Genomic DNA, 54,368 nt, shown 5'->3' on the forward strand with positions numbered 1-54,368 from the left:
TCAGACATGCTTCAGAACTGCTCTGGCATCACAGATCCAACTTTTGGATTTCCAGAAGGAAAACCCTGTTTAATTATAAAAATGAACAGGGTAAGTACAAGTGTGAGGTACTGAACAGAAAAAATTAAGGGTAGCTTGAGTCTCCGCTGGGGAGCTACTGTGTCTCTGCTGCCACGGGTTCTAAACTCTGCTTTCTTCTGGGAAGCAAAAATCATGTGCTTTTCCCTGACAAATCACTGGAGTTACCAGGAAAAACCGGAGACTTTTTAACCATCCCTACAAAAGTAACTTAGGGCAGTGATCTCTGAACTGACTCTCTACAGCTTAGTTTAGTTTAGTTTAGTTTAGTTTGTGCCTCTGTACATCTCTCATCCCACAAACTAGCACAGTTTCCTCCTGCAATACCACAGCCTTGTGCCTCCTATGCTGAGGCACCAGGATATCACAATAACTGATGTGGTTTCAGAGAGGTGGTATCTTTTTTCTTCAGGCAGCAAAGAAAATCTTTAGTAGAACCTATAAAACCAAAATTCAAATCTGGAAGATATATTTCTCAGGGAAAACCACCAACACGTTTTTTGGAGAGGAAAAAAGGGAATCTTCAGTGGTTTAATTTTTTCAGGATGTAGTCAAAGGCATAAGCACTTTATATTTGGTTTTGGGTAAAATTCTGAGCCTTCTAATTCAGTTTTGGTAGAAAGTGAAGAGCTCAAATTCCCCTCCAGTTTCTGATAGACAAAATCACTGCAATTTTTGTTTGGTTTGCACCTTAGGCATTTCCAAAAATCTGTGCAAGCCCTAACTGAGGGGGGAGCTGCTCCCCTGATTCTAGCTGGTGAAACAAGCTTTTTCCAAAAATGCCTTCTTTAGCAAGACTGGGTGCCACCCCAGCAGGGAAAAGACACGGATAGTGACCAAGAGGCTTCACCTCCTTCCACTTTTGCCTCTACAGGATGCAACAACATTTGTGTTGCAGGATCAAACCAACCCAAGGGTTTATCTGCCAACACCGAGGTTTTCTAAGAAGGATAAGATCAAAAGCGTGAATATTCAGCTTTTCCTTTACTGACACACAATTAACTGCTTTAGGAGGCCCCTGGCTGCCTGGGCATCAGCAAGGACAGGTGGTGTGGGTGGGTAAATGAGCTGGACTCAGAGCAGTGCTACTTGCTCTGGCCAGCCTAGAGCCTTCCAGCAGTGCCCATCCCAGGTAATGCCGAGTCCTGCTCCCTAAATATCAAGCCACAACAGTTTTTTACCTGCATAAACCACATGATTTGTTTGAGAGTCTTACATAAGAATATATTAAGCATCCTTTGAAGCTCAGCTCTCAAATAACTAATTGTCCAGTTTTATCTCAAAATAATTTCCAAGATGACCAGATGTGTTTTCTTTTTCAGATTATCAAGTTTTACCCTGGCAATGGCACTGCACCACGGGTGAACTGCACATATGTGGTAAGGGTGTGAGTTCTGGGTCTCACACATTTCAAGCACTGCAGCTTTGAGAGCAAGAAAGTGCAGTGGTGATCAGAAAAAATACCCTTGTAGCCCTGAAAATCAGATCCCAAACACTTGGAATATTCTCAGTTCTGTGCAAGTACTTGCACCAGCTGACATGCTAAGGAAAAAACCTCCAAGTTTGCTTTATTTTAAATCACCTGAAAATTTGCGTTTTCGGGCTGCAGAGAACATTTGCTGTTTGCTTTCAGCTCCCTGTAGTGACACTCACACCTCAGCACAGCTCTCAGGCTCTCAGCAGGTCCAACTCCCTGAATTCCCAGCTGCCATCAAAGGACACCCGCCTGCTTTTCTTGGCAATAGTAACAGCAGGAGATTCCCACTTTCATTTGAAAAGTAAGACTGGTGCTGAACAGCCCGCTGAACTTGAGCTTTAACACACACTTAGCAGCCCTGAAACACCTCGGGCAATGATGATTTCCTCACCAACAGAGCTTCTTCCTCTCGTTTTACAAACAGGGTGAGGAGTCTCGCCCGCTGCAGGTGGACTACTACCCTGTGAATGGCACCTTCAACCTGCACTACTTCCCCTACTACGGGAAAAAGGCTCAGGTGGGTGCTTCTGTATTCAACTTCTCTTTCTCTTTATGTAAGGTGAAACATATGGAGAGGCTATTTTCACAACTTCATTTTTAAACCGGTAGTGTAAAATTGAAGTATTTTTTAATTTTTTTTTTTCTCCTCCTAGCCCAGCTACAGCAATCCCTTGGTAGCTGTGAAATTTCTGAACATCACAAGGAACGTAGAACTTAAAATAGTGTGCAGAATCATTGGAGCTGGAATTACCTTTGATAATGTTCATGATCCATATGAAGGAAAAGTGGAATTTAAACTAAAAATAGAAGACTGAGCAGCTACAGAGACACTTCTGAAAAACGTATGAAGAGTAAACTTAACTACTATCATATTCATCTGTATTTATTTTCTCACTATGGTCCCCATATAAATTACAGTGCAAAGAGACATTTTCTACTGCAAGATGGCCTATCAAGCTAAAAAACAAGATCCTACTCTCAGTGTTAAAAGATGAAGATTATCTCAATGTCCATAGTTTAATATTTCATGGCTACAGGATGCTGCTGCTGCCTTCATGCAAATATTTGTACACAACAAGTATGACCCCCAAAGGGTGCAGCTGTGCCTTCAAAGAACGTAAGCATAGACTCAAACTATCATTCTCAATCACTTTTTGAGCCATAATAAATAACTGATGTATACTAAATCTTGGTTATTGAGAAATTAGATAGCTTGAACAGGAAATCGATACTCTGAAATACTAGTAAGTAATTAAATTTTCAATCTGTCTTGCATAGGATGTATAAAAATGTATTGAAATTATCTGTATCCCAATGCATTGGCTTTTTGCAGTAGTCAGCTGAGTCAGATTTTTTTAGTTGACAGATCAATGACTGCAAAACAAATGAACTTGAAATCTGTCCTCTAGCTCAGACTTCGCTGTACCACTTACCTCTATGTATACAACCCAATAAAAATGAATGGTAAGACTGTAGCATCCAGTTACATCCAGGAAACTATTCATTTAACTAGAGGCTGTAATTTATTTGGGGTTTTTGTTTGTTTGGTGTTTTGTTGTTGTTTTGTGTCTGTTGTTTTTGTGATGGTTTTATTTGTTTTATCCAGTAGAATAGCCTTGTATTGCAATGATGAGTTTGGGGTCACTTGGAGTAATCTGGAAGACACTGAAATAACACTAAATCTTTAAGTGAATCTAAACTTTGAGAAGTCTGACTGTATCACATATAATACAGAGAGGATTGTTGTGTCTGCATAGTATGTTCATGTTACCTGAAGTCCAGGATGCTCCAGCCAGAGAATAAACACTGCACACTAAAAAAGATCTTCAAGAGCAGAAATCATTTTACACCTCCACTGCCTAGACATTTCAGAAAGCGAGAAGATGTAACAGATCACCTCCTCTACTACAGCAACATTCAGCTTGTAGATAGAATCCAGTTGGAGAGGAATATTTCAACTTTGAACCCAAAAATTATATTTGAGCCTTTCTTAGAAAAATTCTGCATTTCAAAACCAGTAAGAAAATGCTTCCTCATACAGTAACTTTTTTTTTCCCCCCGGCCTTTCCTGTTTCAGTTTTTACAGTGTGGCTTTGCCTTTCTTCTAAGAGGCAATGAAAACCAATTTTCTATCCTTTTTGGAACACAGGTCTCCCCCTGTGCAACTTTCCAAAATAACACGGAAAACAATAAAATACTTTTGATAACAAATAACTCATGCTCAAGATTGGTTTAAATGTTGTCTACAAACAGAACATTTAAATAAGCTGGGCAATGCAGTGGCACAAGCTCTGAACAAATTCCCATGGATTGTGTGCCTGCAGAGCTACAGCTCCAGAACAACAGCCTAGACCAGCTTCACAGAAGACGTGTGATGGGATAAACAGAGAAAGGGAAGCATCCCTGTGTTGACCAAATGATGATGTGTTTTAATGACATCAAAAAAAGATCCTCCAAATCTGGTTCTCTACGTACAAAGACTGGTATCCTGAAGTTAAGTGTTTCTTGAACTCCTAGCCATCTGAAATTATTTTCTTTCTTTACTATAATCAGAAATAATAATAACAAAGAGCAAGGTCTGTGGCTAGTGTAGCTGAAGTAGAAAAGTGTAGTTAATATCAGCCTGCCCAAACCCCAGATGCAAGCACACTTAAATAGCAGAACACTCATCATGCAAACACTTTGTAATACTGACCACTGCACGGCACAGCCCAGCCCTACATACAAACATGTCACCTAGTGAGCACTGCTGTGCTTTGGAGGCACACAAAGGACAGAAGTTACAAGATACAGACCAAAATATGCACATGGGAAGGAAAACAGGCAGGGCATCCTGCCCAAGGCACAAGCACGACTGGCAAAAGCTAAACAAGCTAAAAAGCAGCTGAATCCAGGGAAGGAGGCCAAGAAGCAGGAAACACCAGCAATGGGAGGGAAAAAATTGAGACATTTCCTCTGTCTAAGAGCTCTCCAGCCTCATCACCTCCACCCTGGAGACTGAGAGGACCTCAGCCACCAGTGCCAGCTGTACAGCAGCAGCTGCAAACTACTGTGCAGTCACACTGAATTTAGTGTTAGACTGACAAGCTTTACAGAGTAACAGTTGTATAGACACAGCAATAATTCATACTGTGCAGGAGTTAACACTAGCACAAAGTGTGTTAAGGAATTAATTTAAAATCTTTGTCTTCAAATTTAAAATCAGACACATCTATCAGTCTTTTGAGCACTTTTCTCACTGCAAGAGCCCAATTCCTGGAGAGACACACACACACATTCAAGAACATATATGAATATATACATGTGTATATCTAGGTATATCTAATCATATACACCGATTATACAGAAATTCAACTGCAATAGTAGCAGTATTTGATTAGACCAAACAATAAAAATGGGAAAAAAACCCCAGCATGCTACATGGGAAACTGAAGCAGCAGATTTAACAATGAATTGCAAGCAAATGCAGATTCCTGAGTTTAGTTAGATGCTGATCAGCTAGGATGGGGATGGGTGATCAGTCCATGCCTCTGGAGCAGTGGGGGTGCCAGCAAGGCAGTATCAGACACCTCACAGTGGCTCTCAGTGCCAGACTCTGCCCTTTTTTCCTATGAGCTGTGCAAGAGCAAGGTTAGCCAGGAGAAAAGGCATGGGGAAGGCAGAATAGGCCATGAAACGAACACATTACCACCATGAATTTTTATATCCAATAAATTTTAGTTTACAGACTTATCTGCTAAAGGTGTTAAATAAAAGTCTTGAAGATCAGTGTGAAGAGAACAGAAACACAGCAGCTGCTTTGAGATGCACTTTCCACACCTCCTTCTTATCTATATTCATGGCAGTGGTAAATTATTGAAGTGTAAGGTCCTAATGTCTGGCATTAAAATAACAGAGTGGAGAAAATACTGAATACAAGCATCTTGATGCTTAAAGAACTTTGTACTATGGCTGTAAGATTACAGCAAGTTCAAAGGCTCCTCTACCTCTCAGAATTGCCAAGTACTAGATAATAATAATTGAGTCCTTGCTTAATGGTCCCATATGATGTCATTGCTATTGGGAATTCCTCCCACCATTTCACAGAGCTGTTTTTAATCTCTTACCTGTAATAAAAGTCAAGCACAAATTGATTCTGCAACAAATAAAGCTGTCTAACCATGTGCTACTTTCAGTAATTGGATGTGAAGCAACAGCTACATCAATAATGCTTGCAGAAAGTATTTTCTACTGTGCATTTAAGTTCCCTGCACAAGCTTCATTTCTCTCAGGCACAAAAGCTCAAGCTCAAACAAGATTATTTTGCTTAAAGTAGAATAAATACATGCATGAAAGAACAGGTGCCCTTTTCTTCAATTTGATTTGAGAAACTCTTCTCATTGGGTACGAAGAGTTTTCACTTTTCTTCCAAAATTTCTTTTACCAGAGTGATAACAATGGATGCACCAAACTTCTCATTATTTTAAGAGCAGAAATTGGGCTGAAAATTCCCTCTGTAGGATCCTGTTACACCTCTGAGAAAGAACTGAATTCTGGAGAAACACTTGGGATAACACCATTCATTAATGTGTATATTTATGTATAGTCCTGCTATTACCAGTGTAGGAATGTCATCATTCCAATGAAAATATGTTCCAGGCGTTTATTACTACCATCAACTAGGTAACTCATTTTAATTACTCTGATTTCAAGTTCCAGTTCTTAAATCTTTTGTCACTTTTCCCCCAGATAGTGATAAGCCTGTTGAAATGGTATCTTTTTGTGTGACCTTACACAAATCCACTAATTTCTCCATCTTCCTCCTCTTTATTAAACAAGCCAAAATAAGACTTTATTAAGTCTCATAGCAATAGATCTTGACCTTAGGAATCAAATAATTGGGTAAAGGGCTTTTTTCTGAGTCTTTCCTGATTTTTCCAACATCCTTTTTGAAATGATGATGCTAACAAGTATGCAGCTGCTCACTACTGGTCTCACTGGATGCATCCGGATGCAACATCATGTTCCAATCCATTAGTTTTACCTACACATCCAAATTCAGATTAGCTAGCTCCTCCCAAAACAGTGTAGGAGATACAGGAAGTTATAATCTACCTTGACACCCTGGGTCATTTTTAGGATCCTACATTTCCAGCATAGTCTTTCCTCCTGTAAGTGTCCCTTGAACTCTTTCTTCACAACATGCGGAGTTTAACCACAACATTTTTGGACATCACCTGCTTGCAAAACAATTCACATTATTCTCTCCTCCTCATTGTTTCCTTCTTTTCTAACTAGTTCTACTTCAGAGTATTTTTAAGTTTTCTCTGGGTTATTGAAGAAATTGTTAAACAGGAGTACAATCTTAGTTGATGCAGCTGTTCACTCAGTGATAATGCCACAAAAATGGTTCACCAGTAAATAGTTTGTAACCCCTTAACATACAATCTGGATGTATTGTAAAATGTATTTAAAATCAGAAATGCAATGAAACTTAAAAGGTTTAAATATGCTGAAGCATAGCCATTGTCTCCTTAATCAGCTATACATTTGCAATCTCCTCCCATATTCATTTGATAAGACCTATTCTGTACTTTGTCATTAACCATTAATCTTCCAGGCTTCTAATTTTCTTCTAGCTGTTTCTTTCAACCATTTTTCTAATACAGTGTTCAGGGCTGATCTCAAGCTGTCTAGACCACACACATTTGGACAGGACTTCCTCACATCTTTGACACTTTTTACTTTTTCACACTTCAAAAACCAGCACTCAAGCATTCTTTTAGTCTGTAACAACTAGCCTAAGGTCCATCAAAAATCAGCCTCAGAAGTGGCCCAACATTAACTACTGGAGCTGCCTGTTTTAAGAGTATGTGCGTAATGTTCTGCTTTATTTTTAATAAATTCTCTCCAGTTAACATGAATAAAGAACCGGAATCTTGCCTGAAGTTTGCAACCTTGCTGTCTTTTTAACATGCTACAATGCAGATCTCTGACCAAGTAGGGCTGATGAAACAGCATCATTGCAACGTACACAATGTGTACACAGCAACATGATAAAAGATAGAGTTTTTCAGCCTAAGTTTGGACTTCAACATGTTGAAAATACCCAAAAATTTAAAAAGGTCGTGGCAGAACAAAGAAAAGCACTTATAATGGTATTATGTGTGTGACTTTCAATTAACAGCAGCCTCTCTTCTTTATTCTCTTCCACATCAGAACATTCTGCCTTTACCACAGGATAAGGTGTGCATCAATAATCATCCTGATTTTCTCCAATTGTTGTTTCACAAAGTGCTGACGTTCACTGAACATGAGGACAGCAGGTCCCAACTGAGTGAGATGCAGATGGTCCCCGGTGAGAATCGCCACCACGCCAGACAGGAATTTCCAGTGTCACCAAATGCTTGAAGACAGAAACACTCATACATTGCTGCCTGTTGCTTTCTTCATTCTGCTCTCAGTATCGGTCTGCTTCTTAGAAATCTCGTCTTGAAGACAGTCTTCACTTCTACCTGCTCATTTAACCACCCTTTCCATCACAGTTTGGTACCTTTTGGCAGCTTCTGAAGATGAGCTGAGCTTCCATTCATTTTCTGACGAGTCTGGCAAGCCAGATGACCCACTTGTGTTAGTCTGTTCCCAACACTGACATTTTCCAACATGTCTTTTCTTTTCTTTTCCTCTCTTTTATGGGATCCATAAGGTAATTCAAGCTGGAAGGCACCTCACATCGTCCCCTGTCCAATCTCTGCTCAAAGCATGCTCAGCTGTGAGGTCAGACTCTACACTGCTTAGGGCTTTTCTCCTGCCTGGTTTTGAAACCCCTAAGGGATCAAGTCAGCACAAGCTCTCTGGGCAGGCTGTTCCACAGCTCAGCCATCTCAAGCTGTTCCTCACATTCAGCTGGGAGCTCTCCCATGTCAGCCTGTGTGTGCTGCCTCTCCACCCTCTCACCACACACCCCTGTGCACTGGCTCCACCTTTGCACTGGAGGCTGACATTGGGTCTCTCCCAAGTTGCTGCCCCTCAGCCTCTCCTCACACAGCAGCTGCCCCAGCCCACTGAGCATTCTGGTAACCCTCAAGAATCCATGGAAACTCTAGGACAAGCCAAAGGTCAGCAAAAATCCCAGAAAAACCTTAAATCCTAAATTCAGAAAATAACAACATGAAAAGGCTGCTCTCAGTGTGCTGGCTCATCATTGCTTTTCCTGATGAATGAATGACAATTAAGGCTTCAACAATCAAGTGTGTGATAGTAGCCTCATCTTTCTGGAAGCAGACTGGGCTGAGAAGTGGTGACAAGCTGTTCACTCAATGCAGTCATAAAGACAAATGGCCTACTACACTTCTCATGAGCAGAAAAGAGAAAGGAAATCCCTACAGTGTACCATCTTTTGGTTTTTTTTTTTTTTTTAAACTTTGGTCTTTTTATATGAAAGCAGCATTCAATTTTCAGATTTCTCATTAACATGAAGATTTTACAACCTAGGTATTCACTGATTAAGAAATGAGGAGATTTTTGACAGTGCATCGTTTCATTAAAGTTTCAGTCTTTCAATAAAATAAATAAATGGGAATTTATTAAGAGTCAGTACCTTACCAGCTACATTTGGTTTTTTTTCTCTGTAACAATTGCCACCTTTCATTGAAGGAAGGTTCAAAAAAAGAAAAAAAAAAAAACAAACCCAAACCCTGTAAGTTTCTGAGGTCGTAACTGCTTCTCTTTGGTTAAGACAAATTCCTATGGGAAAAGCAAAATAGATTATTTGTGAAACAATTCAAGAAATCCTTAACTTGTTACACATGTCAAAACAGACAGTCTTTCAAAGCTCAGTAACACTTTAGAAAGCACAAAAGATGCACACTGCTCCCAGGACTTATCTGCAGGACCATTTCAGAGGCATAAATACACACTTTGCAACTCTTCCTCTTTTTCACATCACAAAGAAGTGCTGTTTAAGTAAAGGAATTAAAAGTACATTCTTTTCCTGCCACGTTTTACCCCCAACTGAGCCCTTACAACAATTCTCATTCCCTTTACCGTAATTTCACCTTTCTTAAACCAAATTCTGGTTTTTATCTCCTGTATTTTCTCCCGTAGATTCCCTCAACAATTTCCTGTCACAATTTCCTGTTATGTTCTGTTCCTGCTCTTAATCTTCATTTTCCATCTGTACATGTGCAACCACTTTTTTCAGAGATTGGAACCATAGTTTAAAGTTATCTTTCCAGTTCCTTCCATGCTACGCCAGACATTATTAAATATGTATTTCTGTCCCTTTCTTTTTTAAAAGTAAGTTTCTACTACCACTCTATTTTGTAGTCTTTGACTAGTCTTCTCATTTTCTCATTCTTTCCAACCTACCCCTTCTTCTCTTTTTATGTTTCTCTGCAAAGACCCTGCTATAATCTGTTTTTCTTTACCACTTCCCTCCACGTACTTCTTCACATTTCCTTTTCTCATCTCAACATGGCCCCTTTGGTCTCTTTTGTCTTTTTTTTCCCTCCTTTTTCACCTCAACACTGTAACCAAGTGACCACTCAAAATCAAGCAACTATACAAGAAGTCTATAGACTTTCATTATTGATTGCTGACTTTACTAGAAAGCTCTCCCAAAGCAAAGGTTATACAGAATCACAGAATTGTTAAGATCTTTAAGATCAAGTTCAGCCAGATATATAATAAAAAATATTTCCCCAAAACCACCCTAATGTTTAAATTATCAAATTCCACTTCAGATTCATCACCAACCAAAGGAAAGAAAAAAGTAACATCTTAAAAATGTATGTTTTGTCACATTTTCTTGTGATCTTATCCTATCTGAGGACTATTCTGCCAATAAGAACCAAAAGAAAACTCAGATTCTTTCAGCCTTCCTTCCCTAACATTCCTTTACTCACCCTCTGCAGGTAAATCTTGGATCATACGCTGGAGAACGCAAGGGGAAACTGGAATAATCGAAGTTCCTCTGCAAACTGAACTGCCATTTAACATCAAAGACAATTTGAATCAGCCATCTCATCCACAAGAGGAACCTTGTGTTTAGCATTAGCACTGCAGAGGATGCCAAGTGATTTGCTTGGTTCACTCACATTAAAAGGTCTGATACAATTTGAAAACCTTCAGTGTGTATCAGCTCTTCTATGTTAATCACTCACATCCCCACCTTCCCACAGCAGAGTTGTCTATGCATAATCCCTTCAAGAAAAACCCCCAATGTAAAACACTTCACCTTTACCACAGGGTTAAGCGCATCCACGAGCCCGTACCACAGCCAGCACAGTTACCAACACTTTGCAGGGACTCCCTGCACTTTGTGCAAGTATCAAATCCTGACTGTGACACTGCCTACAGCAACCGAGCCAGCTCTTGCAGGTGAGAGCACAGGATGTGATCTAACAAAATGGTTTAAGGAGGAAATACACGGAAAGTAGATTGAAACCTTTTTTGGGGACATAGGACTATATGGCAGAAAGCTAGGACTGAGGAATATGGGATGAAAAGTTAGGACATTAGGCAGGAGATTTTAAACAGAAGCTAGATTGGAGTACTAAGATTGACCTGTCAATGCTGAGGAGCAACATGGATGAAATAAGGAGGTGTGAAACAAGAGAATATACTGGGTAAGTTATTGTCTTTTGCATCACAGGTTATCAAGAGCTCTAAGGGCAAATTACTAAATCCAAGCAAAAACTCTGGGCCCTCTGTAGCACAGATGCAGCATCCCAAGGCAGCTAATTCTAGGTCTTGTAATGAGAAGTGAAATGTTTTAAAATAATCCTAGAATTAGAAAAACCACAGAGCTTGTTAAAAATGCCCATGCGCGTTTTATTAATAAAAACTAACAGTGCCAAGGTTAAACAAGTCAAACAATTATAGTCTCTTTATATTCCATAAAATATTACAGAAAAGTTTATTTGTGTTTCAATAAAAAGACTACTGTCTTAGAATAGGCAGCTGACAGTATTTGTGCAGTTAATTGTTTGTGAATAAATTTAAAAAGACTACCACCTGCCCTGAAATTCCTTTTATAAAAACGAACTATTAAAAATGATTGACAAATTTTGAGTTAAAAAACTTAAAACATTCTCTATATTTAATTTCAACTTTATAATAGATTACAGGAAGATGCTTATGAAACAAATACAAACATTTGTTTCAGTACATGTCTTTATATGATAGACTTATAAGTATGTAAACAACTATATAATAAAAAGTTTCCAAAGACTGCCTGTAAGAAATCAGGCAAATTTTACCATAAGCAATAAATCATTCCAAACCTTCAAGACATTTTATATAGCTGCACCAACTGGCAGTAAACATTTGCCAAAAACTTTGTAATTCATATGTCCCAACATACAGTGAAAAGTATATAAACTTGATGGAATCATAATGTTAGATATAATTTAAGGGAAAATAAGTTCACAACAACATTCCTGGAATTTAACATGTAAAAAAGTAGGACGTATCTTTCTTGTTTGGTTCTTTGGACACTGCATGATTAACAAAAAACACTACTACATTAGCTCACTATCCCTCAAAAAGTGGCATAATCAAAATACACTCCAAATAAATTGCCATTCAGTGTATTCATTTTCCACAGAAGGATAGTATTTTATTTCTCAATGATGTGTCTACATTTTCTTTAGCAAACTTTGAAAGAACATTTGGGGCAAAATTCTTTTTCCTTCAAGTAAAAAAGAAATCCCAAACAAAAAACAACCAACAAACCAAAAACCCCTAAAACAAGAGTAAATAAAGGCTCTGCATTAACACACTGGTATCAAAAACACACATCCACACCACATTTAAAAATATCCTACATAAAACAATCCTTGTTTGCTTATCAGAGGTGCAATTTCTAAACTCAGAACTGCTTACCAATATTCTTCTTGGGGGATGGGGGCAAAGTAATTTGAGACACTCCTCCCTAGAACAATTTATTCCTGAAGCCTGCTGACTTTTAACAAAAAGTAGTCTACAAGGAAAGGGCATCAGTCGTCATCATCATTTTCATTAAAATCATCGTCATCATCATCGTCATCCCCAACATAAGAAACTGGTGTCTCAACTCTTGAACCACTGTACTGAGATCCATTGGAACTTGTAGCCAACATCCCATCTCCACCATTGGAAAAGTCACTGTAAAAAAAACCAGAACAGCCAGTTGGCATTGCTTCATGATTTCTCTAGTCCATTCCTTTAAGGAATCTGCCACTGCCACTTTGTAAACTGTCTTTAGTGTATGTCCAAGCTGTCTCCAAAAAGCTGAAGCAGTCTCAAGTAATTTTGAACTGGTTCTTATTAGGTTTCTTCCTTTAGGTTTAATATAAAGATTAAACCTTTCCACAGGCACTTTATAAATATGTTTTTCAGGTTTCTTCTAAAGTACATTTAATGTTAAGGCTACAAAGCTAAGCTCTTTGCTATTTTTGTGTAGCGCTGGACACGTGCCAAGTGAATCATCTCTCTCAGAATCACTAACCTGGAAAATTGAGGAATTAACAGCTTTTCCTTAACTCCTTGATATTACATAGCAAACTGTCATGTGCTGTATTTTCAATATGAAACTGTTTTCTTCTCATTGTACAGTACTTTATTTCAACAGAGCCAGAAAATTCCTGCCTCCATTATTGCTTGCTGCTTTGCCAATGTATTTAACTGTTGACCTTCTAAATAAGTAAACTATTAAACTTGGCCACAAATTGGTGACAAAATGTTGGGTTTTTTTTTATCAAAAAATAGTATCTGCCTTGAAAGACATTCATAATTTAAAAATTGCTTTCGAAAATATGTTTGCAAGTAATTTTTAAATGCTAATCCAGCTAATGCACATATTCAATCATGCACACTTGTTGCTGTATGGAGCCAATTCAATGGTCTGCCATCACATAGAATGGAAGTGCAAGGGTACACCCTATAAGCTTCCAGGAAAAACACATCCAGTAAGATAGTTTCAAGGATTTCTGCTGTTCTGTACACTTATTCAGCAGCATAATACTAAGATATCTATCTAGCTGTAGTCAGGTGACTTATAAAAGGTCTGTCATAACTATCTACAAAAGCAGTTTCAAAAGCAAAGAAAACAAAACAAAACAAAAATTATTCTCGTGCTTTTGTAAACTTTGAAAGTACCAACCCAAAATCTGTTCTCCTCTCTTTTTGATAAAAACAGAACTGGATTTCATAACCTGAGTATCCTAGTAAGTAAGGCAAAGAAACTGCAATGAAGGTATTGGCAGCTGCATCTTCAGACTTCTGCACACTTTCTTTAGAGACCTGGTTAAATAAGTGTACAGCCTTTATTTGCCTTGGCAGCACAACTTGTATTGCCATGAATGTTCATGGCCATTGCCATGAATATTCATATCTATCCTATAATTACACATAATTTGACACTGCCCTTTTCCAAACTCCTAAGAAATGGAAATGGTAGACGTTCTTGTACTCTCACCAAGATAATGAGCCCCAGTCAGCCTCTGGTTTCTACTGGTCTCTGGCTAACAATGGTCTATTCAATTTTCAAAGTGTTAAAAACACATGGTGTTCTTTTTCACTACCCCATGCTCATTACCACAGGAGGAAACTTACTGAAAACAGAGGTTTTAGGTACTGCTCAGCATCTCTAAAGGTATTTTGGCAAAATGCTCACTCAAGCTTCAGTTCCCTTGCACAAAACATGCAGAACTTAATTCCAGCATTTGTTATGAATGTCAAACGTTTCCATGATCATAGAATCAATTAGGTTAGAAAAGACCTGAGAGATCACAGAATCCAACTGCTGAAAATTTGACTCATTTCACAACCTTGTGGAGCTCACAGAAGGACATGCTGCATTTGATTAATGCAGCAATAAGAAAGTAGTGAGTAACAAAGCTGAATACCAGTTATGGTTTATCACGCTACCAGCTTCTGATTGCTGTTTAAAACCCAAAGATCAAAATCTTTTTTAAACTGAGACGCTAATGATCAAGGAGCAATCTCTCCAGTACTGTATCTTTAGAGAAGTATGTTTTCTTGCCACAAACTCTAAACTAGAAAAAATCCCAAAACAAACACATTCAAGAATAACACCACTCTAACACATTTCCACTACACAGAAAAGGATTTCCTTAATGATACTGCTAAGAATCACCATAGAAGTGATGTCTGAGAATAAACTTAAAACACATTTCCACAGCACATTTAATCAAAACAGAACTTGTTTCATGAAGCATTTGATATCTAAATTTCTTTGATGACCACAGATTTTAAAAACTAATTGAAAAACTCATCTCATCTCACCTGGCTGAAAATCTTGTGCCGTTTGATGCAGAACCTGATGAAGATGTGACATATACACTGCTGATTGATCCCTGAGCCATTTCTGTAAAACAAACAATGTGCATTTCAGGAATCCTTCCGAACACACCCATCTAACTCAGTGGAAACACTTAATCCTTTCAAGTCCAGAAAAGGAGTCTTGCAGCCCAAACAACAAAAAATATTTATGCACTATATCCAAACCAGCATAATTTTAAAAAAGGCTAGTGCAAGCAACAACAAAATTTCAAAATACATTTTAAAAACACATTTATTTTGAAGTGAGCAAGACAGAATACTTTGGTATTCATCACAGGCTTGCACTTATTCCCTTTTGCCTTTGCAACTGAATAAAGCATAAATACTGTTCTCTCAAAAGAATCACACACTGCAAAATCTACTTGTGTGGCTTGATGCAAAATGTTTTGCCAAGAGCAACAGTCCATTCTTTATCAATCACTATGTTGTTTGCTCCCTAAGGTACACCAGAAAGTAGATAAATTTGAGAACTTGACAAAAATCTTTACCACAAACCCGTGGAAATTAACTGCTCTAAAGTATTTTCATGTTTTTCTTGGAGTCCTATATTAAGGAGGAAAAAAATCAACTCTTTTTGGAATAACTAACCTGTCACATATGGTTCCAGAGCTTTAGGAACCAAACTCCTTGCAATTTTTAGGTCCTCTGCTGAACAGCTTCCAGATTCTAGCCCACAAGCCATTCCCATTCGTTTTAGTACTTCTATATCATCATGAATTTCAAAAGTATTGTCAAAATTAAATAGGTATTCAAACCTGGAGAGGAAAAAATGTCTCAATTAACTTCAGTAACTTTAACTACCTTTCAGTTTTCAGGAACTGCAGCATTTCAAAAGCTTTACACACAGTGTTAAGTGTGTTAGTGACACATCACATTAAGCAAATTTTTCAAGATTTATGTATTTGCTTGTGACTGCTTACTCTCAGTTTTAATTTAGCTGATGGAAAATACAGCTTTTTGAACCAGAAGTGGCCAACAGCAGTCCTGAAAGCAAACTCCATTTTCAATTCCGCTGGCTGCATTTCATGGTGTTAAAGTCAAAGGAAAACACTGCTTGGTTAAGTATGACATAAAATGTCAAGAGAGATGCCTAGTATCTCTAAATAGCAAGTTCTAAATAAGTTATCAAATGTGAATCAATTTGTCTACTTATTAAAAGGGTATACAAAACAGCTGTCTGACGTGCATGTTCTCAATATACAAAAGGCACAAGTAAAATAAGTTTGTATTTAATCTTTAACAAATCTACATGAACATTTAAATGAACCTCCACCAAAAGCCACACGGAAAACTTTGTTAGCTTACTTGTCATTTGAAATACTGCAGTCAATCACTGTCTTCTTGCTGGTGTTCACAATGATGAATGGCAAATGGATGACGGAATTGGAGGGTGGAGGTCGGTTTGCCTGCTGTTCTGCTTGGCGGTTTCGCTGGACGAGGTTCTTGAAGGCAATTTGCTAGAAAAAGCAACAGCAATATCAAAGTATGAATGAAGCTTTTAGGATCACGTTACCAAAATTCCTAAGGATCCCAGCAATGGTTGCAACAAGTAAATGGAGAAAAGGACGACGTGTTTAACATATTCCTGCATGTTAAGATGCAAGAAGAGTCACAGATTATAGTATTAAAAAAGACAACACACTAAAACTTTACTGAGAAAAAAAAAGCACATTCTACTAACTCCATCAGGACAGTTCCTTGGACAGATCCCTTGGCAGAACGGAGAGAGAACAATGATTGGAAAAATAAATTTTCACATACTGTCCTACTTCCTCTCCATTTACTCTTCCCTACTAGCTACTGCACTCCAAAAAACACACCTGAATGTTAATACTGAAATGAATTATATGCTAAAAAAGTTAATGTTTGGGATTTGAATATCTGGTATTAGGTTTCTGAATTATCTATTAAAGATTAATGACTTTAATATCTTACCAAAATTGCTTTTTACAATGGAATGTTCCTATTTTAGAAACTAGCCATTGGAATAATTAAAAACCATAGAAACTCAAGTTATGAATCATATAGTAAGCTACTGAACAAAGAAAAATATTTTTCTGGTCACAAAATCAAATGAAATAAACAAAAATGAAGACCAAAATCCAAAGCCAACACAGAGACTGGTTAAAAATCAGGCAGCTGTCCCACAGCTGTCTGTACTTTCTTTCTGTATCCCTGAGATTCTTATTCCTACTGTGTAGGTAACACAACTACCCAGGAATACCCAGGAATTTCTGTGGACCAGCAGCACAATGACTTGGGAAACAGACTATTGCTTCCCCAAATGTAGTAAGGGAAATCTGGGAAGGAGTACAGCCTCTGTTTCACAGTGGCCCAGCCACTTACACACCAGTGACTGCGAGTCTCCAGAGAGGCACCAATGCAGAGCATTATGACAGACAACTTCTACAGTCACATAATTTCATCTGTGGATGCAAACACAGAAGAAAATTCTAGATACCTGTATCTAGTTCAGTTCCTGAACTGAATTGGAAAATTCAGAAGGTACAGTATGAAATACTTCTCCTATCAGTATAAACCCTGTTTAAATGTACTTGAAACTCTGAACAGATTCATCAAAACCGATGGCATCCCCAACAGCAATGGCCAACAGCATGGTCCCAGCTAAACTACAGTGTTAAATAAAGTTGCATACACCTTATCCTGGAATTCACCTCTAGTCTTCCTAGAAGTTTCCCATCCCTCAGACTGGGATAAAATAAGAGAATACAGATATAAGTTACCTTGCCCTATAGACAAGAGTACCTTGACTGTACCTGTAGAATGAGTTCTTGTAGCTGAGACTGTTTTTGCTTTATTCTTTCAATTCTTCTCTGTTTCTCCACCTTAAGACAGATAAAAAGGACTGGTCAGTTTGTTGGTTTTAAGTAGCATTTTATGCCAACATTTTCTCCCTTTAAAATCACTTCAATACCAGAGAACTGGGGGTAGGAGAGGCAGCAATCAATCACTGAGATGCTACACATAATTTAGAGACTTAACCACCAAGACACATCAGTGCTACCTATGAAAGCTAACAAAAAGCAGAATAAGAAACCTGGGGAATAAAATACAACAACCTGTGGAGAAGATAAAAACAACTTTGCAAACAGAAGTTGTGCCTCAAAGAGTTATTGGAATTCTCTCAGAGAGGCAAAGATAGGCAAGAAGGAGCTATTTGACATAGGTCTATTGATGTTGGAGGTATTGGAGAAGATCCATCAAAGATGGTTAAAGACATTAACACTGCTATGGAGCCCAAGGTTAAGGCCTCACAGTATTTAATATGTACTAAACAATAACAAAAAAGGTAAGAGACGAAAAGCTAGGAAATACAAGCTTTCTTAGAGGAAGAAGTTCCCCAGCAGATTCCCACAGGGATAGACTGTTACTCTAACCACAGACAATCAGATTAAGGTGACAAGGTGACAGAATCTGCTGGCAATGCTGTGTTACCTGGCACAGTAAGAATAGAGTTTGTCATAAAGCAAACTCAAAGTGTCTAGTCACACTTTGTGATTACATCACCTAAATTATTTCTGGTAAATACAGTGTAACATGTATGAAAAAACAATCTAATCCATACATACTTTAGAAAGAATATGACATTCAGGACAGATCTAAAATTACTGTATCTGCAAAATCCATCAGCTCATACTGTGACAGTCAAAAATTAAAATTATTAGACAAGAAACAGAGTACCATACAGGAATTATCACTCTATGAAGCAGAATGTTTACATCCTGAATTCTGTATGTCTGATGGTTCAAGACAAGCATAATAAAGAGCAACCAGGATCATCAATGATAGAGAACAGACTATGCAAGAGAATAATGAATAAATTAGAACTCTACTGAAAGGAGAATGAAATAATGGGGAAGAACATGAGAGATCCCTATAAAACAATGAACAGGATGGAGAAAGTGAATAAGGAATGACTAGGTTACCATCACTTCCAATTAAAAAAAATATTCAGTGTATATCAACTAAATACGGTATGTTCAAAAGCAAATAAAAGGTATTTCATAAGAAAATTCTCATGAAACCTGAAACTCACTGCCACAAATGACCCAATATTAAAAGTAAACTTTGAAAAAAGAGTAAAAATTTGTGGAGGAAGTATTGAGGGTTATTAAATAGAAAGATAATGTATCTGCCTGAACCACAAGTTACAGAAGAAAACATCACAAAATACCTTCTGTAATCACTCACAGAATAAATGGGGTTGGAAGGGACCACTGGAGGTTATCTATTCCAACCTCCCTGCTCATGATGTGTCCCTTCAAGCACATCATTCAGGATTGTGTTCAGATGGCTTTTGAGTATCTCCAGGGAAGGAGTCTCCAGAATCTCTGTGCAATTTATTCCAGTGGTCAGTCACCCACACAGTAAAATATTCTTCCTCATGTTCAAGTGGAACTTCCAGTGCATCATTTTCTGTCCATTGCCTCTTGTCCTATTGCTTGGCACCACTGAGGAGCCTGGCTCCATCCTCTGACCCCTCCTGTCAGGTACTGATGGACAGTGGTGAGGTCCCCTCTCAGTACTCCCTGTGCCTCACCAGGGCTGAGCAGAGGGGCAGGATCACCCCCTTGACCTTCTGGCAGTGCTCTTCCTGATGCACATCAGGACACTATTGGCCTTCTTGGCCACAAGGACACTGCTGGCTCATGGACAGTTTTTGTTGTCCACCAGGACCCCCAGGTCCTTCTCCACCAAGCTGCCTCCCAACCTGTACAGGTGCATGGGGTTATTCTTCCTGCATCTGCCTTTGCTGAACTTCATACATTCCTTCTCTGCCCATCTCTCCAGCCTGTTGGGTCCTTCTGAAGGGCTACACGGCACTCCGGGGAATCAGCCACTCCTCCCAGCTTTGTGTTGTCACTGAGCTTGCTGAGGAGGCACCTGCCCCTTCATCCAAGTCCCTGATGTGTAAATTAAATAATCCTGGACCCAGCACTGACCCGTGGGGGACACCACAGTCAGTGAGAATCTGTGCCACCAATCACAACCCTCTGACACTGCCATTCATCCTGTTCTTCCCGTTCTCAATCCACCTCACTATCCACCCACCCAGGCCACACTCCCTGAGATTGCCTGTGAGGATATAGTGGGACAGAGAGTGACAAAAGCCCTGCTGAAGTCCAGGTAGACAACAGCCACTGCTCTCCCCTCCTCTACCCAGTCTGTTGTTCCATCAGAGAAGGCAATCAGGTTGCTTAAACACAATTTGCCTTTGGTGAGTCCACACTGACTACTCCTGACCATTTTCTTGTCTTCCACATATTTAGAGAGAATCTCCCAGGATGGACCATCCCATCAGATTCCCAGGGATTGTGAGGCTTCCCCAGGTCCTACTCTTCCTCCTTCCCAGGTAACTGCTACGGTCAGCCAAGATCCTGAATAGACTGATTGCTGGCCCTAAAAAAACCTTACTTTCTTAGATCTTTAAAATGTGCAATTAGCACAGAAACTACTCCAGTAAAAAATTCACATAAATGCAGTTTTCTGTTTTGTTATGGTGAAAACACACACCCCCAATCCCCCCAAGTGTACACAGTTGAAAAAACTAGATGCAAAAAGGCCTGAAGCTATATTAAAAAAAAAACAATTAAAGGATAGGATCAAGTCTTACAATTCAGCATTAGAAAGTAAGCCAAACAACTGCCTCCCTCCAAAAAACTTAAAAGGTAAAATACCTCACTTGAGGTATTTTTCTATCACATACACATAAACTACACTGCCTTACATATCTTATCAATTGCCCCACACACTGTTTTTGCATTATCAGGCTGTATTTTACCAAATCTAACATCCTAATTTACATACAAAGGACAAGTTCAAGAATATTTATAAGAACAAACAGCTGATGAGGAAGTCCTAAAACTCCTATGTTTCTTATAAACTCTTTGGCTTGATTTTCAACAGTTTAAGGATGAAGCTAAACAGTATCAGATAGAACAGCAAAATAAACTTTATTAGATGTGACAATTTTACAAATTAAACATTAGCTTTCAGAAACTCACTGTATTACACTCATGGCTTAATTATTCAATGGTTAACAGAATTGTTTCCTCCTTTTGTGACAGCCAATTAACAAGTTCTCACTTTCTTTTAATGAGAAGATACCAATGTTCCCATCTTAAATGCATGAACCTTCACGATGCATTATTACATTTTAAGTTGCTTTTTTTTACTTCAGTATTAATATTATCCAACTCTTCTTTAGGACATTATCAGTCATCACATCAAATTCAGCGGGATGAGCCACCCTTCTTTTTTCTTTTGCTCCAACACTGTTGGCAATGCCATACTTTGTGAGACACATCCAAGGAGATCTACTTTTAAAATCCCTCCAGTTAGCTGGTTCCCTCTTCAGCACACAGCATTGTCATCTTGGAACCACTTCACCTTCCATACTCACCCATTAATTATGCCCCAGTTATAACTCTCGTAACTAACAATTTTCAGTTGGGATGATATTCAAATAAATCTCAGGTCACGACTGCCTAATCTGTATTTACTTTATCTAGATAGCAATTAGACTACTAAATAAAAAATAAATTATCGGTATCAAACAAAAATTAGAATTATCCCTTTGTGAGTAAGGTTCCAAAACACTTTTGTTCCACTTTCTCCCTCACTTTGGCATCTTCTACACTGATTTTTTTTGTCCTGCTGAAGGAAATTTAGACTTATTACGAATAAATATTCATTATGTTCTGATTAAGTGAATTCACTTCACTGAACCTCAGTAAGTTTATTATTCTGCAAATCTCACGATAGTAAAAAAATCCTGTCAGAACTTACAAACCTCTTTCAGTATCAAGCATTTCACTTCTTCACCAAGACATGCAGTAAGAGAGTCTGACATACTCACATAAGAGAATTGTCAAAAGAGCTAAGACATGCAGCAATGGAGATGCCTATCCATTGTGACCTACATGCAATCTGTCATCACACATTTATTGTCTGTTTGGCATCTGGAGAAAACAAATCTTCCCAGCTCCTGAGTACCACTACTGCAACGTTGGAAACACACATTAATTTTTTACTACCTTTCACTCAGAACCACTTCACATGTACTTTAAAAGCTGTATTTTTGACATAGAAGAATTAAATAAAGACACATTTCAATAATCTGGAAGTTGAAGAGTGTGTGTTCAGTATATAAAAATAAAATAAAAAGAGTCAGAGGACCATACTATTCTATGTTGCTATCTCAGAAGATTATAGGCATGTATTGTATCAGAACATATTAAAGCTGTAAACATTTACTCAGACACAAAGCCACTGTGAACTTCCAAATGCATATACCTCCAAATTCTGACATTCCTGAGCCGAGTTAGTAGGTAGACCGATCCATTTGATTTCCTTTTTCTCCTTAGAGATAATGTTCATGGCCATAAGGACATTTAAGGCATCATAGACACGTCGTCTAATATTCTTCTGGTCATAAGCCTGCTGTAGACATAGTGCATTAATCAAAAACATACCTGTGTCAAAAATATTTGAAAATAAACACATGACAGCAAATGGGTAAACTCAGTTAATATCTGAACTGTTTCATTTAGCAGTAGGAAAACCAGAAAAATCTCAAAAGAAATTTCTCTTCCCCCATTCAGTTCACGTGTAATTGACTTCCCATATACTTACTGATTCATTTGGTGAAATGTGATTATCAGTGGTAGTGAATTCTGCAACCAACTCGTCTGCCACCTCATTGTACGAGGTGGTTCCTTTTCTTTGTACCTTCTCACAAACCTTCATAGAGAAATGACGTAAACCCTTGCCATTCTTCTCGCCTTTTTTGTTCCGCTTCCTAAATATACGCATAATATACATTTTAAGAAGATTTGAACTTTGGAATATTTGATGTCTCTTTTTCAAATACAGGCACACTGCTGTAAAAACCCCAAGCCTTCCCTTTTCTTCTACTTCTTATCCCCTCCCAACCTTCTCTCCTACATTTTTCCCCTACAATTTACAATATTTATAAACAGTTCTAGTATCTTGATGCTGAAACACAATATAAATTTATTCTTTTGCCAACTTTGCTAGCTCCAGTAGAATCACAAAATCATAGAATAGTTTGGGTCGGAAGCAATCTTTAAAGGTCATCTAGTCCAACCCCCCTCACTTCAGCTCAGTGAGATTGCCCAAAAGCTCTATCCAACCTCGCCTGAAATGTCTCCATTAACAGACAATAAATTAACAACTGGGATATTCCTTGAAGAAGTCAATAAAGAAAACCTTCCAAACTTCAAGACAAGAAGAAATAAGGGGATGAATATTAAAACATGAAAACTGAATCAGAGGAGAGAACTTTTTGTCCTTTTTTAACATTTTTATTTTTAATTTAAAGTAGCACACAGATTGAGCATTTTCTATGCAACGTGATACTGATACTGACTGAACAAAGTCTGGTATTGGTTGAACTCACTAAACGTTACACTATTACTATAACACAGATTTGAAGTTATACAGCATATGAAATTGCTATTAGAATTTCAAAGTTACAAGATACAAGCAGTATAACAAGGTTTTCTGCTTTGCAAAGTTTTTAAATAAAAACTTCCTTGTAACTAGAGGAACAATACAAGTATGAACAAAATTAAGTTTCAGCAAGGGGAAGTCTCAATTCTTATGTCTCATTTCACTGTGTAATTCCAAAAAGAAATCTATTTATATGTAACAGGCCACTGATAATAAATTTAGTCTTAAAGCAACTACATTTAACAAGATGCCCTTAAAAACAAACCACATGAAAAAAACCACACCAGAAGAATGCATTCCTTCTATGTAATACCTTTTATCAAAAACGACTACACTCTTACTTCAAATGACACTCTGGGATACCCTTGCTCAATCAGAAATACATCGTATTTTTCTGAAAATACACCAGCGTAAGAGAAATCATAGAATCAAGTCAGACAAATTCCTGTGTCCTCTTAGGAGCTAAATTCTCTACATGTTAGTGATGTCAGAATATCTACCAGAGCTTACAGAAAATATTCTGCATTCTTTTACAAGAAATGAAGAGGTACTCGTTATTGTGTGACTACTCCCTGTTTCAGTACAACAGATTTCAGTGGTGAAGTGCTCCTGACGAAAAGGAAAAGCCCCTCCCACACTGTTAGCCTGAGGAGTACACACACTATCACAAAATTTCAAACAGAACTTCCAACACTTTATTAATCCTTTCTAGCTTTCATTTTGCTCACCCAGCAGACCAAGGTGAAGAATCTCCAGTCTGGTTCTGTGATGCAAAATGTGTGTTAGGTGTATGTGGACTTCCTACTAGGATAGTATTTTGCGCTGAAGGTCTCTGAGGTGTACCTATAACCTACAGTAAAGATAAAATCATTTGGAAAATGGTAAGAATTCCAAGACATTTGTAAGCGACACAACTGAAATGATGCACTATACAAACACCAGTACTTTACATATTTCTCTTATCTGCATCTAATTTATGCACAGTAGCATAAAAAACTTCTGACCACAGTTAATATAGTTAAAGCACACCCTAAGTTATGAGCATTTATACTTTAATCTCCTTAAATCAGGTTTTCATGCTAGCTGGATTTCTTAACACTGTTCAACACAAATTTAGACAAGATCAAAACACACACAATCTCCCTCCAAGGAAAATGGAGGGAAAAAAAGAGGGACAACCCCCCTGCACTAAATTATGTGTAAGGATGCTGCAGTAAATTACAGTTAAAATATGAACGTAAATCAGTAAAACCAGAGAGAAAATGCAGAGCTTTTGCAAGAGCCCTCTCTCCTGGTGTCAGCCTCTACCACTAGAGTCAAAACTACTAGGTTAGAGGTGAGAAAGAATAAGGGCAAACTTTCCTCCTCACTGCAGTGAGTGACACCAAATTAGCCAAACCCATTGCAAACATGTTAAGAGCACACACTTGGCTAATCACAGACTTCCAGTCTCCAAGTGTATCATCCTGAAGATTTGTTAATTTGATCCTAAGTAATAATAGATACATTAGCACACAGTACTGTGCCCTCCTACCTCTGAAACCAGCTAAACAAAACACCACTTCTGCAGGTGATATTTTTTTATCTCTAAATTGTTTTAAATGAAACTTTCTAGAACATATGGATTTAGGGGACAAAATTGTACTATACGGATTAGATTACTCTTTTGTAGAAAGATATGCCTACTTTTCTGAGGTACACTTACCTCCCAGGTGAAACAGTCAGTTCCATCCCCTGACATCAGGCAAATGAAAAAAACATCAAATAAACCTAAACTCCTAACTACCCACAAGTTTGCCACATTCTCCTGCAGCTACATTTCGTCGAAGCAGCAAAACCTAAGTTTTCTTCCTTGGGCCAGCTTCAACAGTTTAGTCTCACCAAGAGTGAAATACAAAAACTGAAAATGAAACATTTCATGTGTGAAAGCTACACAGATGGTGCCAAAGGTAGTCTAGCGACTGATGTGTCCATGATTTCAGCTGCCTGGAAAGACAAACAGTTGTATTTTTTTCCCAAATATTCTCCTTATATTATACCACCTCTCTGAGCAGTTAACATCTAACTTTGTTACATCCACTTCTGACAGCTAGAATATCTTAGGCACTCCTTTCCAGCAGCATTGTACCATATTTGAAATGTTTCTGTCTCTTACGCAAAGCCAAATAATTTCCCCTACTGCTTTTCATAAACAAAAGTTACGATTGTAGGAAGTAGCATGAGGTTGGGGAATGCTAGCACAGGACACATGTGAACCTGCTCACTTTCTCCCCATGAGAAAAAATACTGTCAGTTCTGACACCAACTGGTCTGGCTCACCAAATGTCTCTATAAAGTGTGAAAACAACCCATGTGCTATTCAAGTAGACTCTATGGAGAACTGAAGAAAGCCGTCAGCTAGTTTCTATTCCCTAGGATGCAGTGGCAGAAGATTGCAAGAGATGATTTAACACCTTGCTTGCAGAGAGTCCCGCTCTCTAATTCCCCACCTTACTAATTCCGTGAGCAGCCCCACATCTGTACCACCACTGTACCACATCTAGAATTTGTATCACTCTGCAATAAGATGAAAGACAAACCAGTACAGTGGCAGGGGGTGAGAAGAGGAATTACAGCTGGAGAAAAACTGGCAGCAGCAAACCCTGAACCTCTACTGCACACAGGAGAGTCCCAAAATACTCAACACTACAAAGGAAGACATTAGGTGTGCACAAATTCAGAGGCTCATTTCTAGAGCGGGACAGAGAAGTCTACTCCACATTCAAAATCTACTGCTTTCATATCAAGAAGAACCCCATATTTAGGATGCTCTAGTTCAGAGGTTTACATGTTACAGTTGCTTTCCAGAAGACTGACACCAATACTACTCAGATCACTGAATTTTATTTTTGCTTACTGTAAGAATGACTATAACCTATATATTACCTATTACATTGCAAGATTCTTTGAAACATCTAATTTCATATATCTCACACACAGCTCAAAGTAAGTATTTCAGCAAAAGAATATTTAAATTAAGCACTAAAATATAGTTATGTTTTCAATTTTATTCCACCTAGCTCAAATCTCTGTAAAAATGTGCTTCTGGACTTAATTCAGAGATTTCAGAGCAGCATCTGAGACAATGATTTAAATGGCAAGACTAACAAAAGGTAAAGCCATCTGAAAAGTGAGGTAACTTCATGTTGATTTGAGAGTCATCTTTGAACTTCTTTATGCAATATATATATTTTTAAACTTAAATCTATTAAAATTAGAAACAAGCTTAGATTGTTTCTAAACAATAAACAATAGTACAAGCAACTAAAAATTAAAACAAACAAACAAGATCCTAAACAAACAAACAACTTCCCCCCAGTCTCCTTACCACTTGTTGTGCAATGTTGACATTAGACTGTCCGAATGTTTTTGGCAGGAGCTGTTTTCCAATTGTATTTACTGTAGAAGGATGAACAGCCAATAGAGAAACAACCCCTAAAACAAATACAAATAGAGAGCTTCAGGTCAGCACATTGTATTATTTCAGCAAATGGTCTCATCTATACTACCAACGCATATGAATGGAAACTAGCCCAGAAACATGTAGTCTCAATATAAATGTAGCTTTTACACATTCGAAGCAAAAAATTGAATTAAGATTCACAGTTATGTTCTCCTAAACTTTCCTCTATGTAACCTTACAGGTCAGTTTTATTATGAGTATATTTTAATTCTTTGTATTCAAATTCTTCTCCTAAAGCAGAGTAATAGAGGCAACCAGCATTTGACAAAAAATAAAATCCTCCCTTCTTCTACCCTTATCTTTTGTGGCTATTGAAATCTTTTTCAGTACCACCTGACAAACATGGCCAATGCCATAGCATGCAGCACAACCTTCTGAAACATGCTGATCTACAGGAGATAAAATTCGGCTGGAACAGGCCTTTCCAAGAGAATATTCCCAACTTTCCTCTAAGTGTCCCCTCCCAGCTGAAGGCAGGGAATTAAAGAACAAACATCCTCAAGAATCCGCTATTTCAGAAAAATACATACAACTCAGCAGACTGACCCTGCCAGGAAAGGTTATTCTCTCCCTGTTCATAACTTTTCACAATCAGCACTGGTAGGTAAAGCAAGTCTTAAGCCATATAAAAGATAAATCAATTACAGAAATAACAACCCAGGTATCTGCTAGTAGTTTGATATCCTACAATATAGTTTAGAGGAAAGAACCCCAAACCCATCAATTCGAAACAAACAAAAAACTCCTCAAACAACAGCAAAACAGAGCAAAGAAAAAAGAAGCAACAAAGACTGACTACAGGAAGAAAATAATGAAAAAGCAGTCTTAAAATACTGGAGACATTTTTTTTGCCGAATCAACTGTCAAGTGGTTTCAGGTTCAGCAGCTGCTTCTCTGAGATTACTCTTAAAGAGGCCAATGGGGTCAGGACTTGCTACAACTCTCATTCCTCTCTTTTTCCCATTGTCCAATACAGAAGCCATAAATAAGCATTTTTACAAGGGTTGTATCAGGAGGGCTGAACTGGTCCTTGATATCTATCATCCCTCTTTACACATCCAGGAAGTCTACAGGAAATTGAGGACAATTCAAATTTTCTTTAAGCCCTTGCTTTCCAGAAGGCTTATATTTCCCAGCTGCTATTACTACACCATGTCAAAGTGATAGCTTCACGTAAGAATCTACTCTCAGTGATCAATCTATTCCCAAAATAGGGAAATCCATCAAACAAGATGCAGCAGCATGTCCCACATCCATTATTAACCAGCTTCCCAGTGCACTTTCAGAAAGTCAGCAGTGATCCAGTTTGTAATGTAAGCCTGTTATACCTTCCTGTTCCTTCAAGTACACTCGCCACTATCATGACCTGAATTGTGTTTGTTTTTCCTCTCTGAGGAATGCAATAAATCAGTACTAACTACCCTGGCTAGTAGTGCTTGTGTAGCTTCTTCTCAGCTTCCTGTAGGTTTTTTTTTTAAACCTCTCCTCACTGTTTTAAAAAAAGCAGTGCAATCTGAAGACTTATACTGCATTTCCAATATAAAAGGAGTTGTAACTGCTTTCCAAGGCTTTCCAACACTTCATCTATTTGATCATCTTCTCAGAATCACTGCATATTCTGCATTGCAAGGGACTCAGAAGGATCATCAATTCTAACTCTTGAGTGAATGGCCTATACAGGGATCAAACTCCCAACCTCAGTATTAGGAACACCACTCTTTAACCAATCTTACCTCTGATGGTCATTGTTGCCCCTGCTTTCTAGCTCTCCTGCCCTTTCTTTTGCAGATGACAGGCATCCATACAGTGTCCATGACCAAGGAATGCAGTATGTTATTTATGTCTCTATAGTTCGTTTACTATTTTATTCCCTGTTCCTTTCCCAGTAATTCTCAAAATTCAATATGCTTGTTCCCCACCAAGCACTGATACTGCATTTTCATTAATATAACCTACGATGACTTCAAGATCTTTCTTCAGTGCTAACAGCTCACTTGGGATATGCCTTGTACCAAGTTCGGTTTTCACCAATTATTAACCCATGGGGGGACCATCCCATTCTGTTACACCTTAGCTTAACAGACTGATTAAGGACCTTGATAATCAATTTTTTATTATTATTTTTAATATATCCAAGGGCATTGCTCTGATTAGATAATCCTTATCCACATGGTTGTTGACTCTTTCAAAGCATGACTTTGAAAAGAAGTAACTGCAGACCCTCCCTTTTCCCCTCCCTCTAGAAAAGCCCTGTTGAAGGCCATTTTCACATCTGCCCACACAAGTACTGCTTCTCTGTTAGGCACTCAACCGAGCTGCCACACAAGTCTGACTTACTCGTCTGCCATTATCTGAGCCCCTCACAAACTGGTGCAGGCTATGTGGCTCTCTTTCCTTCCAGTACTATACCCATTATACACATGCTGAGTTACAAGGATAGAAGATTCCTTTAAGAATTCAAAGGCAGACAGTTTTCTGACAATGAGTGCTACCCATTCACGTTGTGAGTTTTTCCCTATGACAACTTCTAAATATTACTTCAGTAGGACAACTTCATGAAGAACAATACTCCCATGAGAGCACCTACTCTTCAGATTCACTCATGAGACTTAATTGTTCTGGTATGTTTAAAAATAAAATAATTCTTTATGCTACCATGTTATTTATTAAAAAAATTTATGCAGTCAACAAAGACAAAAACGTTGTGCAAACATAAGTTGACACAAGAGAAGAGGTTGGGGTCAGTTGTTAGGAAGCAGATGCCCAGGAAAGCATCAGGGAGCCTCTGGGCAGACAATTAGCTGTGTGTGACCCAGAGGTGCTCCCCTATGCAACAATAAGCGATCATTCCCTTTTCTCTCAGCATTCCTTACACTGTCCCTGGATGACTGTTCAGTTTTGGGGCCCAGGAGAGGCATTAACAAACGGGAGAGTGCAGCAGGAAGACACCAGTGTGCCTCGGGTCCTGGAGTATATCCTGCACAGGGAGAAGCTCAGGGAGCTTGCTGCATGCAGCTCCTGGAAGAGAAGGTTAAGGTGGGGCAAGGGCTGTTATTTGCAGAAATCACTGCCTTCAGCTATTAAAGGGAAGTTACAGAGATGACAGAGGACACAACAAAAGGAAATGAGAGAACAGCTACAAGTCATTGCATGGCAAATTCCAACCAGGGAAAAATGCCAAAGGCAGTGGACAGCAACAGCTGTACAGGAGGTTCCTTGGTGATACACAGCAAAATTCAAGAACTAAAGGCTCTATGCATCAAAGCAGACCCTGTTTGAAGGTAAGGTTTATTAAATGGCCTCCAGTCTCCTGTTATTAATAATTTTATTTTCTGAACACAAATAGCTATCTTTCAACTAAAACATCCGTGTGAATGAAAGAGCACACACTATGTTTCCTTCAATTTTTAATTATGCTAACATTTCCTGTAGTGCTGTGCCAGAGTGAATTCACACAACTGAACCAACCTGGCTCTAAACAGAAACTACAAGGTTCATCCTTCTGTACACCACAAACTGATTGGCAAGGAAACATAAATGTAAGTGAAAGAATAGCAACATGAACATCATTGTTCAAAGTCAAGGCAAAGTCAACTCATAAAAGCTATCATACAAAATACAAAAGAGTATAAATGCTCAATTATACAGAAAAAAAAGGATTTTTTTAAAGAGGATATTGTCAATGTCTCTGTCCAAGTGTATTCTATTTTCTCATTTATCTCACATGCAAACATTTTGCTCCTACTCATCTGCATTTTCAAAGGCTTCCCCTTTTTTGGGGGGGGCATGTTTGTTAAGTACAAGCAGAAGTAATTTTATCAACTTAGATCTGTAAATAACTGACAGCTCAGTTTCTCAAATGAATCTTACTACTAATTTCTTAATTACTGTTACTCAGCAATTACTGCAATCCCAATAACCCTGTATTTTGTGGACAACACATAGCGTACATAACAGCATGTAAAAATGAAAACCACAAGTTTGCACACAGTTTTGCTGGCATCAACTCTTCTTCCTTTTCAAAACAAATTATTAATAAAATATTATTTATTAAAATATTAATTATTATTTAGTTTAGTTATTAATATAATTAAAATATTAATTCAAAACATATTTTTCCCCTTCAAGACTTTGAGAACCACAGGAAAATGCCACGTAAAGCAGAATAAACCACATATACAGAAGGATATAACTACTATTTCTGTTCTCAGTGTCCCAAATGTTTAGAAAACTACTTTTAGTAACTTATAAGCAATCATTAAACCTAAAGAGAAGTAGAACTTCATCAGTATGATGTTCCAGAATACCTCCAAATACAAGATAATGATGCAGGTGCAATCAAGGAGTAATGGCATAAAAAAATTGCAGATCAAAAGAAGCAGCAGTCTAACAAAACCTGTTATTTGTATGTCTACAAACAAGTAAGTGCTCTCTTTGGTTACTGGTTAACTGGACCTTTGCTTGCATATAAAAACAAACCAGAGTCTTACCAAAAAGAAAGATTCCCTTGCAGAATTTTGGCAGTTTAAAGGGCAGATGATGCAGTTAATTAAGAACATTTAAAATAACTTAAGATGACACAGAAAAAAGACACAGTACATCTAAAATCAAAGAAACGAGTGCCCTCTGCAGACAGTGAGGTAGAACTCCTGAAAACCTGACTGCTCCAGTTCTTGAAACAGTAGAGACTTTGAACTTGGTGTTCAGGTTATAGAGGATGGGCTGAGGTACTCCTTGTCTCAGGAGCAGAAATCCCATTTATTTTAGATACTTTACCACTTTCTGAAGTAATCTTCCTTTATGTTTTCTTTACTTGTGAAAAAGAGAGCAGTCGACAGAAAAGCAACTCAGTTTCCTCATAATGCAGTCTCTAACAAAATAAGTTTTGTCATACAATCGAGGTGATGATCACATCCTGGGAGCTGATTCCTCACATGTCACTCCTGTGACGTTCAGTTAACATCCCTGTCGTGAACACCACAGGTATGTTATTTTATTAGTTAGTTGTATGCTTATTTTCAGAAAAACTGAATTCTTTTTGAGGGTATCTGTGTGACAACACACAGATGATTGTTCCCAGTTGTGTGCTGAATCAAGTAAAAGCACCTCTACTTACTGAACAAGCCACACCATCGTGTTAAGATGATGTTAACAAATATGCTTATACAGCAGTTCTGAGCTTTAGTACAGAATCCATCTCTCCCAGTGTGCAGTACTCACTAATTGCTTACATCAACTCAGATTTCTACGTGATTCTTACCATCCTTAGATATGACTAGTAATGGTTCAGCTATTACAAACCATTTTTTTCAAGGTGGGTTTTTTTTGTGTTGAAATAAACTGGGGTCTATTTTTAGACTTTCCAAAATTCCATTTCTACTTCCAGAAATAGTTTTATTTTCTTAGTTTGACTTTAGACAATAATAATTAGATTTACCCCGCTGTGGTAATACATATGCATTTTATAACCGATTTCAAGCACGTATCTGTTTGCTGAAGCATAATTCATGGGCTCTGAAATTGATCTCTAGTTCTATTCCAGAGGAACCATTCCAGCCACTCCTAAAAATCAGGGAGTATGAATTTTCAAGTGAAAGTAACAATAACATTACTGCAAATTTCTTGTCATATAAATAAAAAGAACAAAACAATCTCACAATTAAGCAGGGTTGAAATACAAGTCTAAACACGCCTTAAGATGTTACATGTTTGACTTCAATTTTTTCAAATCTGAAATGGAAATATAATTAGCCTATAATATCTGAAACCTTTTTTTAAAGTGTTAAGTGGTGAAAGGAGCTAGAGACCTAGCTTACAAGCATTTACTGGTTACATACCAATGATGCCACCTACTGGCATAAGAGAAGATCCAATTTTTCTTTCTGAGTAATTTTTAAACTGAGCTTAATTTCAATACAATATTAATACCACTGGCTACCTTTTCCCTTACATTCATCTGAAGCAAATAATTTCTTTCATCCAAATTTCTCCACAAGCAAGGGGCAGGATTAGAACTGAATAGTGTTCTATTTGATATTTAAATATCAGCCCTCGTCTGAATATGGCAAAGGACCAGAATGTGACCATTTTCTTCAAAATGTAAACTCCAGAAACAGCAAAATTTCTCAGTTTCTAAAAATCATTGCCAAATACCAATAGAAAACACAAACTCATGAGGAAGTTCTACTAGTTCAGCCCCTATTAGAAATTCTCTCTATCCTTCCAAACCATATGTGTTTGCTAACCCTCAAAATTGATTAGCCAGTTGGAAACCACCTTCCTGGTTACCAAATAAAACAAACCTTTTACAGTCATACTGTTTTCTCAGGGCTATATGGAGTGTTGCACTCCAGTAATGGAAATACACAAGGCTATCAGAAAACATGGGCAAATTTATAGGCAATCTTTTCTGGAGATTGCACAACACTGGAAGAAACACAAGCTGCTATCTCATTTCTACCTCATATAGGTTGATACCTCTTATTTCACACTAGAGATGGTTTTGAGGAAAAATTTTAGAGCATTTTCTAGAATGGTATTCTATGTGCATGAGTAATTTATTCAAAATTGCTTGCATTACTCATTATAAACAAACCTTTGTGGGGTTGTTGTTTGGGTTTTGGGGGTCTGTTTGTTTTTGGTTTGGGGTTTTTTACATACTGTTTTCTCCTCTTAAAACAAATAAAGTCAGTCTCTGCTTTAAAACAAAAATCCTAATCTGGAGTTCATGGCTGAGACCAGTCCTCAAAATGAACTACTGGAAGCATGTCCCCATTTGCTGAAGTAAAAAGGTTGTCTACACTGGTGATCTGTTTCTGACAGCAGACATTATTGAATGGTCAGGGAATGAATGTATGGATAAGACTTGCATACAGCGATTATTCTGTAACATAACCTCTCTCTGATTCCAAATCTTTAGGACTTTTTGAGCAAGAGGTTGTTCAGCATAACTGTTAAACAAGATGGTCATGTCCTCTTATCATTATTCATCTAAGAAACAACAGCAACATAACCCTACCATCAAAACTCAAGTCTGAAAAGAATTTATCCAGTTACAATATTTCTGCCAATACAGATTAAAAATTTACAGAAGCTCATTCACAGCCTATTTTGCAACAAGGCTGTTCAGGCTGTGAGAATTTTTGCCTCAAAACCTGTTGTGGCCAGAAAAGTCAATCTTTGCTTATCTTTCATAGTTGAGTCATATACCTACCACTTAGGCACACACCTTATAGACTGCTGACGATGATGTTATAGAATCATTTCAGTAACAATATTCTGCTCTTTCTCTTTAACCCTGTTTTTGCAAGCATGTTCTTACAACCCAGCACACAAGTCATGTTTTGTCCTCTACCATCCCCCTAAAATCTTTATTCCTCTGACAGCTGAACTGGTCCTCCTTTCACATCTGGCTAGCAACAAGTAGAAACTGAAGCAAGTAATAGCTTCCTTGTTGGATTTTCATTCTCAATTCACTGAGTCTCAAAGTTGGACCTTTCCAAAACTATGATGGAATGCACCCTCTGGTATTACTAATCCAATGACACTGAGTGCTGTAGGAGCATAAGAAGAATGAACTTCAAAAAGTAGCCAGGCTCCTGCATTCTCCCTCAAGAGCCTGCCCAATTACTGTTGTCAAGGGCAGCAGACTGGGCTGAACAAACCACTCATCTGACACAGCAGGGAGATTTGGTCCCATAACCAATATCAATCATGCCATGTACTCTCAATCTCTTCTTGTGATTGACTTGCAACTTCCAGAAAAGACTCCTTACTTTTAGGAAATATAAATCCAAAGGGGAAGATGATGACACAAAATGAAACAAACAAACAAAACCACAACCCCCTTTGAATTATGGCCATCAGAGAAGAACAAAGATTTTTTTTCCTAACCACCTTCAACTCACCCTAAAAAGTACACCAGATATACTTCTGCTACCCTATAAAAAGCTTACTTCATGACTGCTCTGGACTGAATCTTCTCCATCATGAAGCTAAGAGAAATTTTGCATAGATGTTAAAAAATAGCAGAGGACAGCACTCTGTTTATAGTGGCAATGCAGACGGCTACTTTTAGAGACAGCATAGTACTTTTGTGTGTAGTTGCCAAAGTCAACATTTAAAGACTGCACAAAACCCTCTAAAATTACAAGAAGTACCAAAAAAGAAAAGGTACTACTTTAGTGAATAAATTCTGATATATATGTGAGTACTTTAGTGACAAATATTTGCAAGTTTAAGCTCTCATTAAGACTACAGAGCCTGCACATAAAACACAGACAAGCTAAAGACAAAATCCACAAACTGATGGAGCCAAGAGAAATAGTTGTTTCATCTCGATATTAAGAATTAGTCACTGTCTATTAACTTCACGGAACTCCCCTAAAAGCATTGAGATGCAGAAATTGACTGAGGGGAGTTCAGTTTTCTGTGTCATACATTGAGAGTAGAGCTCAAATCTCCAACTGGACAAAGTGCAGGGCTATAATAAACTACCCAATAACTTGAATTTATTTACAAAATTCTGTAAGGAATAAAACACCCTCCAATTTGTCTACTTAAAGAGCTATGTAATAATGGAAGAGTCATATTTCCAGTTCTTGCTGTCTAGACTGCACTGTTTTGACTAGATGTCCACTGACTGTAACAGGGTCTGGACGCCTATGTGGGTGTAAAATGTACCCTCCTAAAGTATCTGCCCTGAAAAAAAGATCACTTTTACTGCCCACAGGGTTAGGACATACAGTACAGCTGTTAAGCATCAGGTACCTACTTGCACACTTCTTTAGCTCAGGGGCATGTGTCTGTGTTCACAGAAATACACCTCCGCCCTCAGTGCCCTCTCCACCAAATGCAGAACAGCACAGACTAGTGGGATCCCCCCCTTTTGTAAAGCAATGTGTATTTTTGACAAGGAAATGTCCAAGACAGAGTCTAGTGAGATGCCAATAAAATACTTGCTGGATCTAGTAGTGGTGACAGAAGTTAAATGTTTCCTGAAAGGGTATATAAAATACTAGAGCAGTAATACTGAAAGAGTTGACCTGAACTGGACTACAGGTTAATCTGGGAGTACTGGAGTATTCCAACAATGCTTAAAGCCAGTAAATTAGTCAACAGTAAGGTTTACAGACAGTAAGTATATGTCTGTCCTAATATAAATTGCACTTTACTTCATACAGGCTATCAAAGGACACCATCTGCTACACACAAGAATAAAGCAGACTGTCATTATTTGGAAGCAACAACAAAGGAAAACAGCCATTTCACCAACATATATTGCGAGATGCCTATGAACCAGACAAGATATTGCATAGAAAAATTACTGATCTCGCCATACAAAAATGACTGACACTTCACTTGGGAGTCACACACACTGTTTTAGTCACTTGTATTCACAAGAAAGTTGATGAAAGCAATCAAACAGGCTCAAAGGATACAATAAGGAAACCACAGAGGACAAGGAGCACATCTGATGAGCAATCTAGGAAACAGTGGCTAGCTGGCCTGTCAAACTAGTAAAGACTGTTAAGATACTCAGTTGTTATTTATAAGGAGTACATAAACATGCTGAAGAAAATTATTAACCTGATAAACAATTGTCACCAGCAGAATGCATAAACTGCCAAGAATATACTTTACTGGAATTAAGAGAAGAGTTCTACAGTCTTGCTATGGAAACAGTCCTCCTGTAAGAATACATGAAATGTCTTCAAATGTAGCATAATCAGTTTACAGAACAGGTTACATGACATAGCTGTCCAGAACTTCAGTGTCGCTTCTGTTTTTTCCCCAAACTTACGCTACCTGGGAAAGTGCAGCTCCTAACTCCTCAAATGTTTAGGTACTCTCAGTTTTTTAGCTCACGTATCAAATTCAAGTTCAAATTTATATCTTGTGCTTTATTAAATTGCTTCATGATATTACATTATCATGCATGCACAGGCATTATCTGCAAGCCAAAACAGTTCTGTTCACATTATATTTTGAGATAACCTTACAGCAGAGTGGATGCACTATCATAAAAACTGTCATAATCCATTTTAAATTCTACCCTCCTGCAATTTTTGCCACTTGCAAAAACACAGTGCCTCGAAGATGTTTCAGAACATCCTGGTCTTTATACTTAAACACAAGCTACACTAAGGAGATCACATATGAGACAAACCACCACTGAACTTCACCTGCAATTTTTAAGATAATTATAAACCACAGCAAATCTACAGTTTGCTTACTAATCATGTAACTAAAGAAAAACTTTACAAAAACTATGCTAAGAAAGCAGTTTAAAGCCAGTAAAATGCATAACAACTAAAAATCAAGAAATGGAGAGTCTTACTAAGAATTGTGCTCTTACCTTTTCCAGGACTTAGGTTTTGGTCTATAAACACCTTAAGCTCTCCATTGGCTTCAATTAGTCCAGCCTGTTAAAGAAAGCAACTTTTATTAAATTTACAGACACAGATAGTCTTCTATTGGTAAAGATGAAAGGTATCTTACCAGTAATCTCTACTGCCACCACTCTCATTTTGTCACAAATCTGCCACTGTGTACTCTCTGGGGTACAGCATTTGTCAAATTTTAAGGTCTTGATTTTATAAACACCATATTCTTTAAAAGCAAGCAGAAAATCAGTTTATACCTGCCTTGGTATTTGTGTCCTAAGCTCTTACAGTGTGTATGCACTGTTTTAAGAGACAGCTGAACACCCTTCTAATCTGAACCACTGACATCTGGAACTACACCTTTCTCTCTGTAGATACTACTCACGTAATACACAAGGTAAAAACATCAAGCAAAAACAGTACAGGCAGTGGAGAGTGGTGAGCCACTTTAATCAGGAAAAATATCATTAATAAGAAGTATCTTGAGCCTTTCAATTATTATTTTTTTAAAGATCAGAATACAAACCTTTTAAGTGAAAAAGCTACAGGGTGACAAGGTTTACAAAGTCATCACCATCCTTTGAGAAACCTCATAGTAGTGATTACTTTTCAAAATACTACTATTTTTTGAACAGAGAACAGGATGGAGTAATTTCTTTGTATCTCCAGACAAATCAGTTTTGAAAAAAAATTAGTGAACACAGGGCACAGTGTTTCCATTCAGAAACAACAGCAAGAAAGTGAATACCTGTACTTAACCACAGTGTAGCATATGGTGTTCCAGAGGCTGCAAAGTCCTGAGCTGCACTTTGCACTGAGCAGGTACACGCAGGCTGACAATTCTGAGCAAGAATCAAGTGCTTTGCTGTCAGTCAGCAGCAAAGCTTCTCCCTTAGAAGTCTATCTGAAGAGCCCTGCCAGAAGTCTGGGGAAACAAGGGAGCCACTAGATGATGCTGTGGAGCCATTATTATCCAGGTGTATCAGACCAAGGATTTCTTACCAGAGACGGGGAACTTAAAGAAAGAGGAAACTTTCTCTCCTCAGTGAATGGGGAGAGAAGATGATGGAGCACAGTGGACAGGCTGGAATTCCACAGAAGACAGATTTTGCTAAGGGGGGCATAAAGAGCAGGGGCCTGTAATGGATGGCAGCAATGAGGACCTGGTCACACAGAGAAAACTAAAGTGAGCAGACAGTAGAAGTGACGGACAGAACGAAGAGTCTGTGGCAGTTCTGCCCTGCATTTCCCCTTCCCAAAAAGTAACACAATAGCATAGTTTTAGGGAGGCCACCACCAACTTTTCAGTTGTTCCATAGCACTGGCTGTCATCCTTCTTGCCCACAGCAGGGATTTCTAAGACCCAGTTGAACAAAGGATGGTTTTACTACCCTATTCCCAGGCACCAGAACTCTTTATCACACTTAACTAGGTAATTCAGAAAGACAACAGACTACATCAGACACTTCTAAAGAAAAAGGTATACTCATCAATACTCGTCTCATATTGTGTACAGAGATGTTATCAGAGCTACACTACAAACAGAGTGACATTCCAGAACACTGGAATCCCATGGGAAAATATGAAGGAGAATTTTTGGGTAAGTGTTACCTTATATTCCTATTCTACCTGAATTTCACAACAGAAGTGTTAAACGAGACAGGAAGTGCAGTCTCATTGTCATCATTTCTTTCAATGCAATACACAAGTTTGTATTCCACAGCAGAAAGAGGCATGTACTCAGGACACCTGCAAATTCTTTTTTCCGTGAGAATAAATAAAGACTATAAATGAGACCGGAAAAGTATTTAATATATTGTGGTTTTGATCAGAAAACCACCAAGAAAATAGCCATTTTAATCTGTAATGTCTTTCTTTTAAGCACATGAATTTAATTATTTTGAATTATTAAATCCAGTCATTGGTTTAATAGGCAAAAGCAAACTTGCACCAAGTGTACGTCAGTTACGGTAATATTCCAAAACCAAATATTTAAGCTGTGATATTCAGAAAATTCAAGGACTAATGCAAACCACTATTTCAGTAATTGTAAAATTAGGCAATTCACTAATAAACTACTTATTGGTCCCTTCCATTTTTATTTCTTTCAAACTAGAATGTCTCCAGCAGAATCTTTTCTATCCCTTTTACGTAAATGGACCAACATCATAGTATCAAATTATCTCATAAGCTTCAAGTCTTCTTCTGTATAATTAAAACATACAGTGAAAAAATATTACCCAAAACAATATGCAACTCCAAAAACCGTAATTTAATGTAGTATTACAAAGACTCAGGTTAATGATACATGCCCTATACCATGTTTTTCAACAGTCACTGAAAAACTAGAAAACTTTGGGGAAAAAACACCACACAATCAATAAAAGAAAACAATTTTGGAAAATTCAGAGACTAGCAATCACTGAATAACAAGAAGAATCCCCTCAGGGACCACAAAACTACTAAGCAATATAGAAGTTACAGTTCCACCACCTTTCTACCAGCATCCTACTAAAGGTTCACTTCTAGCAGTTAAAATCGCATGTAAACATTCAACTCATTTGTAAGCATCTGCTCAGAAAGACTCCAAGAAAGCTATTTGGAAAGAATACAGTGAACCCCATAGCAAAATAGTACCCCCAGCTGCTACTATTCATCGTGAAAACTCATTTCTAGTGAAAATTCTGTTATTCCAGCCCCAGTATGCTCTTCACACTTCTGGATACACTTTTAATTCTAAGGTTAGCAAAATTTATCCCTGCTTGAAGGGACAAGTTTTGGTCAAAGAAAACAGAAAAGCGAAACTTCCATCCTATACAGAATTCTGGTGTCTTTGCTCTGAAATGGAAACACTAGACAAAACATCTCAGTGTGCATTTTGAGGACATTCTCGCTATTTTTCAAGGCAGGTTATTTTGGAGGAAGCACCACGATTACTCCTACAGGACCTATGTAGCATAGCGTCCAAAAGAAAGAAAGAAAATAGAGGAAAATGTAACTATAGCTCCCATTCTGTATATTATAGTCACAGGTTCACAATGAACCAAAAAAAAAGAAACCCAAAACAACACCAAAACCAATCCTCCTCCCTCCCCATCCCACCCCACCAAAACCTCCACCCAGGAAAAAGTATTGGATTTTCCCCAATGGAAAGGTAATTTTCTGTCAGGAAGGGTTCAGACATCAAGGAAATTCTGTTTTCTGATGAGAAAATACACTTAGTTTTTAGGCCTTATCAAGCTACTTGTAACAAGGTATTTGGATTTTTACTATTTTCCTTTGTATTCCACAGTTTCTTATCTTCTCATGATTCTCAATCTCAAGATGCGTTACATCTTTTGATGGTGATCCTGGGGCTGTTTGAAATAATAATGCTCTTAATACCTGATTTTGGAAGCCTATGTTGCAACTTCACAATTCAGCTGTGTTCTCCTCTTTGAAGACACATGTTGGTTATGTCTACTTCTCTACGGCTACAAAAAGAAATCCCTGAAACCCTAAACAGGATACAGATACAGCCTTCATCCGTCACACACTACAACAAAGCCAACAATGATTTTAAAAAACAGCTTTTGACATCCAACACGGCATCTAAACTGTAATAAGTTAATATCTTCCCACAGAGCACCAGAAAGGAGGGTAAAGCCCACTGGACAGATTAGTAGATCTGGTAATTTGAACCGTGGAAGCTGTGGTGGAGATCCCAACCATCACCGAAGTTAGGGCTCAGCTCATTGTTCAGAGCTCCTAAGGAAAAGAAATTAACTGAAGGGCTAAACACATAAAAAAATCAACTAAAGTTAGCTTTGGCCTGCTATGAGATCATTGGCAGGCCTAAGGACTGGGAAGTCTATTTCTGTTTTGTTTACAAGTGAAAACTGAAAAGCAGTACAAGTGCCCTCAGCCTGAAAATCAGTAAACTGAGAAGTATCTTTTTGTTCAGACTGAAGTTCATCTGAAACAAAATTTTCTGAAGATGCAGAGAATTTCAGTTACTTAAAAATCCCTGCAGATTATGAGAGAATAATTTAGTATCTTACTAACAAGCTACTATTTGCAGTCTCTGAAGTTATGCACTAGAAAAATCAACATCCTTGCAACAAAAATATAATTTCTTCCACAGCTTTTCAGCCTCAAAATTCAATTTGTTAATAAAAAATGGCATCAAATTATTCACTAAACCTTTAAACTAAACAGGAAAATATGCAAGATGAATTTGCACTAAAGGACAAAGAAGCTATAAAAGCAAGACATTTATCTGACAAAAGCAAGACTGAACGAGTACATGTGCTATGTATATCAGATCTAGCCCGAGAGGCACGTTGCCCCACACTACTTTAAATAAGTATGGGGAAGAGAAGGGTGCTTTTGTGCCATAGAAAATACCTCTTCTACCCCGCTTCTAAGTAATGAGCATTTTAAGAACACTACCAGAAAAAGGGCTGAAAGAAGAGCAAAAAGGGTAGAGATACACAGAAACAGAGTTACGTGCTACAAGGTTTTTTCTCAGAACAGAAATTTTGAGTTAACAGCAGATTAAGCTCATAGAGCATGGAGGCACAGGGCTGGGTTTGACGAAGAAATACAGGTGCCAAAGATACTAGAATGGTTAAAGAATGGGAGTCAGAATGGGACAGTCTGAAAGAGAGACAATTTTGGGACTGGCTGGAAAAGACACAAAAATGAGCTAGAAAATCAGATGGAAGATGGCAGAATTAGGAGCTGAGGTAGAGAAACTGTGAGTCACTGAAAAAGTACAGGCAATACAACTGATGAGAACCTTTAATGGAAAACAATGAGATCAAATCCTGTGAGAAGAAGGGAAGGACACGGGAAGTGGGAAAACGAATACAATCTAAACTACAACTGAAAGGGGAAATAAACTGGGACTCAGACAGAGAAGTTCAAAATAAATTAGGAAAGAAATATCTACGACAGAATCAGAAAATGGAGGAATTGGGAAATTAAAGCAGTTCCACCCAGAGCTTGTCAAAGGCATTTGGAGCTGTTTGGTTGATGGCTGGACTTCTTGATCTTGGAGGTCTATTCCAACCATAACAATTCCACAGTTCCATGACCCGGATGATGCCTCTGCTGTGTACAGGCATTTGCAAGGTCTACCAGCAAACAACCACCAGTTTTGCAGTTTGTGCAGAACTGCACCTAACTCAATCCATGAGGATTGCACCTAACTCAATCCATGAGGATCCCCAGTCATTTTAGAGGCAATGTGTCTAAAGGCTCCAGGCCATGCAATTTTACCATGGGCCACTTTATTGACAATGCAGGGTTCCTTTTTTTGTTTGCCTTAATTCAATATCAGGAAGCAACAGAAAATAAGCAAAGTTACAAAGTGGAATTGGAATAAAGCTTATAATCAGAAATAAACAACCTTATTTTAAGACTGCTTAAACAACCTTTACTCTTCTTTCACCCATATCCATATGCAAATGTCACTTATAACAAGATGATAATGAACAACACTTCCCATTGGTTTCTCATCTCATGCAGGGATCACAGCAAACATGCTCTGGGAATGAATTATTATGCAACTGCAAAAGATTATTTTTATTAGACTTATTTTGCAAAAATTAAAAGGCAATCAAGATATTATGTACAGGAATATTGTAGAAAAGGGCAGAAAGTTCTTATATTTAAAACATTTACATTTCATTCTGAAAATGAAACCAGCGAAAACTATTCTTTACTGTATAAATAACATAAAAACTTTTTAAGTTGGCAACACGAGTCTGATTATTCTAAATTCTCAGATGTGTTGTTTTACTGTGTTTCAGTAGCCTTTTTCTGAAACAAGAGATAATCATCCTCAGTTCATGGCAGTATCTTTGAGATTAATGTGTCTGCCAACCACGCAGCAATGAGCTACACCATAGAAATGAGCTTTCCAAAGAGTACATTTGAATTCTTAGCACCTTAACTAACAATGCATAGTCAAAGCACTTAAAATAAAGGTCTGGATACTACAGAATTGTGAAGGCAAAGAGCTAAATACAGGTGAGAAGCTCAGTCAAGCACTGTCAATCTTCATCTGAATACCAGCTCTGCTGATACTGCAGGTAAACTAAGCTAGACACTGAGTAATACACAAAATGATACCTGAGGTTTCCTTTATTGCAGAGTACGTCAAGACCATTAGCTTCTTGGCTGTTCTTTCTGATATGAGCAACAGATCCAGAATTCAGCAAAAATTAAACTAAGAACTCATTTTGAAGACAAGTCAAATGGTGGTCCTGTCTAAGCAGCAAACAGATCAAAAACACCTCCAAAGTCACTCCATGGTATTGCTTCTTACTGGAATTAAATTGCTCAAGTGATACCACCCTTGCAAAACTCAAAGCTGATGTCCCCAAAACTAACTGTGAAACTGTAAGAACGAAGCAGAATTGAATACGAGACACCTAGCAGTGAATATGACATCAAAGCACTGGTTTTCCACTTTTACAACATAAATTAATCAGAAAATAAAATTATCCTCAGTATGCTCCTGGACTAAATACTCATATGTGGAGGTAGCAGCAGCAGCCACTTCCACAACTACATCCTGCAACCCTTCTAGGTCTGACTATAAAAGACTGTTGTTTTTCCAGCCAAACCAAGACTTCAGAGCAGCCTGCTCACCAGCATCTGAACCACAGCTGAAATCACCAAGTAACATTACACAGGACCCTTCCAGAAGCATTTGCCTCACCAACATCCTTATCAGTGTGTTACAAGGCTAGAGTAGCCCACAGTGAAACTTCCAACCAAGTCTGTGTAAGCAATAATGCAATACCGCAATCCTTCACAAACGTAATGTAACACAAGGCAAGTGGCCAGAAGCATTTTTGGGGAATATGGACCACTATCCATCTTTAAAATCACGTTGTCTGCCACCTGAGAACCATTTCAATGTAGACAACATTTGGCAAAATTTGATCCTTTCTTCTTCCCACTCCTAATTAGCCATAATAAATCTCCATTAGTAGATATCCACACAATCAAACGCAAACATTAAAACAAGTGATCCCCAGCATAACTTAACTTCTAAAATCTGCATTTTTGCTGAGCCTGTTACCATCACAGTGTAGTTGTCCAGTAAAATACTGCAACATACCTATACAAAGCCACTAGCATTAACTGGCACATACAATTAACAAAGTTTAACTTACAGGCTACAAGAAAATGCTTCACTTAGACAAATAAATTGGCAAAGTGGCAGGCAGCTTCTGAGTCGCTTTTTCCTGATTTTATAATACAGACCAACATAGGAAAAAACAGCTCTGACTGTGTACAGGGAATGTACAAAAGAGACCTTAAAGATCATTTTCCTTCTGCCTTCTTTGAAAAAGCAAATTAAAAAAATTAGCAACATTCAAAATACCAAACAGAGATGCCTTTTTAGATGACCTAATTTCATAATATTATTTGATCACTAGTTAGCAAACTTCTGAACATGTTAGAACTCACTAAAGGCAAACAGAAGCAGATCAAGCTACTGAACTAAAATGATGATATCAAAGAAGGTGCATGACCACTTGAGATTCCTCAAAGACTTAACTTCTCTAGTCCGTCCACTGAAATTACCAGCAAATAACCAAAAAATAAAGATAAAAAGGAGAAATGCATGCTGGTATTTTAAGAGAAGTCTGAAAAATGTTTTGAAGACTTCTCAATACTTTCTAGGGATTCAAAGTGCATCATGTAAAAAAGATGTACAATAAAGTGGTTTTCCTACTTCCATTGGGTTCCTGTTTTTAATCCATCCCAAACTTAACTTTTTTAGACTCACTCAAGACTGATGTAGAAACATCACACGGAAGTTATTAAAAAGTACAGCTTTTGTGGTGTTCTGTCCAAAAAAAAAAAAAAACAAAAGCAGAGATTTTGACTTTCCACAAAAACAGCAGCACTATTAACCTATCCAGTAAATTGTGTGAAGAAACCAGTTTGCTGTGGGATTTTTAAATATTCTTTGAGCAAAATATTTACTAATACTGTAATAAATACACTGTATTAAGCTACATACCTGAATGTACTCTGAATACTCAACTAAAATAAACCACCAGCGTTAATTCCTGCATCCATACATCTCTTAAACAGTAATGTTAGATCAGGTGATGAACTTTTTATACTTTTTATGGCGTGTCCTCGTATTTCCACATGTTCATGGGGCTTCCTTTGCAAAACTGGACTTATGTGCCATATCTATTGCTCAGTAAGATTCAATTAAGTATCACAAAAAATGAAAGAAATACAATAATTTTTATGCAAACTAGGCATCAAGAGAAAAATCACTCAAAATAATTCAAGCAAAACATGACAGTAGAGCATAATTTTTAAAAATAAATTTAAAAAACTAATTTTAGAACAAGCAGTTCCAAAGTCAACACCACTGTCAGTTACCCACGAAACAGTAACTCAAGAACACCTCTCAAAAAAGGTATTGTAATCTGTGAGAAATTCTGAAGGCTAACAGTGGTGTGTCAGTAGCTATTGAAATTTTTTTTCAACTTCAAATTCTCTGTGAACAATTTTTTTTTTAAATGGCTTGAAGCAGCCCATCCTCTAATGGTGAAAAACAGAAACAATTGCAAACAACGGGACTAGATAAGAATATTTCATTTACATGAAATGAAATTCACCTATTCTGCTAAGTGTAATTTTGGAGATCAGAAGGAACCGTACTCATTCCTTTTATCTAGCCCCTTTCTCTTCAATATTCACTGTAAACCATCCATTAGACTACCCTCAATAACAGATTCAGTTCCTGCAAGTGGTTATATTAAGAGTATGGAAATTTGGCAGAAAATAAACTTCACTGCTCCTGCTTCTTCTCTCCTATGTCACCCTGAGAAAAAATGGAGAAAAGATCCACAAGCTTCTCTTTCCTTATAGCTCCTCAAGAGGCCTGAACAATTCAGCAGTGACAGAAGTAACTGAGGGGAGAAACATGGTCACCGCAAGTTGGATCTTCAGCCATGTTACAGAGAGTGGTAGTTTAGTGGTAGAAGGTACATTAACCAGTGGTACTAAAAAAAGAATTTATTGTCTTAATTTACAGATAATTCTCAACATATAACTGAATATAAAAGTGGCCAGCAAGCAGTTCTCAGTCGTACATTAGAACCTGGGAAAAAAATTAATCCATCAAATTTGCCTTCTTGCTACAGTAATTTGTTCTACTTCATTCAGTGCTGCATGCTGCCTAGCTTTTAGGCATGCCAAGGGTGGATGGGTGACCACTGCACAGAGGGAATTGCTTTCCCCCCACACTATTACTCCCATGAATCCAGTAACAGAACGAGCAGACTGAGGACCTTGGCTGTACCTTTGGCTCCTTCAGCTCCTGCCTGGAAGGTGCCACATTTGCAAGTAGTGGAAAGCTCACAGGACATGAGGCAAACTCAGAGTGACACTGATTAACCAGAAAAAAGAGTTCTGGGTAGGATGAAGTTTCTAGAGACTGCCCATATGCAATGACCAAGAAATTTCCCCCACAGTGCAAATGTACGTGTAAAACTGTATCAAAAACTACTGACCTCAACTCGTCATCCAGATTCTGGAGAGCAACGCAATGATCCCACTCTCAAGGTACGCAAGATACAGCAATTGCTGCTCTCCTGTCCACACATATTTTTCCATTGTTTCTTTAAATTGCACAAACAGTAAAGTCTTTCTAGGAACTGAGATGTCCTGAACTGAATGTGACATACCACATCTGCCTGGTTCTGAATTAGAAAATTGCTCCTCAGCTTCACACAGTGTTCATAAACTCAAAAATGGCTGTGCTTATTGCTATGACAAGATCCCCTACCCAAAACATAAACTGATATACTTATGGGTCCTTTAACCTTCACAATCTAGTATTTGTTTTTGCATTATTGTTTTTAAGTTATCCAGCTATAACATTGTGATTATGCACTGAAACTCTACCTGCAGGCTCTTAATTAGTGTGCTACATATGAATGCATCTTTTTTCCCCCACCTCATAGCTTCCTGATTACTGTGAGGAAAACAAAGTATTTTGCATAAAACCCCAAAATATAAATGAAAAAAAAATTAAAATCAATGCTTTGCTGCTTATTTCCTCTTGATTGTACACTCTGAAAAGCATTAGAGATACATTTTAAAGTAATACATAACAGAATTTAGATATAGTTCATAAACATTATTTTGCTAGCTTTACTGATCACTACTTTTGCAATTCTGTAATACTTTACAAAAACATTTCACTGTTTTTGTCAGTACTCTCCACCACACTCCCCGATTTGTTCAATTATCCAGTAAAGTCTCAGTCTGCAAACTCTTACAAGTATTTGACTCTTCTAGCAGGTCTTATCAAATTACAGTTTTTATAAAGAGGCATCAGAAGAACTGGAAGGGAGCAATAAAAGGAAAAGTGCTCTCCTGCAGCAGGCAGGAAGAAGCTTAAATTAGGAGCGTGTTCTGTTGTGGTGCACTGTCTCCACACCTTCCCCTTCCGCAGGGCTCCCTGCTCCGGTGTCACCACAGGACAGTGGCCCCGGCAACGCAGGACACCAGCGGGATGCACATCACACCTGCACTCCCGGGCTGGGGCACTCTGAACACGCCTGGCTAAGGAAATGCCACCTGAAGCCCAGCCTTAGGATTGCAGCAGCACAGCCCTTCCCACAGTTTAGCCATCTCAGCTCTGCTGAGAAGAAGGGAAGGAAGGAGCAGGAGCAATCATCTATGCCACCTTCTTCACCACTACATCTCACAGACATTTACAGCACTTGATGGGTGACATGGCAGAACCACAAGCCATTAATCACAGCAATATTTTCACATCAGCATCTTTAAATTTACAGCAACACAGGTTTTCAGAGACTCAGTGCCCAGAAATTTAGTGATACTGTCTGTATCTTGCTTATTTCCATTATTCTGCTTGAAAAGAACTTGAACTTTGAACAAGAAAATGGAAATAAATTTCTTCCCTGAAAATTAAAAAAGTGTTATGTCAATTAACATCCCCATGTTATAGCATTAAACCACAATTCAGAGGGTCCATATTTAGACCTAGATATTTCAAATTTCCCAACACTCACTACACATTTCAAGTGTCATGTAATGGTGGGTACAGTCTGCAAAAAGGTAATTTCTTTCTTCGTATTTCTTCCCTGAGGCAGGTTTAAAGTATATGTAGATGTTTTTTAAGAACAGGTTAGACAATATTCAGCTAAGATTTCATACTCTTTCTAGCTACCTGTTCCAGTGTGCAAGAACACTTAAAATTTTACCCAAAACCTGACCTAGATTTTCATTTTTCCAAATTCATTTATTACTTCTTTAATAAAGATACTGAAAGCAACTTCCTTTTGTATCTCTAGCAACTTCTCCCATTTCTTAAGTTTACTATGAGGTAGGTTATTCCTTCCTTTCTTCCTTAACTACTCCCTTTACTAGAATAAACTAGATCTTTCAAAAATAAAGTTTGTTCTTAAATATCTTATTCTCACTTAGACCTAGTAGGACATTCATCTATATTTCCCAGTGCTAGCAACTCTTCATTAGTTGATCTCTCTCCCAAAAGCTGATACTAAACAAATGTACTTTGGTATCTCAATTACTTTGAACTGTTTCAATTTGATCTCCTAGTCTAACACGCCACTTTCGTTTTCTTCCCGCTTATATGGCCTATCATTCCCTGAACTCTGCTATCTGTAATGTACTTGGCCACCCTTATCTCTTCCAGGCAAGCCTGGAGTGACTACGTATGTCTGGTTGCTTCTCCGTACATCAGGATGTTTTTCTGTTGAACTACTGAAATTCCCTACAAGATTATTTTTTTAAACCAATCACTCTTTCATGGAAATTCCCGCTATTTGAACGCTGCAACACTCCACATTAGGTTGCAACCTGCTGTTTTACCAGTGAGTTGTATCACTTTTCTTTAGCTTGCATGCTGTTGTTTATTGGGGCTTTTGGAGTTTTTTTGAAGGGGAGATGTATTCTAATTTGAATACAGACTAGTACATTGTCTTACTTTCAACAAGAAAACACAAAAGCCCAATTATATTAGGTATGAACAACGACATCTTAAAGGCAGAATAAACTGAATTTTTTTCAATAAGTACTGGAAGGGGTGAAGAGCTAACATGCTCCATGAGGCAAGTGACAGAATCAAAGCCACAAACCTTTACGGCAGCAATAATGGACATCTATGGTGAAAGTTCCCAAAGACTGTTTTTACAGACACTAACGAGCATCTTTTGGTAGACAGGGATAAACAATGAACACATATGGAGAATGAACCATCTTCCCTCAAATGTCTGATGCCTTCTTGAACTCAAGAAAGGCAACGTTAGTTGACAACAGTAGTCAACGACAGCCTCGCCATCTGAACAACACTTGCTCGTTTTTTTTCAGTCCAATCCAAACCCAAGCTGTTTCAGTGTTCAATATGAATGCACATAATGAAAACGGCCCAAGTGCTGTTATTAGCATAGGGAATTCTCAAGATTAATCACTCTGAAAAAATGGCAGCAGATCTGAAGCCAGCTTACGCTGTCTACAGGAAAACAGCCTAGGCTTGATGCACATTATAGAAAAAGTTCCACATATTCATTAATGCTAGCTATTATAAAGCATGACCCCATTTGCTTTTGTTAATACAAACATTCTATGCTTCCACATTTTACGTGCTACAAATATACTTACATCTTTTGCCATGTTACCAAAGACTAAAAACCAGTCGTCTTAAAATCTTGATGTCTGCAGGACACAGGGACAATGCTATTTTCTGGAAAGCAGAAAGCAAAGACAGCACCAGCTATAAAAAATGAAAGGAGGGAAAGTTTTTACAATAGAAATTATTGATTACTACCAGGTACAATATAGGTTTCGTTTTGAAGAAAACCACGTTTTCAAAAAGAGAAAAGTTTCCCATCACCACCTTTTCGTCCCTTGAGCCCCACGCTCACGTGTGGGGGGCACTCCTCTCCGGAGGGCGGGGGCGAGCCGTGCCCCGGCAGGGAGAGCCCTTCCCCCAGCCCGTGCCCGACCCCACGCGAGGCCGGTCCCTGTCCAGCTGCGCCCCTTCCAGCACCGAGCGCGGGCAGCGTTCACGGCCTCCTCCTCCTCCCCACCCCCATTTCCAGCAGCAGGCACAAGTAGGCCCCAGGGGCAGCTCCCCCCGGGGCCTTCCAGCCCCGCTTTTCTCCTCCTCCTCGCAGGCGGGCGGGCCGCGGCCGCACCGGGCGGCACAGACCGGCGGCCGCCCCTGCGCCTCGGGCACTCCGCGCCCGCCCGCGCCCCCCGACCGGGGCCTCACCGCCCGGGCAGAGCCCTGAGCCCCGCGCCGCCTCCCCCCGGCAGCGAGGGGCCGCGCTAATCGCTTCGGCGGCGGTGGCGGGGGCGCGGGCAAGGGGGGACGCGCCCGGCGGCACCGCCGGCGGCCGCGGGGGGAAGGGGCGGCGGGCGGAGTGCGGGTCCGCGCCGTACTCATCCCCATCGTGCCCGACCCGCCGCCGTCCCACGCAACCCCCGGTGCTCCCATCCTCGGGCGCGGGCTGCCCGCACCTGAGCGGCCGAAGGCAGAGAGAGCCGGCTCCATCCCCCGCCGCCGCCCCGAGACAGGGACTCGGAGCGCGGAGCGGGAGCACCCTCCGCCCGCCGCCGCCGCGCTGCTGCCGCCGCTTCTGCTGCTGCCGCTGCGGAGGCGCCCGACTGCACATGTGCGGCGGCTGCGCGGGCCTGGCGGGAGGGGGCAGGGGCGGGGGGAGGCGGCGGGACACCGACATCGGCAGCCCGGGAACAGGGGAGGGAAGCGAGGAGGGAGGAGAGGGCACCGGCAGGGACCGCCTTCCCCCCCCAACCCGCGCTCCGGGGGAGGGGGTGCAGGGAGAAGAGGCGGCGGGGAAAGAGGGTCTCCCCAGGCGGGCTGTCACTTCCCAGCGCGCCTCTGCCCCCGCCAGCCCGCCGGGCTCCCGGCCGGCCGCCCCCGCGCGCCGCGGCCCCGCACACCTGCCCAGCGCCGCTGCCGCCGAGGGGCTGCCCGCGGGAACGGGGGCGATGCGGGTAAACGAGCGGGGACGAGCGAGCGCAGCGATCCCCCCCTCCCACGGACCCTGCGCGCGCGACCCCGCCACTCTTCCCCCGTCTCTTATTTTTTCTTTTATTTTTTCTTAATAAAATTAAAAAAAAAATTGAAACTTACACTTTTGTGCGTCCCCCTGACGCTGCGCGCTGACGTCACGGGCGCGGCGCGCCTCGCACGGGCACACGCGGAGCGGCCAAGCCAACCCGCCCGCCCGCCGCTCCAAGGCGCGCAGGGAGCCGCGCATGGAGCATGCGCGGGATTTTCGCGCCTTCTTCCGACTCCCCGCCCGCCCGCGGTGCCGAGCGCTGCCCGCGGGCGCGGCCGCGCTGCCGGCGCGGAGCGGGACCCGGCGGGGCTGGGCCGTGCGGTTTCGTTGCCACAACATCCTGCTGTCGGTGCTTCCTCATCGCGTCGAGTCCGGCCGTTACTCGGGCGAAGTTTCGCTTGCAGCGATCGTTGCTAAAATTAGGGATTTTGTGGCAATCCAAGCGAGTTTCCCTGCGGGCGGTTGCAGCTCTTAACCTTGCGCCCAAAACTAAAGCACCTCGGGGCTGTGCAGCCTCTGGGTGCAGTGACGACCGCAGGAACAGCATGTTAGCGAGGGTTGTGTGATGTAATTACATCATTGTCCTGTAAGTTTTGGGGGGAAAACAAACAAACAAACAAACCACAAAAAAATCCCAAACACCAAAACCTGCAGCGTTGCTGGGGGCTACAGAGGCAGAGCCGTTGTAGTGGAAAGTGCAGGAAAGCAAAGAAAGCTCAGGAGTCGTGTCGCTCACAGGGCTGGATGCAAGGCTGTTTGATGGGGAGGAAGCTGTACACAGGTCTGCACGCAAGAACAAGCCTGCACGGTACAAGGTTGCTCATAACGCAATGAAGAGGGGAGCAGGAAGTAAAAGGCTCGTTCTTTCGCTGAAATCATGCTGCTTCCTGTGAAAGGAGACTAGTTGGGAATAGAACACACGACCACAGAGCCACTACATTGCAGCAGCGGAAAAATCCAGCAGAGAGAATGCTGGAGAAGATGCATTTCACAAGTCAACAATGAGATTCGCATTCACTTTTACATCTTATTCCTTTTTTTTCTTTTTTAAGACATTGAATTGTTGTGCTTTACAATAATAATGAAACACTACGTTCATTTTCCTGATAAATAGCAATCTTGGAAGTTTTTAATTAACTACTGCCCCCATACTGCTGGAGGGTTATTATCCCATTTCTTCATTCCTCTTGATTAAGCTTGATGGCAGTGAACATCGAAGAAGAAGGTGATAATGGATACGTGTCTGTAACTTCATAGCTTTTCAGAAAGCAGCAAAAACTTTCACACACAAAACCCATAAGCCAGCTGCAGAAAAAAATGCTTCCTGAAAGACATCTCCAGTTGATAGTGCTGCTCTCCACCCTCCAGGTCATATATACTGTGCCTGAGGGTTCAAACCGTCTATGAATCTCATGTCCCTACCCACCCACCTCCTGCTCTTTCCTTTTACATTAATTCTTGTAGGGAAAAACACTTGCGAGTCAACAGAACAAGCACAAACAAGAAGGAGTGTCCTAGTTTGCTAAAATTTATTTTGATACATGCTAACTGCCCAAACACGCCCAACTCTTGGGTTGTTTTTTTTTTTTCTTTAGCTGAGGGTTGTTCACAACTAATTGTAGCGGTGGAAAAACTTCCAACACTTCTCTAATCTCTGAGCACACCTTTTTCAGGTATTTTGGAGCTTTAGGATTTCGTTTGTGTTCATAGTGGTAGAGGGCTATTCCACTTCAAAGTTTTCTGGGGAGTGCCTCTCCCTTTTAAGGGTGCCCAAAAATAACTTTAAACAGGATCAGCACGGCAGGACTGCATGACAGACGTGAGGAAATTGTCTCATGAGGTCATCTTGTCTAGGCAGAAAGCTTCAACAGATGCCAGAGGAAATACACATGAACAAGGAGCCACGCAATCCGAACACTGTGATCTGTGCAAACTCATGACTTCATTAAAGACCTAATGCCACCTGACCACCTTGTCAGCATCGGGCCTCGTTGGCAGGTACCGTTTCCCAATTCTCCAATTTCTACTTTATTTTAGGAAATAAAAAATACAGCTTGGTGCCATGACTTTGAAAATTTTACTACTCTCTGATCTAGGTTTTTTCCCACAAGGCAGGATCAGTTATCCCTAAGTCACTCTTGTCACACCATTGTCCTGTTTGTTGTCTCCAGCAAGCAGAAGGTTTTCCTAGTCCCACTGTCCTTAAAGTGTCAGTAAGTCCAAGCCGGCGGTGGTAATTACTCAACAGAGTCGATGGGACAACCCAAGGAGCAAATCTCCTGGGCTACTGAGTGAAGCTGATAGAAGCACGCCTTTCCCTCTTGCCTTCAGGGGTTGAGTGGGCTACACATCTCCAGGCCATAAGGGCATCTCGCTGTTCTTCCCTCTCCCTGCAGCAGTTGTGTTGGCTTCCTCATTGTCAGGTCATCAACAGTGGACATCTGATACTTTGCTGCTCCTTACAAGCTTTTGCATTTCCCACAAAATAGTAATGCTGTTAGTGTGGCTTGCCTCTTGTCATTCAGGGATCCCATTTCCTCCACCTTTGGCACTGCCCACGTGCTGGAACATTGCCAGGACTGGTTACAGAGCAGAACTATGGATTCCTTGCCTAGACGAACCCCAGGAGTGCTTTTGTGGTTAGATTGTTCCTGGGTTTGTTCCAACAGGCAAGACCACACTAGATTTCTCACCCTCTCCATCAAGCATCATCGTACAGTAATATTCTGTCACCCCTACATCTTTCTGTCTGCAAAGCTGAGGATATCCAATCATGCAACAAGTGAGGTACAAGGCTTTGTGAGGATGCTTCTCCTCATATTTGAGAATTAGAGGAAGTATAAATTGTACTCTCATGGACTTAGTCCACCATCACCACATTCTTGAGCCACCCTAGACCTACATCAGACACAGTTTCAGGAAACCACCTCTCAGCTCCCACAAATACCTTCCTACTGACAAACTGAAGCCACCTGCTGTGTGGGATAAGCCACAAG

At 39.4% G+C, this 54,368-nt stretch overlaps 2 protein-coding genes across 8 annotated transcripts in view; one reads left to right on the forward strand and one right to left on the reverse strand.

The window, feature by feature from the left end:
* ATP4B (ATPase H+/K+ transporting subunit beta) overlaps nucleotides 1-2,512 on the forward strand; it is a 7,742-nt gene extending 5,230 nt beyond the window's left edge. The window contains exons 4-7 of one of the 2 annotated variants that reach the window (XM_063393560.1): nucleotides 1-90; nucleotides 1,401-1,463; nucleotides 1,980-2,072; nucleotides 2,209-2,512. The exon at nucleotides 1-90 is cut by the window's left edge and continues 110 nt beyond it. In XM_063393560.1, coding sequence (XP_063249630.1) covers nucleotides 1-90; nucleotides 1,401-1,463; nucleotides 1,980-2,072; nucleotides 2,209-2,370 — 408 coding nt within the window. In that variant the 3' untranslated portion in view covers nucleotides 2,371-2,512. The remainder of the gene's footprint in view (nucleotides 91-1,400; nucleotides 1,464-1,979; nucleotides 2,073-2,208) is intronic. The other variant, XM_063393561.1, reaches the window with a different exon arrangement.
* An 8,832-nt stretch (nucleotides 2,513-11,344) lies between these two features.
* Nucleotides 11,345-51,573, reverse strand: TFDP1 (transcription factor Dp-1). 6 transcript variants are annotated; one of them, XM_063392722.1, is made up of 12 exons: nucleotides 51,444-51,573; nucleotides 49,946-50,027; nucleotides 37,237-37,303; nucleotides 26,745-26,851; nucleotides 24,106-24,227; nucleotides 22,538-22,703; nucleotides 22,199-22,345; nucleotides 17,659-17,727; nucleotides 16,187-16,338; nucleotides 15,470-15,636; nucleotides 14,825-14,906; nucleotides 11,345-12,682 (listed from the first exon to the last, which is right to left on the reverse strand). In XM_063392722.1, the coding sequence occupies exons 2-12, from the start codon at nucleotides 49,955-49,957 to the stop codon at nucleotides 12,535-12,537; spliced, it is 1,239 nt and encodes a 412-aa protein (XP_063248792.1). In that variant the 5' UTR covers nucleotides 49,958-50,027; nucleotides 51,444-51,573; the 3' UTR covers nucleotides 11,345-12,534. The 6 variants fall into 6 exon arrangements, with proteins under 6 accessions (XP_063248792.1, XP_063248791.1, XP_063248795.1 ...); XM_063392721.1 differs by having other exon boundaries at nucleotides 49,946-50,057; nucleotides 51,444-51,566; XM_063392725.1 differs by lacking the exon at nucleotides 51,444-51,573 and adding an exon at nucleotides 50,807-50,955 and having other exon boundaries at nucleotides 22,199-22,342.
* Nucleotides 51,574-54,368: the final 2,795 nt, after the last annotated feature.

This window comes from Prinia subflava, chromosome 3 (genome assembly GCF_021018805.1).
Source record: "Prinia subflava isolate CZ2003 ecotype Zambia chromosome 3, Cam_Psub_1.2, whole genome shotgun sequence".
NCBI lineage: Eukaryota > Metazoa > Chordata > Aves > Passeriformes > Cisticolidae > Prinia > Prinia subflava.

Excerpts from the sequence above, each read along its gene's own strand:
- TFDP1 (XM_063392722.1), bottom strand. Across the intron at positions 22,346-22,537 it reads ACATTTCACCAAATGAATCA|CAGGCTTATGACCAGAAGAA; the intron begins GTAAGTATATGG and ends CTATGTCTACAG. Across the intron at positions 14,907-15,469 it reads TCTGGAACCATATGTGACAG|AAATGGCTCAGGGATCAATC; the intron begins GTTAGTTATTCC and ends TTTGTTTTACAG.